Genomic DNA, 72089 nt, shown 5'->3' on the forward strand with positions numbered 1-72089 from the left:
CACCTTCAAGCCACCTAAATTTAAACCCACTTAGCCCTTTAATGTTAAAACATTTATCTTTCATTTGTTACCCATTGAGATCCAGTGAGTCTGCAAGACACTGCCGTATTGAAACATCTGGGTTTGATTGCTTGCATTCTTTTAACCGCAGCCACTTTGATCCATTCCAGATGTATGATAACTAAAATTACATTTGAATTGTTAATAACTGCTTTTTTTGAGGCTGGGGTAGGATAAGCCAGACTTAAACACCATACCTCCAAAGAAGAGAGACTTCTAGAAAGGTATGACTTGGAACATATGCTGTTCACATACCAAAACCTCCAAGGTGAGATGAGCCCAAAGCAGATCAGTTTGTATACCATAAACACAAATAAGTTGAAGCATACAATACTCATGGAACTCATTGCCACGATACGGCTTTTAAAAGGTTAGGTGGGCCTGGGAAAGGTCTTGGCTGCTAAAAACTCAGCCTTCATAATCAGAGCCATGTGCTGGAAAAAGAAAAAAACAGGGGACCTCCATTCTTAAGTTATATTTCAACATCTTAAAGGCTCTGGAATAGCTGTTTTGGAGAAAAAGGCTAGATGGACTTTTAGTCTGACCCAGCAAGCCAGTAATTATGGTCCTTTGCATTGCTTTATCCAGATGTTTAATTAATTTATTTGGTTTAAATATTTATAAACCATCCTTTCCTCTAAAATATTACAAGGTGGTATGCACACTAAAAACACACTATGACAATAAAAACAATATAAATGTCAAACACATTACTGGATCTCAGATCTGAAAGGCCTGTCTGAATAATACAATTTTTAGAAGATGTCTAAAAGCAAGCAGGGACGATTCCTGCTGAACCTTCATTGGCAAGGAGTTCCACAGGGCAGAGCCCACCACACCGAAGGCGTGGCACCTGCTAAAGGCCAACCAGGGGCATATGCCCCATCAGAAGACTTTGGCGTTCAAGGAATAAAGAATCAGGAGGTCCTTGAAGTACTTTGGCCCAAGTAATTTAGAGCTTTGTGAATTAATAAAAGAACTTCAAACCTCGCCTGGTAGCAGATGTTAAGATCTGCAAGTCCTTGGATGGAGAAAAAGGAGAATAAAGTGGAGGTAAGAGATGCTCATTTGTGGGTCAATGGTAAAATGCAGCTCCACACTTGACAGCTTGTTGTTGTTTAGTCATGTCCGACTCTTCGTGACCCCATGGACCAGAGCACGCCAGGCACTCCTGTCTTCCACCTTCTCCCACAGTTTGGTCAAACTCATGCTGGTAGCTTCGAGAACATTGTCCAACCATCTCGTCCTCTGTCGTCCCCTTCTCCTTGTGTCCTCAATCTTTCCCAACATCAGGTCTTTTCCAGGGAGTCTTCTCTTCTCATGAGGTGGCCTCAGCTTGGAGCCTCAGCTTCAGGATCTGTCCTTCCAGTGAGCACTCAGGGCTGATTTCCTTCAGAATGCAGAGGTTTGATCTTCTTGCAGTCCATGGGACTCTCAAGAGTCTCCTCCAGCACCATAATTCAAAAGCATCCATTCTTCGGCGATCAGCCTTCTTTATGGTCCAGCTCTCACTTCCTTACATCACTACTGGAAAAACAATAGCTTTAACTATACGGACCTTTGTTGGCAAGGTGATGTCTCTACTTTTTAAGATGCTGTCTAGGTTTGTCATTGCTTTTCTCCCAAGAAGCAGGCGTCTTTTAATTTCGTGACTGCTGTCACCATCTGCAGTGATCATGGAGCCCAAGAAAGTAAAATCTCTCACTGTCTCCATTTCTTCCCCTTCTATTTGCCAGGAGGTGATGGGACCAGTGGCCATGATCTTAGTTTTTTTGTTGTTGAGCTTCAGACCATATTTTGCGCTCTCCTCTATCACCCTCATTAAGAGGCTCTTTAATTCCTCCTCACTTTCTGCCATCAAAGTTGTGTCATCCGCATTTCTGAGGTTGTTGATATTTCTTCCGGCAATCTTAATTCCTGCCAGGCAATCCTAAATAATGTGCAAGGGAGAGGTTGCAGCTATAGGAAAGGCCCCCAAACTCTGAGGCTCACCACTGCTGTTGTCATCATTGCTCAGGCTTTGCTCCCGGCCCAGAGGGAGCAGGCCCCAATGACCCATATATGAATTACCAGGTGGGTACATGAGAGGTGCATTTTGATGAGCCACAAACTGATGTAGCTTTTGCAGGATCTTCCAGCATCAATGAACCTCTGTTGAAAACTAATTAGCCATGTGGAAATGCAGATATTGCTGCAGCAGGATCGATGCCACTTCAACTAACAGTAACATTATATTGTGAGATGTGTCTTGATTTTGGCATATCTTCAGAAGGCACCTGTGCCTGTAAGGTGTTATTCAGAAAGCATCCTTAACCTTAAGTTTAAGTTCATAACTCTACCAATTTTAGGAATACTTTTAATGTGGTTGGATCAGAGCTGACCCAAGACATTTAGGCACCTGAGGTGGACCCCAAAATGAAGCCCCTCTCCCCACTAAGGATGAAAGGGTGAGGGAAGATCTACATCAGGGATGGTGGGTGGGGGTTGGAGAAAGATGGACATTGGGATCTGCTGCCCCTGTGAATCCTGACACCTGAGGTAGTTGCCTCAGCTAGCCTCACGAGTAGGCCGGCCCTGTGTTGGATGCTGGCTTTCATGTGTGTATCTTACTGTAGACATGGCACTGTGGGTCAGATTGGGGATATGCATGTACATTTGTATGTATCACAGTGAACTATCCCTGCAATCCTTGCACCCCTGATTTTGAGATGGACCCCACTGTGTGTCACTTGCACAGAGGACTCCCCTGCTCAGTGCCTGAGGGCTCCAGTCCTGCCACTCACCACCCGGCCTAGGGTGGGGCCTGACGGGCTCCATAAAGGACTGCTGCCGCTGCTGCTGCTGGGCTGAGAGGGCTCCATTTTTGTTTTTGTTTTTTAAATTGCTGTTATTTTTTACCTATGTCATTTTGAACTGTGATATTAATGCTGTATTCTTAGTTTTAGATTTAGATTTAGATTGTTTTCCATTGTTTATGATTTTTGTAATTATGTAAATCTTGTCATGTTGTAAGCTCCACAGTTGTCTTTAACTGTGGAAAGGCGGCATACAAATAAAATGAAATAAAATGATGGGGGGGGGGGATAATGAAATATACCCAAATCATATGAGCCCCATACGCCAGGCATAGGCAACCTTTGGCCCTCCAGATGTTTTGGACTACAATTCCCATCATTCCTGACCACTGGTCCTGTTAGCTAGGGATCATGGGAGTTGTAGGCCAAAAAATCTGGAGGGCCGAAGGTTGCCTATGCCTGCCATATGCCATCACTCAAGCAGTATTCACAGACTGGATGAATTTGTGAGGCGAGGTTCAGTCACTAGGGGACTTTTGTAAGTAACTAATAACAGAAGTGGGCAGACACACAGCTGTACTTCCAGTAGACCAATATAGTAGGAAAGAAGCAATGCAGATTTGCATGCCATTATCAGCCTTGGCAAGAAAGTGACAGCAAATGACCAATGAATTTAATAAAGCACAGGCAAGATTGATTTAATGTTCTGAGAAGCGGCATGAGTGTTAGGCATCCAACAAGTACATAGATTAAGCTTGTGTGTATGTGGGAGAGAGAGGGAGAGAGGGAAACTGTGGTAGGAATATGGGTGAGTCTGGTCAACACCTGTTTTATAGGTCATGGTCAAAATAGAGGTTGTAAAACCTCTTATCAAACATTGGAGCACAGTCATACCTCTTGTTACATTTGCTTCAGGTTAAATCTTTTCAGGTTGCATCCCGCAGCGACCTGGAAGTACCAGAAAGGGTTACTTCCGGGTTTCGCCACTCGCGCACGCGCAGACGCGGGTTGTGTTCTGCTCATGTTGCGAACGGTGCTCTGGAACAGATCCTGTTTGCAACCAGAGGTACCACTGTATTGGTGAAAAGAATGCAAATGCTCAGGTTCCACACTGTCTTTCGCTAGCAGTCTTTGCTTAAAGACCTCCAGCAAAGGAGATCACAGAGTGAGTTGTTTTGTGCCTTTGCTCCCTAGCATATCCATTTCCATGGGGTTTGTACGCAATGGCTATGGCCACATCCTCACCATACATTTCATAAGAACTGCTGCTGTTGCTGCCCAGGAGGACTCCCCTGCTGTGAGTGCCTGTGGGTCCCGTTCCTGCTTCTGTCCTCCTGGCCTAGGGCGGGACCTGACTGGCCTCATAAGAACTGCTGCTGCCCAGCAAGGACTTGTGTATTTTGGGCAGTGGCGTAGCGTGGGGGGTGCAGGGGGGGCCGGCCGCACCGGGCGCAACATCTGGGGGTTAGGGCAAATCCACGGGTTAGGGGGCGCAAATCCACGGGTTAGGGGGCGCAAATTACTTGCCTTGCCCTGGGTGCTGACAACCCACGCTACGCCACTGATTTTGGGGGAAGTTATGTCAGGAGTTTTTGCTGTTATTGATATTAATTTTTTGTATCTTTATTTTTATGTGGAAATTGTTCAGTTTGGTTATGAAGTTTTTGATGTGTCTTGTTTATTTTTATGACTACTTTGCTATGTTTATAACTATGTAAATCTTTTCGTATTTTAAGCCACCTTGAGCACTGTTTTAACTGTGGTGGTGATGATGATGATAAAGCATGTTCACAGCTTCCCCCAAGGAATCCTGGGAATTTCACCCTATTAAAGGTACTGGGAACTGCAGCTCTGCGAAGGCTAAACTATAGTTTGGGGGAAGCCAAGTGTTTTAAATGTAAGATGTGGATTTGACCTGTATTTCTGCAAGTTGATCAATAAAATTGACATGCATATAAACATAAAAAGACGTTGGCTCATTCTTCATGTGAAATTTCTCGCTCTGTTTTCTCTCTTTTTTTAAAAAAAATATATGTGAAAAATCACAATGGGTGGAGTGCATTTAGAATGGCATAAGCATCAGTTATACGCAGCTACCATTGTGATAAGCAACATTTCCCAAAAATACATTGAGAGCCAGTGTGGTGTAGTGGTTAAGAGTGGTAGTCTCATAATCTGGTGAACCAGGTTCGCGTCTCTGCTCCTCCACATGCAGCTGCTGGGTGACCTTGGGCTAGTCACACTTCTTCGAAGTCTCTCAGCCTCACTCACCTCACAGAGTGTTTGTTGTGGGGGAGGAAGGGAAAGCAGAATGTTAGCTGCTTTGAGACTCCTTAGGGTAGTGATAAAGCGGGATATCAAATCCAAACTCTTCTTCTTCTACATATATATGTAAGAAGGGTGTGAACCACCATCTTGGGCAGAAGTGGGATATGGTCTTCCTTCCTTCTCTGGCCATTACTTGCAATAGGAAGCCAGTCCACTCCTTCCATCACCCTCCCTACAGCTGCCCCTCTCTGGTTCTGGCCCACAAGCTGTTCATTCTGAGTGACGTACAAGCAGCAGCAGGTATAAACATCCAAGGACCAACTAGGAAAGTGAATGGATGGAAGCAAGATTCACTGAGCCCTATACTGATCCCTTCCATGAACGTAGCATTGTATATTGAATGTGCACCAACTTTCTACTATTTATATCCTGTTGGAAGCCATCAGTCTCTGGAGACAATGGGGGTGAAGATATCCAGCGTTCAGTAGTCCTCCCATCCTACCTTTCGAGGCTAAGAAGGAAGGGAATTCTCAGAAACAAATGATTCATGGATCAAAGGCCCCATCCATAGCTTGTGCTATCTCGTGTTGATGTGCACAAAAGGAAACAGGTGCAGATTTTAGGCTCTGCGTGGTGATCAAGGCGTACGAGGGTGCTAAGGAAAACAAGGGTTCATTTCTTTAGTGGCTGACTTAGCACTGCGTTCAGAAAAAAGTGAAATGGCCTAACCGAAAGAGCAGGGAACTAATCAGATCAAATGAGTGCTAAGTCTGCAGCGGAATGCTTCACAAAACTGGAGGAATGTGGCGCTAATGTGCTAGCTTGTGTTACAAGCAAAGCAATGGCCTGCTCAGACCGCAGAGGGTGTTGCAGCCTAGTGCAAATAATTCCTTTGCCACAAAGATGGGGAGGATTTATTAGCGGGCTGACTTATAATTGAAATCTTACCCTTTTTAGGGATTATTTCTCACTGAGCTGAAGGAGAAGCATTGTGCCAAAACAAAATATTTGTTTTTCTTGCTGTTTTGCTAAATGGACATTGAAATGAAGGTTCAGGGAGAAAGGTTTCAGACAGATGTCTCTTAAAGCACCAGTGTAAAATACACAGACACACACAGGTCATGGTGGAAACCATGAAATGCTCCCACACACACACCATAGGTTTGTAAGCTTACTTTAAACATTTATGTTTGCCAGATCCTTCAGAGTTGCTACTTAAATACCCCTAGCAGCATGCTATTAATTCATTCTCTCATTCATTAATTGCATTTATATCCCACCTGTCCTCCAAGGGACTCAAGGTGGTGTATATAGTCGTCTCTCTCCCCCCCGCCCATTTTATCCTCACAACACCCCTGTGTGTTAAGATAGGCTGTGAAGCTGTGACTGGCCCAAGCTCACTCAGTGGGGATTAAAACCCTGGTATCCCAGGTCCTAGGGACGCGGGTGGCGCTGTGGGTTAAACCACAGAGCCTAGGACTTGCCAATCAGAAGGTCGGCGGTTCGAATCCCCGCGACGAGGTGAGCTCCTGCCAACCTAGCAGTTCAAAAGCACATCAAACTGCAAGTAGATAGAACGGTACTGCTCCGGTGGGAAGGTAAACGGTGTTTCTGTGCGCTGCTCTGGTTCGCCAGAAGCGGCTTAGTCATGCTGGCCACATGACCCGGAAGCTGTACGCTGGCTCCCTTGGCCAGTAAAGCGAGATGAGCACCGCAACCCCAGAGTCGGTCACGACTGGACCTAATGGTCAGGGGTCCCTTTACCTTTACTTTATCCCAGGTCCTAATAAAAAACTTTAACCACTACACTACCCTGACTCTCGTAGAGCAGTGGTTTCCCAAAGTGTGCTAGTTCCAGGTTGTGGAGCTCCATCGCATGAAGTTTATTTATTTAAAGGAGGGTTTGTTGCACTAGGGCAACAGAGTGCTTTAATCCACTTTAATTTCACAGTATTTCTGGCATGCCTTTGAATCCCTGTTGCAAAAATACATCTAGAGGTGACCTCTATGCACTTTGAAAAGCATGTTCTTAGGGGCTTGCTATTCAAAGTGCAGGAGGAGAAGGCAAAAATCTTCTCCACTAAAACAAAAATCACACTTGGGCATGCTTAAAAGTTGATATTTGGATTGTGGCCAATATGTCTGCTTTCCACCTTAGGAGGCTAAGTGCCATCTTTTCGGTTATGCTCTGTGAGAAATAACTTGGAATGGCAATATCCTATCAGTCCTTCTTAAGTAGTAATATTACACTGGGGAAACTGGAGTTGGAAAAAGTACTTTGAAAGTGCTTTAATTTGCAAATTCCCTGTGGCCTGTAGCGCATGAACCCTTGGCACAAATGTGTTCTTTTTCAAGTACAGTTTACAGCAGAGGACGAGAAATTGCATCACACTTTTCTCATCTCTTCTCAGATTTCCGTAGGATCGCTGATTGCAACACTCCAGGCTATTGTGTTGCTCTGGGTGGCTGAGTGAAAATGATCATTTACAGAAACAAAAGCTATTCCAGAGTTGAACCATGAACTGGTTTACTTTTAATCACAAACCCTGAGGTACCAGTGGGCTCCAGCTGAGGGATAGGACCACGGGGTTCAGGCCTTTTATTCTCTGCTACAAAAAAATGAGTAGACTAAGAGGTTTGTTTTTTAAAAAATATATAAAAAAGGGCTGTATAATCCTGGGTGTTTGGTCAGCACTGATGATTGGACACACACAGATAAACATCATCTGGAGGGCACCATGTTGGTGATTACTGCCTTATGTTAGTAGATCTCCACCAATGCAAGGCCCCTTGTGCTAGCAGACAGACAAGTGTTGGATGGAACTCATAGTTTAAACAGATAATAGGGGTAGATAAACAACCTTGTCAAGAGCATTCGACAGCAAGGGGGTCACCACCGAGAAGAAGGTAATATATTCAGAGAAGGTCCTCAAAGCATTCTATATGGAAATGCAGGCAACTCCCCATTTACATGGGGGTTGAGTCCCAAGGCAAGTTCCAAGTGAAATCGTGTACATTTGAAACACTATTGGAAAAATCTGCAAACACCTTCTAAACCTCTGGAAAGCCTTGGAAAACTCTTTAAAAATACCAGCAGCACTGTGTTATGTATTGAGTTGAATAGGATCCAAAAGGCAGCAGTCTGATCGGTCCTAGAACAATAGGATTCAGAATGCAGCAGTCTGATTGGTCCTAGAACAATAGGGTCCAGAATAAAGCAGTCTGATTGGTCCACAGGAGCCACCCAATCCAGCTCCAGGTGGAAGTGAATCTGCAACCATATTGGCCTACAGGTGAATCCCGGAATTAGCCAATCACATGGGGCCCATTGTGTAAATAATGTATATAAAGCAGACATTCTGGGGGAACTTCCATTCCTCCTCACCACTATGAGCTGAATAAAGAGCATGAAATCCACTCTCGACTTCGAGTATATTTCAACTTACCAGACATCAAACTCCGCCAGAATCGCTCCTTTCAAACTCCCAATTCTCCACAGGCCTCAATGGTCAGTGCAAGGGCTCCTGGGATTGTATTTGCAAAGGTTCATGGGATTTCTGTTTTCATGACTCCCCCCCCCCCTTATATTTTTAAAGTCACTTCCTGGTTCAGCATGATGTGTGTGTGCCTGGCTGCGCGTCAGTTGGATGTGTGTACATTGGGTGTTGCCCGTACTGGGGGCACTGTGCTGTTCTTAGAGTTTACTCAGAGATTTCCCAGTCATTTTGCTACCTGAGCCCTTTTCACACTTCCCCCCACAAAACGCTCTGCATACTGAACAAGGTGGAGACAAAATAAGAGACAATATGGCAAAGGTGGACTTCCAGATGTTGGTGGACTTCCAGATGTTGATGGACTTCCATCTCCCATCATTTTTAGCCAGCACAGCTAATGATCTGGTTTCAGCAGAATGTGGAGAGCACAGGTGCAGCACCATGAAAGCACGATACATATGCAACCTTGAGGCTAAAGCTGATGATGGTTTATTTTAGTATCTTGTGGTAAGGAAGAACGTTAAGCGTTGAGGTGAAGGCCCGTATGTCCATAACAGAAGGGAGATTCAGCAGAGGGGAGGAGGGGAGGAATGTTAGTTCAGCTGTTTTGCCAAAGAAAGTCCCCTGAACGCTGTAGGTGCGTGAGAAATCCGTGTTTCCTTCCTGTTTGCCATAGCCAACCACCTGTGAATTCAAAGGCCAAGCAGTTACCAAAGCAGCAAACACCTGGGGTCTAAAAGTTCAGAGTCTGGTCTCCTGCAAGCATAATCCCGACATCATGTTAATTATGTCATTTCTGACAGGTTTCCTATCAACCGATGATACGTGAACTAACTGTAGGCACGCTTTTGCATATGACAAACTTGGCACAAACATCTGGGTTACTGCAAAATGTTTTCCTGCTGTACAAATTCAGTAAGCAGACAGCAAGCTTGCAGGGGAGATGGTGGCATAGGTTTGTTTTGGCAAGCAGCGTTGCACATTATCTTATACCTCAGGTTACATACGCTTCAGGTTCCAGACGCTTCAGGTTACAGACTCCGCTAACCCAGAAATAGTACCTCGGGTTAAGAACTTTGCTTCAGGATGAGAACAGAAATTGTGCTCCGGCAGCACAGCAGCAGCAGGAGGCCCCATTAGCTAAAGTGGTGCTTCAGGTTAAGAACAGTTTCAGGTTAAGAACGGACCTCCGGAGCGAATTACTTAACCCAAGGTACCACTGTAAACAGAAAGTTGCTGCTTGGGTAATATTGGGTGCTTGAAGTCAATTTGGAGATGAATGTATCGGATTTCACTTCAGATGGCAAGCAGCACAGTGCAAAATCCCTAAAACAAACTCCACCTGCAAACTTTATCTAGTACAGTCATACCTCGGGTTAAAGACGCTTCGGCTTAAATCTTTTCAGGTTGTGTCCCGTGGTGACCTGGAAGTACCGGAAAGGGTTACTTCCGGGTTTCACCGCTTGTGCATGTGCAGACGCTCAAAATGACATCACGCGCATGCGCAGAAGCAGCAAATCACGACCCACGCACGCGCAGATGCAGGTTGCATTCTGCTCATGTTGTGAACGGGGCTCCGGAATGGATCCTGTTTGCAACCAGAGGTACCACTGTAATGTAGAACCCTAATAGTCAAAATTGTGCCCTCCAGGTGTGGCTCATCTACATGTCCAGTTGTCCCTCTACGCTGGCCACACGGGCTGGAGCTAATCATAGAACTGTAGAGTTGGAAGGGACCCTGAGAATCATCTAGTCCAACCCTCTGCAACACAGGAATATGCAGCTGTCCCATACAGGGATTGAACCTGCAACCTTGGCACTATCAGCTCTACCAACTGAGCTATCTCAGTGCTTTTTAATGGGAGGTGAAGTCTGGCAACATCTAGAGGGAACCACTTGGCAAACCTTGAAATAGCATGTTAAATGTAGGAACTTTAATATTTGAGATTGACTTCTAATACACTGCAGACCTTACTGAGAGAAAAATGAAGATCTCATCACTTTTGTTTGGATTTAAGCCAATTAAACCCCCATGAAACAAACAAACAGCTGAGAAGATAACAAACCTGTAAAAGTAAGGAGCATTTCCTTAATGAGTTCAGATGACTGTGGTTTTTAAGAAAGCCAAAGGTCATGAAATGGAAGAAACATTGATCAAATCTCAAAAATAACCAAATCAGTGTTGTACAGCTCTGACTGCAAACATAAGGATTTTGAGTAGGTAGTATGGAATATTTGTTGATTTTTATTTGTGTGTGTGAGCGTGGCGTATGCGTCATAGCTCAGAGACAGGATACCTGCTTTCCATGCAGAAGAATCTTTGGCATCTCCAGGCAGGGCTGGGAGAGGCTCCTGTTTAAAATCCTAAAGGGCTGCTGCCAGCCAGTGTCAACAATGCTGAGCTAGATGGATCAAGGGTCTGACTTGGCATAAGGGATTTTCTTATGTCCCAGAGTGGTGAATTTTAGTGTGGTGTGTGTCTGTGTTGATGAGTTGCAATTTCTTTTCTTTTAAATATCCAAAGCAGAACCTACAGTACTAATCTCCCCATGCTTCCACAGGCAGGGAGACATGCGTCCTCCCCACAAGGGAAATGTGCAAGTTCTTCTTCTTCTGATATTACAAAACAAAGCATAAAGAACACGAAGCGTAAGTGTGAAATTGTGCAAGAGAACAGGAAGTACATCTCATAATGATGCTTCCAGGTCGCCATGCCAGAGGCTGAAAGCTACAAAGGGGCAAGATTCCATAAGTCTAGAATTACAGGTTCTGCCGTTAAGTGGTTAGCAGATGTTTCATTCTTAGTGTAACAGAAGAATGTGTGAGAGAAGGATTGACAGCAGGGGAGAGTGATGGAATGGTGGATGGTGACTGAGTGACAGGCGGACCAAGACTTTGCCTGACAATGTCAGTTAGGGAGCTAGATAGTTGGACAAAGTTGAAGGAAGAGTGGGAAGAAGATGGAGAGTTATCAGAGACAATGAAGATGCAGGTAAAAAGATGGGGAGTTAGGACAGGTGATAAAGAGGGATGTCAGTTATCATAACTGCTATTTGTTAGTTCTTTACCAAACATGTTGCTCTTGCTGTTTTTTCCCACAAATACACATTTTCAATTCATGAATGTGTCCTAGATCTGGAGGATTTTAGATTAGACAGGGGAAGCTGATGTGGTACTTGGCTGATGGTTAAGGATGATGGAAGTTGTAGTCTAGCAACATCTGCAAGGCACCTGTTGGCTATCCTGGGTTAGGGCATTGTCCCCTGTGCTGGCTTTGAATGACACAGACAAGTAAATAAAAGGAGACCCTTCCTACTGCTCTCTGTAAACCAGTAGCACACAATAAGGTATTGAGGGAAGCCTGGACTCAAGGGCCAAGGTCTAATAAGGGACTAGAATGCCACTGCTACTATCCATCTATAGGCAAAAGCAAGAGAGGGACAATGGATGTTGCTCTTACCATTTTATAGTAAGCTACATTCCAGCCATGCAAAAGCCAGGGGTTTCTATAAGCACTCAAATACACAAATGACTCTCCAACTAGGTAAGGCCACATTCTAGGTATTCCAAAGCATTCAAAGAAGACATGTAACAGGTTTGAGTGAGAAATGAGGCCTGTGGGGGGAGGACTTCAAGGGGCAGACAGAGAAGTGTTTGACCTCCCCCCCCCCCGGACTTCAGTTCCCCATCCCTGAGCTAAATATATACATATTAAGCATCCATTGATACTCCCATATGTTACATATCTGAGAGAGAGCACAAATACTCTGATTTCAGGTATACTCACGTGGGTGCTCAGCACTCGTTTGTTCTTGCCCCTGAATCCTAGGAACCAGTCAAGCAAATGGGATTTTCTAAAGCTCTTCAGGGCTACAATCTATAAGCCACAAAGAAAGAGAGCTTCTTAGGACAGATACACACTTCTTTGTGTCCTCCATCTAGCAAGTAAGAGGCATTATCAGACACATACCAGACAGGCAAAAACTCTCAAGAAGGGTGCAAAGTAGGACTGTGGCCAAGGAGGAGGCTTAGCTTGGCTGGGAAGGGCAAGACAGAGAGACCCAGAGGACCACATTTTGGCCCCTGGAACTGAGGTTACCCACCCCTGATATAGACCTAAAACAAAATGCAGATATTGCCCTAGGAGGAGTGTTTGGTGTATGAGCATTATAAATGAGCACCATTACATAAATCCCTCCATAGTTTCTTCTCCCTTTCCCCAAAGCAGAGATAAACCTTGAACCATCTTATATGGGATAGTTTATCTTGCAGTCCTATGCCCACTGACTTAGAACGACTGCCAATTGAAAGGCTTGATCTGGATGTATTAAGAAAAATATAAGGGATATGCTACACATCAGTTCAGCTGTTTACAGGGATTCTTATTTTGGAATCCGCCCAGTGCAACTGTTCTAACAGCCCCGCACACTCGTCACAGTGTATAAACTCACATTAGCAAGCTTAGCAGAACAGTCACCCCAGCTTGGGGCAGATTGGAGGCAAGCTAGATGTTGATTCCTACAAGTGAGAGAAAATCTGACACCAATTTAAGAAATTTTCTCCTGTAGCCACATTTTGGGATCTTGAAGATCTCAAGGCAGAGCTGCCTCACATATGACAAACAGAGAGAACATTCAAGTGGTAAACGAGCTGTTCATTTTCACTTGTGAAGAGCTGTACGTTAATTTTTTTGCTTTGTTTTGCAAGAACATAATTCAATTAGGAAACCTAGATCTCAGGTCTCTCCTTTTGGCCTTGTCAGCACCATGTAGGCAATCACACACAGTCAGCCCAGTCCCACGAAGGCAATAAACCACCCCCCCTCCATTTTATGAACCAGGAGCAAAGCCACTTAACGATCACAACAAACAATTAACAAGAGACGAAGACGGGTAGCGTTTTACTATTTACTACCTCTCGGGCAAGTCTGTCAAACACGTACTGCTGAGTAAGCACTTCGTTCCAGTTCCTGTCCACCTCTTCCCCAAGATGGGCATCGTCAGTTTGCTTAAGCTTTATGAGAGCTGAGACCTGTAAAACATGCGGCTCCTGTAGGAATGTCTCTGCTTTTGACAAAGTTCTGCTTCCAAAAACTGTACGACACAAAGCAAAACTTGCACGTTGCCATGAATGTTTGTTTCTCGTTCCAAGGCGTGCACTCCTTTTTATGCTCTGATCCAATGAACAGGCAAGCAAAATCTGTGCCTCCATGCAGCAATGGATAGGCACAGAGCAACAGCAAAATTATGGTGTGGCAGCAATCTATTTGACCTTTATAGCTGAGCTTGTCCATTCTTCCGCTTGTCTCAGTGCTTTCCCCCAGGAAAACCTACACTTTAGCACTGAATTAGAGCAAACCAGGTGTGACGTTAACATATGAGAGTGCTGGAGGTGAAATAGTTAAACAGGTTACCCAATCAGGACCTGGGGGTGGAGTCAGAGGGACTATAAAACCAGCTCTGGGAGGGGCAAAGGGAGGAGTTCGTTGGGAGTTGGTTGGTGTGGGAGTGAATTGGGATAGAGTTTGTGGGTAGGTTGAGTTAGTGTAGTGAAATAAGCTGAGTCAGGAACAGTTAGGGGTAGGAAGACAAGTAAATATCTGAGAGGTGGTTTAGTGAGTGAGAGCAGGTAGTGGAAGTTATAGGTCTGGATAGGCACCCCACATTTGTAATTGATGGATACCGTTTATGAAACCACACGCTTGTTGAACTGCAACAAATAAACAGAAGTTTATGTTCCAGTTTAACCCTGACTGGACTCAGTATTGTACCAGGTAGGGCCTGGGTGGTGGGAGTGAGAAATAAAGTGGTGGCACAGGGATCAATAGATGGTGAAACATCCGGGGACCCTGTGTGATCGCCACACCAGGTATCCAGCAGATTGATGTTTGCGCCAATTCAGTGGTAAAGAGCAGGCTTTCCAAGGGAAAGTGGTGGGGAAATGGAAAACAGCTCGGACCCAGGAATAGAAAGCACAGGACAAGCAGACAACCTCTTGGATCCATAATTCAAAGCAAGGGACAAGTGTAGTGTATATGATCCTTTGTTGGTTGCTGGCATCCATCTGTCTTGAGAGACAATGGAGTATGCCTCCGAGGGTGAAGTCAAACTGCTATGTTAGCAGCACCGAAGTGACCCCCCTAGAGTGCAAGCCTGGGCAATGTGTGTTTAGAGGTCCTGGGCTGCCCAGACGACAATCTCCCACCTTGGCCTCACTTATGTGGTCAAAGGAAATCAGAGCAATACGTTTGGCACCAGCTTGGCTGCAGGAGTTGCCGGAAGGAGGTGTACAAGGTGCCATCCAACTGTCTTAGGGACTCCACTCCAGATTTTCGTAGGGTTTACTCCTTTGCCTTATCTTCTCTTGAAGATGTCCCACAAGATGTCCAAGATAAATGCTCAGGTGCCTAAACCAGTCTGGATGCAATGCACAACGTAAAACAAGCCACAAGTCTTACCTGAGCAGAGAACTCATCTTCAGTTAATTTCCGGAGTTTTTCTTCAAAGTGCACAAAGAACTCTTCTATTTTTTTATCAACAAATTCAGTGCTAAAAGTTATCAAGGGCATCAAGAAGAAGTTTAGTTGTTATTGACCTAACCCCTTATGTCCCACATGGCCTCATAGATTTGCATAACTGGCACTTTTACACGTGCCACATGATATATGTACATTCTGCAACAAATCGAGGGCATGGCAGGTGCCACTCTTGGGAACTCCCTTCCCATTGATAGCAGGCAATTAACTGTCTTCACTGTATGTTTTCCATGCCCACTAGTAACATTTTCTTTTCCGTAAGTGCATAATTTTTGCATGCCATATTAACATGTAGTTTTTTAGTCGGTAACATTGTTTTTATATTAATGGCTTTTAAAAAAATGTAATGTGTCTTTATTTAATTAAGTTATTTATATACCACTCAATAACTGAAGTTTCTGTATGGTCCTTTGTTTTAGGAAGCGGTGCATGCATTTTGTTAGAGGAAATAAAATTTCACATAGGAATTCACAAAGATTGAATTCCGCAGCAAGCATCCCAAAAAGGAAGCAAAGGGACCAACAAGAAACCAGAGTGTCCTGAAGCTTTTGGTATATCATGCACCTGCTAAGCCTGGGGAGACTGAATCTGACAGGCCTCAAATGAAAAATAATAGTAGCACTTATGTGGAATGTATTGCATTCAACAAAGGTAATCTTTTACAGCTGGTTAATTAAGATAACAGTTTCTCTCAAGCAAACAATAGGGAACTCATTTGTTGCTTGAAGATTCATCTCAAATGCACTGCCCGAATATAAACATCCTCAGGTTCTTTATATTACCAGCAATGAACATATTTTCACAGGCAAGAGCTTCATAAAAAAAAAGAAAGCAACAGTGATGGCTGGTGATCTTGGTTCAGCTAATTGATTAATTATGACAACTACTCAATTGAGACTTTAAAATCTAAGAATCATATTTACAGAACATAGAAGAAACAGGTGTTTTAAATTCTGGGGGTGACAGCTGTACACATTTGGAAACTGAAACTTGGTTTTTAACACGCTGCAATAAGACCAGGACAGGCAATCAAGCAGGGGGGTTGTGGAATCCAGGATTTCGTTTTTCTAGCTTTTTTGCTCGAAAAACACTGGGTCCTTTAGGTTAGATTCAGACTTTGCCTTTCAAGATCCTTCTATGCCATGGAAGGCTGCTGTCACTGGAGGTAGGGGAGGCAACATTTGCTTATTAATTCAACACCATTAAGTCTGAGCTCTTCTACATTTGTTTCAAAGCAACATATGAAATAAAGGATTTTATGAACTATATAGTCTTATAAAGTCTACCTTTATTAGCTCCCAATCCGGCTAAAGTCCGATGTGCTATTAAGGCAATTGGACTTACGTTAACCACAATGGCTGCGTTGGACCAATAACACCTGAACTTAATAAGCCAAGACACATATGAGTCCGATGTCTCCTCATGCAGCCATTTCACTGTTCCCATCACCTATCTGAACAAACAAGCCAGGATGTTTTCATTCTATCAGTCTTGAAAAATGATTTGTGTGTCTGTTTGTTTTCTATAGGTTGGGCAACCTCTCGCGATATCGCCACCAAGCTTGTCACAAGGACTCCTGAAGTGGTGTTTGTTGTTGATGTTTGGGTGCTCACCACCAGTTTGAATCAAGATGGCAGACCCAAATGTCACTTTGTTGTGACATTGTCCATTTCTTTGGCATAGGCACAGCCAGCCGAATCTTGAGATATCCTGGCCAAACTCATTGTTCCTTTAGTTTTTAGTGTGATTAATTGTACCTGCCTCCAGGCCACAGACAATTCATGTAGAAAAGCTTATACAAGGAAACACATAATGTAAACATAAGCAAATGCATCTTGCAAAAGACACTAAGATTCTCAAGCGCTTTGGAAGAGAGCAGTAGAAACATTATTAATGGGGAATTATGGGACATACAATGCACCTTGGCTGCAGTTTATATTCTAAACATGTCATAGCTGTTTTGGGAAAGTGCAGGCCTATGCAGAGCCCTAGAATGTTCAGAGCCCTAGGATGGAAACAAGAATATTAAATTTAACTACTCTTGAAAAAATATTAATAGGCGACTTACTTATATTTGGTTGCCTGTGTTGTTACGGTAACAGAGAAACCCAGGATCCCAGATGTATTTCTTGTGGAAGGGTAGACATGGTAGCTTAAATCAAAGGAAAAGAATAACATTCCACAAGCACAAGTCATTTTATTCTGATCATTAACAAGTACTAACTAGTATATGGGAGCTATCCATCAAAACCGGTTCTCCCACATGCTCAATTAAAGTGCATGGAAGCAATACTTGGTAGATGGTTCAGATTGCATCATTAGAATTAGTGCTTTAAACCAGTGATTTCATTACTGCCTTTCAATGTGCCAGCTGCCTAAATGGAAGGCTCATTTCAAGATTTGTTCTAACTACGTGAGTTGTACTTTTTCCGGGCTAATTCTGTACGCCTTACCATAACAGTTGTGACATTTGTGACTACAGCATGGCACCATGTACTAAACTGTTTTGGGGATCTTGCGTTTGCATTGTGTCTGCACCAAAACTGAAATTGCTGAACAGCTGGAGAGGCAGGACTTCAAAGGTTTTGGTCCCTGGTTCTTGGTAATGGGATCATGAGAAATTTCGCATGCTGACAAAACCTAGAACGGGCTGGAGTTGGCCCCTGAAGCATCTTTATTTAACTTCCTCCTGCCACTACTATTTCTTTAATACCAGATTTGAATTAGATGTAATAAAGGGTTAGCTCTCAGAGTCATCCATTGGAAGATGATATCCAGCATTACTCATATTTAGAGTAACTTTATTCCATAAATTTCAGTGGGTTTACTCTGATAATGACTAGGACATTACTCACAGAGCTCTTGGATGCAATATCATCCAAGTCTTCTTGTACTGTTGCCTAATGTGCATTTTGGAAAGGGCCACTGCTGATTTTCTTATTTGGGGCTTCTTTTTTTGCAAGCTCATTTACACTTCATTAGTGACTTTACAAGCACACATGGTGTATATCTGTAAAACCTTTATTGCTGGAATAATAGAATGATAGGGTCATCTCTAACTCCCTGGGGCTGGACTACAACTCCCATTATCCCTGGGGCTGATGGAAGCTAGGGTCCAACAATATGTGCTGGATACCACATTAACCATCCCTGGGTTAGGGGATACCAGCTGTATTATAGAGCTGAACATCTCTGAGTTTTGAATTTTTGACTGTCTCCCTTCCCTATGACATGTCTGGACTGGTGAATGAGGGGGCCTCCAAGAATACAGAATTTGGTGACCCCTGACTTAAACACATTCCATATTTCTATCTATTATTAAATAGCAGGAAGAACTCAGAGAAATCAAGTACTCTGAAATTCTTGTATATGAAGCGATATTTTCTGCAAAGCCTTTCTTCAGATGGCAAACTCACCCCAGGGTATTCTTTGTTCGCAAGAAGTCAAAGCATGGCTCCTCCATATGCATCTAAAACAGAACATGATATTTGCAGGGATATTCTCTTTGACCCCAGAAACAAATATTCAAAATACAAGAAACAATAAACCTCAACACGTGTGACTCTTCCCACCCCCTTTTAAAAAGTTACCAGGTATTGAAAACTTACCTTGGCTGACACTCATCATTTGAGAGTATAATAGGGTGCATTTAAAAAGAAATGATTCCATCATCAAGGAGTTCACACAATATTTTATGCCACGCCTCCTCTTTGGCAGCCATATGATGCTGCAGCCCAGTGAAGTACAATAAAGGAAAAGGGAAGGGAGGGAAGACTTCAACTGGGGAGCTGTTGTACCCTGGATCCCATCAGGGCTTGGATTATTGTGGCAAACATCTACATGGTATTATGTAGGATGGTGTCCAAACCACAAAAGATGGTGAACAAACCACTTCACTGAGAACAAACTCTTAATACACATTAAACATGAGAAAAGTGAAAAGTAAAGGTAAAGGTAAAGGGACCCCTGACCATTAGGTCCAGTCATGAACGACTCTGGGGTTGCGGCGCTCATCTCGCTTTATTGGCCGAGGGAGCCGGCGTACAGCTTCCGGATCATGTGGCCAGCATGACTAATCTGCTTCTGGCGAACCAGAGCAGTGCACGGAAATGCCGTTTACCTTTCCGCAGGAGCGGTACCTATTTATCTACTTGCACTTTGACGTGCTTTCTAACTGCTAGGTTGGCAGGAGCAGGGACCGAGCAACGGGAGCTCACCCTGTCGCGGGATTCGAACCACCGACCTTCTGATCGGCACGTCCTAGGCTCTGTGGTTTAAACCACAGTGCCACACCAGTATTATTATTATTATTATTATTATTATTATTATTATTATTATTAATATTTTGCAACTGACTCCAGATCTAGTCTCTAGAGTTTGTGAACTTAGTGTAAAACCTGGACTGGAGATGATCCAGACTCTGGAGAACTAGAACACATAAAATGCAACTAGGTTCTTTACATTACATCCCTCTTTTCTTGCCACTAAACGAAAACTCCCATTGCCATGTTGCTAATTCAACAGACCTACTGAACAAACTGCACGTTACATTAGCTTGTTCCTGAACCTTGGACATTGTGTTTACATAATCAGCAACTGGACAGCATTCTGGGGAAGAAGAAAATGGGCATTCCAATGTGCAGTGGGCAAGGTCCGTCAGTGACTAATATGAATGATACACCTGTTTGTGTTGCATTTATATTTCACACTATTCAAATGATACACCAAAAGCCTGCGGATACACATTAAGAAAAGCTTACCACAAGCAGTTCTGTGAGGGAGTAGTCTTTTAAATTCTTTGCACCAGTCTTAAGCAAGAGAGAGAGAGAGAGAGAGAGAGACAGAGAGATAGAGATAGAGACAGAGAATAAAACAGTCATTAACGGGTCTTTGATTTCTCTATGAACCTGAGAGCTCCATTCAAGTCTCTGAGTTGCCACAGTGAAAACTTAATAGTGAAGAATATCAGTAGTTTTCTAACTTCTTGTCTTTAGGGAGCCTTACCATACATACCCCCGTTTTTGCTAAGGAAGTCCTGTCACATAAAGTTGCCAGTCAACCTAGCTGAACTTGACTTTTGTCCCACACAAACTGTGTGGTTTTGAATGCATTCTGGGGGACAGCTGCTCATGGCTGACAATCTATTTTTCATAGAAGCTTCTTTGTCATGACATTCTCCTCAATGAAAAATTCCTGTCAAGTATCTGGGCCTCTTTTCCTAGAAACCCACGTTTCCTAGAAACAGAGCTTGACAGTTACTTTCTTGGAACATTCTCCATGGATTTTCTATGGCATGAATGCCTGTTAGGACACAATTTGGTGTGGGGTGAGAATTTGAAGGAGCAGAGGTGCCTGGCAGTGCCAGCCCCACTTCTTGAAATTATTTGTGGGGCAACTAGTCATCCCCACCTTATATTGATTTGAAAGGAATAGGGTTGAAATTTAATGGATAAACCATCTCCTTTAATTTTCTTGCCTTTTTAAGTTAAGGCAAGAGAATGTGGGTTAAATAGCAATTGTCTAGGTCAGAGGATGGGGGTTAATCCTTGAGGGCTAATCAGTGGGTGGGGGTCAGGGCTGCATCCTGGTAGTGGGTGAGACCAGAGTAAAAATGGATGGGGTACCCCATTCCCTTTCTGCTACCCTTTTTTCTTTTTCTGCCACCCCCTCTCTCACCTTTTCTTACCCCATTCTCCTTGTATTCCCACATCCCTGAAATTAGTATGGTGGTCATATGCTGCTACCCCCGCCCCAAAGTCTAGCTAGGCACTGCTATGTTTTAGAATAGCAAATAGTGGGGCTGGACTTCAGAACCTCACAGCTCAGGCAGGGCCCCAAATGAGATATGCAAATGATGGGGGCAGTATTTAAATGCAACAGAAACCTAATGCAAATGAGGAGAAAATGGAATCAATTATGAAAGTGAATATCGATCCTATTTGCTGGACTGGTTTCCATTCTGGACATAGGAGAAATAAGCAAACACCAGCAATTTCTGATCCTTTTCCTAGTCAGGATTCCCCACCATCCCTAATGAATACAAAACCCAATATAAAGGCAGCAATCCTTTAACAGTTTCTGGGGAGTAAGTCCCATGGAACTCAGTGGAGCTTACTTCTCAGTAGTAGCACTCAGGATGCACTGTAATAGGTCCGAGTCTACAATACCTGATAGTAGACCGTCACATCAGAGTTTGGATCGCCTGCATGAAGGGATTTCACTTTACACAGAATGTGAGTGTTTGGCAGTTCTATCACCCGGAACTGAATAGGGCATGGGTGTATGAGAGGAACAAACTGTAATTTTCTGAAAAGAGAGAGGGGCAAAATGAAAGAGGAGCCACCGTTTCTCATCTTCATAATACGAACCTATTTGTGAAGGAAGCAATCATTACAGATACGTTCATATTCCCACTTGTACTTTCTACCTATACGATGCACACCAGGTGTACCCTGAAGTGGTAGACTGCTCCCACAAATATCCAGTGTTTGCCTCCTGACCTTTATCTCCTCACAGTTACTTGAACTTCAGCAAACTTGCACCAAATATAAAATACCAATACTCTGGTAACAGCTAGGCTTGACTACTACATAGATGTTTGGAGACCAGCACTGTTGAGACACAACCCTGATGGGATGGCAATAAGAGTGCCCCTGTTCAAGTATTGTTTGTTTGTTTGTGGAGTACAACTTACGTGTGTTGAAATGTCTGAGGCTACTTCTTAGTAAGAGGAACGTATGATGCATGTGTATTGGCAGATGTGTGAGAGTGGACTAGGATGACCAATATTAAATGAGTAGCAAGTATTGTATGATTTGAGGACAAATGACTCAAGCATGACTGTGAAAGTTCTGCTCCCCCACTTTTTTAAAAAATTAATCACAACTTCCTGTGCGATCCAAACCTGACAAACTGTGGTTAATATCACTGTGGTTTTTTGAAAAAAGCCCAATTTCATTTTGTACTTTAAGAAGTTGGTTTGTTTGAACAAATTATATTTAAGAGTAATCATTGCTTACATTTGAGATGTAACAATTAGATGTAGTTAATCTAAAACAGGAGAGGGACCCTCCAATTTTCTTCTCATGGCTGCACTGAAGAAGGAGAAGCCTGAGAGCCTGAAGTTCACTGCAGCTCATCTTTGTAATGCTAAAATGTGGTTTATTGTTACATCCAAACCATGACAATGTATTTCATTCTTTAAAAAATTTAGGAGGAAATTCAAGGATGGATGTTAATAAACATTTTATAGCATTCAGCAATGCTAATCGAAAGGCAGTTTTCATTTAATAATAAACTGGGTGTTCAAAACTGGCTGTTCAAAACAAAGAAACCTGACCAAATGCATCACTCTTCCCTCTCTCAGAACCCTATGTATATTTCTTAATAGTAAGAATCAAACCAGGATACTCACCCAGCAATATAATTCATAAAGTCCTTTGCTTCCTAGGACATAAGGGTAAAAGATCAAACATTATTGAAAGGAATGGGGCTATTTTCCAAATACGTATCCAATATAAACGGAACAAGGCATTTTTGCATTCATGGAAATCATATTTAGTGTTCAACAACTATGTCTATTTTGTTAGCTTCCATTGCAGGCAGAACCCAAATTTCAGCTGTCCAACTCTATACTCACATTGCTCATAAAGTTTCCTTGGACAAGTCCCTCTACCCACAGTTTTGATTTGAAAGCTGTCACAAATGATTGTAGATCTTCTATGGTAATGCCACTACTAATAGTTTGATATTTTTCTACTAAAGACCACCTGCCATGCTCCAGAATCGAGAGTCGAAGATCTCTGTAAGATGCATCAGTAAATGTACGTTAATTTATTTTTTCACATCTTGGGCTTTTAGTACCCCTAAAATGGCAACACTCAGAATAATTGGAAATGCAGCCGCAGCTAACTAAAATATATCAAAATAACAAATGCAAGAGGAATTGGTGAGATAATTTTGCTGTGTAGCTTCCCCACACTCCCAAGACAGCAATGAGGAACCTGTGGCCCTTCATATGTAGTTGGTCTCCCAAGTCCCATCAACCCCAATTGCCATGGCTAAAGGACATGTTTTCATCACTCCCTTCTTTGTTAGATGGCCATAGGAACCTGTGTCTGGCATTGTTGCAGCTCTGGGGTGGCAGGGTAGGTAGGCAGAGCCTTCGTGTTTCTCACAACTCCTCATGAGATCCTGCACGAGGCTGAGGGGTCTTTTAAAAATGGTGACATGAGCAGTCATTTAATGCTTGGCAATCATTTTGATTCTTGCAAGTGGAAAATCAACACAAGACTCATATCAATCTGATCTTAGACTTATTCTTGGCTATATGTGAAAGTTTCTTTAGCAAAGCCGATTTTCTACCCCTGAGCCTTTCCATGTAGTCTCCCTGCAGACACTCACTTTGCCAGCGAATCTGTTTTGAGGAGATTGTTAAAATATGTCTTTTTTAGCTGTTCAATTATCATCTGGAAAGCTGAAGGCGAGACACTGAGGTTAGACAAGTGATCAATGATCAGTTGAAAGAGCAACTGCAAAGAAAAAGGAAAATTTGACCGAATGAAGAGATACGTGGTACATGAACGTTTACTCAGAAGTAAGACATGCTAGTTCTGTGGGGATTGTCTTCAGGTAAGTGGGCACACAGTTGTAACCTAACAGACACCTCATGTTGCATCATTGTCTATGCGCATCTCACCATTCTATAGTCAGACAAAACCCTCAACAGAAGGACCTGTCATGTCGGACAGAAACTCTCCAGATCATCCAGGAACCCATCAGATCTCATCCATCTCTGAGGGCAGAACTTCTTAATGGGTCTCCCAGCCTTGAACAGTGAAGTGAACGAATCTTTATTGCTAAAAGCTATGAGCCGTCCTGAAGAGTGGAGTAGCTACATTCAGCTCAAATGTCATGTGGGAATGGATGGCCAATGGCAATGGATGTACAGTGATGCCCCCTCCAATCAATGGAGTATTACCAATCAGTTCTGTGGCAAAGACCAGGTCGAGGATGCATCCATGCATGTGTGTGGCACCACTGATATACTGAGAAAGGCCCCATGGCTGTCATGGAGGCCCGGAAGTCCTGAGCTGGCCCATTTGAGGCAGCCTTGACATGAATGCTGAAGTCCCCTAACACCACAATGAAAGGGTTCTCCAACACCACATCTAAGAGGACCCTCACTAGCTTAGTTAGGGAGACTGTAGCACAGCTGGATAGACGCTACACTAACAACATCCCTGTTCTGGCTCTCTAGACCAACATCACAAATAATCTTTCAACCTGAGACACAGAATAGATATGATACCATAAGGACTACAGGAAGGACTCCTTATTCTTTCACCTTATTTAAGCTGCCCAATATGATGATGACATTACCATGTGCATGTTCACTGGGACCGACACAGATTAAATTGACTAAAATATATGGACTACTCACAGGTAGTTTATGGTTAAAGCCTTTCACTCGAATGACCAGACCATGTTCTTTGGCTATGATTTTGTATTCCATCTGAGCAACATCTGCTTGATATGCTGGTTCAGCAAGGTTGTGGGAAAGTGTGCTTACAAAAGTATCAAAAAGCACCATACTGGGTGGAGAAGAATAAGTGGAAATGTTTAAAACAGTGGACTCAAATGAGTTCAAGTAATTCACAGGCTACACATGAAAGTGGGTGTTAGTACAATCTTATCACACTTAGGAAGGATAAAGTTTCAAACAATGAAAAATCCTCTTTACATGTTCTTGAAACAACTGTAATATCAAGATAGCAATCATATAAAGGCAGATGCCATTAATTTCTGTGGATTTTCATAAAAGGCATCATTTGACAGTTGCTCTTTTATAATTATGAAAAGATATGTAAAGACTATACAATATATTCATGCATTAACCGCCCTGAGACCGACGGGTATAGGGCAGTATATAAATTCAATAATAATAGTAATAGTAATAGTAATAGTAATAGTAATAGTAATAGTAATATAAACACACACACATATAAAACTCAAAAAATCTCACTCTATCAATCATAGCATGTTATAATATACCACTATTATAAAAAGCACCTATTGTATTGTATTGTATTGTATTGTATGTAAACTATTGTATTATTATATTTCACCTAAATATATTTTCCAGTATTCAGAGTTTCTTACTGTACATTACTCATCACAATAGGGAGAAAGTGTCAAAGGAGGCTTGTTCTATTTTCCTTTATTTTTGGTCTCTGACTTTATCAGGCTAAGGACATTGCTGTGAAATGAGAGTTAATTGTAAGAGGTGGAAATGAGAGCCTAATGAGAGTTCCCTAGATGATGCCTTCTCATAGTAGGAACTACAAGCTGTTATGAAGCAAAAGGGTCAAATCCAGCCATGTTCAGAAGCCACAGATACTTTCCACTACATCCTGTATCTAGAAAAGCAGACAAATAAATGTTGAACACTGTATTATCGGCTGGCTACTTTATACAATCCAGGCAACAGCAAATTAGGAAAAATGGAAAGTAATCTGAATAGAAATGTCCTCCTATCTCCCAGTTAAATTAATGCAATATATTATATATCACTACTTACTTTAATGCAGACTGTTGTATCACTGGAGTCACCAGATAAAAACAGATAAATGCTGGGCAGGAGGGAGAAGAGAAACGGAAAAATAACTGAAGAATTAAAATTTCACGAACAAGGAGGAGGAGGGTGGAAATGCCCTGTCCTTCTTAGACTTTTTGCCTCTGTCCCTCTGGGCTGTTGTACTTTAAAAAAAAAGTAATTCCTGCACATTTTGGTGCTCCAGTGAGCAGGCTGATGACACCCTCTTTGTTTTTCATTGGCTGCCTTTGGGCACAATTTCTATCAGCACCGAGTTTTGCTAATAAGTGGTGATTAGCACTATTCTAAATGTACATCCATTGGACAGTCTCCAACTGGACAGTGTGCAGGACAACACATTTGGGTAATGGGGTAGGGAGAAAGGAGACACAGGAGGCGGCCATACACCTAAACTCCTTTGTCCTGGCAGTGTAGACCTTCAGGTCTAGCCAGACATCAAGGGAGTGCAGAGCTGTCTCTAGAGAGTGAGAGGGATTTGGACAGAAGGTAGGAAATATCAATTCCAGTTGCATGTGAAAACGGGACGCTACCTTAGGAATGAAGGAGGTGCCAGTTCTGAGGGCTACTCTATCCCTATGAAAGGTGCAGAGATGTTTGGCTACTGAAAGGGTCCAAAGTTCAGAGACTCTGTGAGCGGAAGCGATAACTACAAATAGGAGATTCCCCTCGCAATTTTTTTATCCCTTCCCTCTCCCCACCATGCAAAGCTGCAATCGGAGCTTACCTAGCTTTGAGAAGGTGGTGTGAGGGCTCTGACAGAGTCCTTGAGTCCTCTTGTCTGCTTCCCAAAGCTGGGCAAGCAGACCTCTATCTTGCAGGTGGGGGGCAGTTCCTGGATTTATGCATTTTTGTGTTTACAAGTGGACCCCAAGAACAAACCTTTGTGTAAGATGTTAGCTGTATGCTGGATCTAGGTCAACTAGCAAGTGTATCCTCAAGTCAACCTCACATCAACAGTGCAGGAGGACAGACACCAAATTCTGCTTCATCTTTTGTTAGCTTCTTGTGAAGCACTCCTTTTAAACCCCTTTCTTGTCAGTTTCCCCAAAGGGTACATTGGTAAGAATCTTTGAATGATAAGAACTCTCCAGAGTGCTGATTGCATTTAACAGTAAACAAATTTGAAGTTTTCTAGCGATATTTGGCTAGTCCTCTCCCAAACTTGTAAATGTGTGTGTGCCACACGTCTGACAAACTTCCTGAACATGCGCACACAGAAGGTTTCAAGTTACACTCTTCACAAAGACTTATCCAGCCTGTGAACGTCTTGAGAAATTCTTTCCCACAGATAAGCGCATCATGTGGTGTCAACAATCTGGCTGTCTGCAGCGGTGATGTTTCCATATACTGACAGTTTGTACCCATTTTATAAATGCAATATATTGAGTTTTACCTTTCGGGACACTAAATTTATTGTCTTTCTTGTACCACAGACAACCTTGTTTGGTATCCAATATTTTGTGTGGATATTCTGTTTTGTGCTCTGTTGATTTCTTCACAGTGAAATCTGTAGCTAGCATGGGAGATAAAATAACAGATTGCTAAATTTGAACACCATTCATCCATAACACTTGGATGTAAAGGTAGTTTCTTATGTTGCTGCTGCATATGTGCTTGTTACATCTGCCTTTGAAGATGTTCAGAGACATAAAGCACTGATCCACACTTGTAACAATAAGTATCTGGCTTTTGTGCTTTTGTTTATGAGCACTGGAAGTTAAACAAAGACATGAGGGAGGCAGCGAGAACCACCGTGTCAGTTCCACCTTCTGTCACTGTTCTCATTATTCTCCAACCTGTGGAGGACAATCTTCAAGCAGGGAGACTTCTGAATGACTCTGATGGAGCATCCTTGCATCGCCAACCTTACCACCATCCTGCAGCAATGCTGGAGGGCAGCTCTGCATCGCCACAACAACTGCTCCTACAAGCATGCACTCAATGACCCTTAGCCAAAGGTGTGAATTTGAAATGTATTGTGTTTGGACAGACCTTTGGTGATATGAGTTCTTTCAGCTGTGACTGATCCATGGAAGTCCATAGGTAAAGGTAAAGGGACCTCTGATCATTAGGTCCAGTCGTGACCGACTCTGGGGTTGCGGTGCTCATCTTGCTTTATTGGCCAAGGGAGCCGGCGTACAGCTTCCAGGTCATGTGGCCAGCATGACTAAGCCACTTCTGGCGAACCAGAGCAGCTCACGGAAACACCGTTTACCTTCCCGCCGGAGTGGTACCTATGTATCTACTTGCACTTTGACGTGCTTTCAAACTGCTAGGTTGGCAGGAGCAGGACAGAGCAATGGGAGCTCACCCTGTTGCGGGGATTTGAACTGCCAACCTTCTGATCGGCAAGTCCTAGGCTCTGCGGTTTAACCCACAGCGCCACCCGTGTCCCTATGGAAGTCCATACAAGTCCATTACTGAGGCTACAACTAATGACTTGATGAACATGGCTGAAAACACAGGATTAGGTGACAGTGTACTGACACGTCAACCAAAATGTACTCAGGGTAAGGTCTGGAAAGAGTCCTCTGCGTACAACTGTATTCATGGAAAACTTGTTCTCAACGCAGGCAATTGCAAGTCTGTCTTCAGGCAGGATATGCAGTTGGAACGGGATCCTCTTCTTGTACTGCTTACCTATAAATTGATTTTCTTCCGGTAGGTGTAAATCTGGATGCAGCATGAAATCAGTGTCCCACAATGTGCTCCAGTATGCATCGATTTCTGTGGATATGACATAAAATGGAATTATTCTGCTATCACAAAATGTAAATCCAAGCCAAGTGTTAACCTGGTTCAACAGCCAGGACGCTGCACTGAATTCTAAATTCAGACTGGCGTAATTCTGCATGCAGACACAAGCTTTAGGCACCTAAAAGAACATGAGAAGAAACCTATTGAATCAGATCAAAGGCTTGCCTTGTCCAACATTCTGTTGTTACAGTGGCCAACCAGATTATTATGGGAAGCTCACAAGCAGGACACGAGTGGAATAGTACTCATGACACCCCGGGAACTGGTATTCTGAGGCATCTGATCTCTGGTGCTGAAGGTAAGAATAAAGGTAAAGGTAAGGGGACCCCTGATCATTAGGTCCAGTCGTGACCGACGCTGGGGTTGCGGTGCTCATCTCACTTTATTGGCCGAGGGTCATGTGGCCAGCATGACTAAGCCGCTTCTGGCGAACCAGAGCATCCCTACCACCTAATACAACTACTTATACTGAGTCAGAACATTGCTCATCTAGTTCAGTATTGTCCGTGCTGACCGAAAGCTGCTCTCCAGGGTTTCAGACAGGAGATGTTCATAGTTCAACCTGGAACAGCAGAGAGTGAACCAGAAAGCTTATGCATACAAAAAGCAGATGCTCTTCTGCTGAACTACATCATGTTCTTTTGTGAAAATCCTTAGCTGTCAACTTGCTCTAAAAGCTTCAGAGGCATGTTTTAAATCGCAGAAACTTTACATTGTTTTACCTGTTGCGCTGTATTGTGTCCCAAACCATTTCTCCTTCAAGGGACATTTTCCCTCATGATAAGGAGAAAAGAAAACGAAGTTTGCCTTTTGAGGGATGAGATGGTTAAGGGCATCAGCAATGACCTATAAACATAATAGAACATATCAGTTTGTTTTCAACTAGCCATTCCTAACTTCTGGGCAGGGAAGTACGCAATTCAAATGTTTGATAAAGATTTGGAAAAAGATTTGGAAATGTTCTAGTTACCAACACATTTTTTAACTCCTATGAGGGAATTTCAAAATGACTTCTACATAACAGCTTTCCTCCTAAAGACAGATGGAGATTACTTACTTCAGCATTATATTCAATCAGTAGCTGGTCTCCTATCAGAAAGTCCTCCTTTCGAAATATGTGCATATATTCAGAAATATTTTCTACATATTCAAGTGGATCAACCTGGGAAATGAGCAAAATATGATTTGGAAATCATCACAATGTTAGGATTTCTCTTAGAGAGCAGTCCCTGAAACAGGAGAGGTTTGGGATGTGTGAACACCAGTATGCAAAACTAGTCACATATTGAAAATATCAGTATTAGTATAGATACAAGAAAATACTGGAAAATTGAATAGATAATACCTGTTCCTGAAAGCAAAATTCATTGCCTTCAATCTTCTGAATGTCTTTCCATATTCTGTGAGGGAACAAGTTGAGTCCATATTAATCCTTAACTCTCAAGAAAATAATCAAACTGAATTTCTAAGTAAGATATCACGCAGAAGGTATTTATTCTGCATTAAGTATTCGTACTGTTGAAATGGGACTACCAGACCACATTGGTTAAGACCTGCTGCACATATGTGTTTGCAAAGATTGGATGCAGATTGGGGAATAGAATTGTGTTCCCCCTGATCTATACATATTCAAGTCTACTATCTGAACAGATTCTACATGCATGCAATTTCCGTACATACAAACGTTTAAGCTTTTTTCAGTTGTATATACAAAGGACCTATTCATACTGATTGTAGCGGCAGTGAAGCCCTGATAAAATCTAAGAAAAATTGCATTCACCTATATATTGGTCTAGGAGGTTATGCAAATATTTATTTTCAAATGTATAATATTATGCATATGAAGCAACAGGCCCAGAGTGGATTGACCCAGAGCGATTTTGTGTGGTTGTATTGTTATTAATAATGGTTTTCTGAGTTGTCTTCAGCATATTATATATTGGATAATAATTATTTGTTGATTCTCAGAAACAGAATAACCATTTTCCCTTTATTTCATAAGCCTAGTAAGTTTTGCTGATTAGTATAGTGCAGGAGTCAGCAATCTTTTTCAGCCGTGGGCCAGTCCACTGTCCCTCAGACCATGTGGGGGGCTAGACTATATTTTGATAAAAATATATGAACGAATTCCTATGCTCCACAAATAACCCAGAGGTGCATTTTAAATAAAAGCACACATTCTACTCATCTAAAAACACCAGACAGGCCCCACAAATAACCCAGAGATGCTTTTTTAAATAAAAGGACACATTCTACTCATGCAAAAACACGCTGATTCCTGGACCGTCCATGGGCCGGATTTAGAAGGCGATTGGGCTGCATCCAGCCCCTGGACCTTAGGTTGTCTACCCCAGGTATAGTGTGTCTAGCTTTTTTTGGTTCTAGCACATCTTTTTTAAAAAAAATCACCTTTCTACAGGTCCATGTTTTCGCAACATCTTCAAGTACTGGAATATAATATGAATAACCTAAAGATAGAAAAAGAAAATGATTCATCTGGTTACCCTTACCTACAAGAAAACGTTTCACAGAATTTAGCAGAGGGTGCGCGTTTTCTAGTACATTTAAATTTAAGGCAGCACTGTAACGAAAGAGCTAATCTATGATACTTTACTATCCTACTTTGGCCATTCCTTGCATGAAAGGGGCATCAAATGATGCATGAGCAGCAGGAATGTGCCCCTGGCCCTGTCTCTGAACATCAATGGCATAACAAGGTCATCTGCAGGGAAGAAGGGCTGGGCCACACTTCCGCATGTCTTGTGCCTAGAAAGCATGAGTCCAAGCAGTTTCCCACTTAAAGGTAAAGGTAAAGGGACCCCTGGCCATTAGGCCCAGTCGTGACCGACTCTGGGGTTGCGCCGCTCATCTCGTTTTATTGGCCGAGGGAGCCAGCGTACAGCTTCCGGGTCATGTGGCCAGCATGACTAAGCCGCTTCTGGTGAACCAGAGCAGCGCACGGAAACGCCGTTTACCTTCCCGCCGGAGTGCTACCTATTTATCTACTTGCACTTTGACGTGCTTTCGACCTGCTAGGTTGGCAGGAGCAGGGACCAAGCAACGGGAGCTCACCCCGTCGCGGGGATTCGAACCGCCGACCTTCTGATCAGCAAGTTCTAGGTTCTGTGGTTTAACCTATAGTGCCACCCGCATCCCTAGTTTCCCACTTACCTCATGCTTTTTAGACACAGGTCCAAGCAATTTTGCCTTTGCCTTGCTGCTTTCCCCAGGAAAACCTACTCTTTAGCAATAAATCAGAACAAACAGCAACCTGCAGAAAAGCTGATTGCTGTTTGCTCTGATTCAGTGGCGCTAAACAACAGGTTTTCCTGGGAGAAAGCAGTGGGGCAAATGGAAGTGTGGATTAGCCTGGTGCAAACAGCTGTTCACATGAGAACATAGGAAGCAAACTTATATCAAGTCAGACCATTGGCCTAATCCAGCTCAGTATTGTCTACACTTTCGCGGGCAGCAGTGGCAGTGGCTCAAAATCTACTATATGCTCAATATACATTTAATATCTACAAATTAACTTTTCATAATTCTTGTTTTTACTATACTCTATAACCCCCCCCCCTTATAATCATATTCAAGTTAGTCATATTAACTTCGGTTCCATTCATTTCTATGGAACTACTCTGGGTAAAAGTTAGCTGGCTACAGCCCTCTGTCCTTTGTACTGATAGTTATGCCTGTCTGTTTCAGGGTTAGATCATGTTTTGTAAATAATAAAAGTAAATAAATAACAACAAGGGAAATTTACCTCATAAAAATGTTCAAAACCTTCATCAGTCAAAGTCACAGAGATGCTGAAGATGGAGTAAGTAGAGTTTTGTTCAAATCCTGTCTCACCATTTCCTCCAAATAATGCAAGAGCCCAAAATCTATTGCAAAATTAAGACCATGATTATGCAGATGAACCACATTGCATTTTAAAGCATCTTACCTTTGAGTTCATTACTGTTACAATGAACTGGGAAGAGAGGTGGAATTAAGGATGCTTTGCTTTTAGAAATGTGTGCCACTTCAAAAATAACATAAAAGGGTAAGTGATCTTCCATGACCTTGAATATCCTCAAAAAGGTACTTATAGGTGCAAAATGCAAATTTATTTGCAATTCTCTCTCTCTCTCTCTCTCTCTCTCTCTCTCTCTCTCTCACACACACACACACACACACACACACACACACAGCAGCCCGTCCTACTAGAAAACTTTGTCATTTGATAAACATGATTTGCAGTGCATTGATCTGGAATGACTTTCTGGTTTTTAACAAAGACATAATCATTTGTAGAATCAGGAAATCAACCCAAGCAGTAAGGTGGGTAGCTTGAGAGGATTACTATTTTATTTATAAGCATTTCTAAACTGTTTGATAAGTAAAAAAACAACAGCCCCTAAGTTATGTACATTGTTGTTAGTAATCACATTCTACCTATCTCAAGGTGGTGTACAATAAAAAATACCAACAGCAAAAACAAAAACAAACAGGCAAAAGCACAAAAAGCATTTATGTTTTAAAAAGCAACAGCAAAATAAATAGACATCCGTGGCAGAGATTCATTAATCAACCAAGAGAGGCTTGTCAGAACCAAACTATCTTCAGTTGCTTCCAGAAAATGCAGAAAGTCTGTGCCTGTGGTATCTTGACATGAATGCTATTCCACAGAAGAGAGGCAGCTACACTGCAAGCCATGGGGCAACCACACTGAAATCTCTGCCCTGTTCAGCAGAAGCTCTCTTGCAGACTGCAGTGACCTACTGGGTATATAAGGGCTAAAACAGTGTCTCAAGTAACCTGGTTCTGGGCCTTTTATGTTAGTACCAAAACCTCGAACTTGCCCCTGCAGCAAACTGGCAGCCAGTCAAATCCCACAAGCAAGATATCATAGAATTGTAGAGTTGGAAGGGACCCTGAGGCCATACGGTCCAAGCCCCTTGCAATGCAGGAAATGTTATATGCTGGCGGTAGTTTGCCCCCACAAGCAACCTAGTAATTGCACCAGCTGCAGACTCCAGATCTACTTCAAGGGCAACCCCACACAGAGAACATTGCAATACTCCAGCCATGAGATTACCAAATCCTTGGACAACTGTGGTCAAGCTACTCTGCTCAAGGAACCGCTGTAGCTGTCTTGCTGACCAAAGCTGGAAAAAGACCCTCTTTGTCATCAAACTGAGCTGTGGTTTCAGTGACAGAGCTGGATGCAACATCCATTATGAATCCAATATAAAAACCAATATCTATTCAAATTCAATACCCATTAAAACAAAAAACAACAACCTAAAAACCGATCAAACGAAAGTTTAAAAGCAAATAAAGCAGAGAAGGGGTGATTTATGCATGCTCACAACAGCTCAAAGTGTCTCAGAACCTGTAAGTCATCTTACTGCCTCTCAATATTCAAAAGGGATAATTTGACATGTTTAGCTGTTTCATCACACAACATAAGATTACCCCATTTCAGTGCAAACTTGACAAAGCAAAATCTTCAAGACATACTTTTTCCTCAGAAGCGAGAGCACACTGCCATTGCCTTCATGTCCCACCAGCCAGGAGAGGTAATGAAGAGGCTTAGTCCTACAAAGATTGGGGGGAACATTAAATAAGTTAAATAAGTTTGACATTTGCCCCTAAACTCCTAACTCCAACACTTGTCTCCTCTTCTTTAATCATCTGTCTTTAACTTAACCAATCCATTCTTCAACTTTTAATAATGTTGTACTGAACCTCGGTGTTGCACTGCGACACTACTACCCAAGAGTTATTTGATCCTTTCCCCTTTTTCTTTTGCACAGCAGATCATGGAACTAGGGACTTGGTGGGTTTGAACTCCATGGTTTTGCCAAAATGGACTTGTCAGCTATGCACTGAGGAACACTTTGGACAATTCTGGCAAACTGGATTGCATGGTTATATGCTGAATAGCTTCATAGACAATAAAGGGAAGGACCATAGCTCAATGGTAGAGCATCTGCTTTGCATGCAGAAAGTCTTAGGTTCAATCCTTGGCATCTCCAGTTAGGGTGGGGAGAGATTCCTATCTGAAATCCTGAAGAGCTACTGCCTGCCAGTGAGATGATACAGAACCAGGTGGCCCGGTGGAGTACAGGGACAGGTTTAAGGTGCTGGTTTTGACCTTTAAAGCTCTATGCGGCCTAGGACCAACGTACCTACGGGACTGCCTCTCCTGGTATGCTCCGCGGAGGACCTTAAGGTCCACAAACGACAACATTTTGGAGGTCCCAAGTCACAAGGTGGTTAGGTTGGTCTCAACCAGGGCCAGGGTCTTTTCAGTACTGGTCCCGACTTGGTGGAACGCTCTGTCACAAGAGACTGGGCCCTGCGGGACTTGACATCTTTCTGCAGGGCCTGCAAGACAGAGCTGTTCCGCCTGGCCTTTGGTTTGGACTCAGTCTGACTACTCCGTTGTATAAATGGAAGCAGGTTTAAAATGATCTCTTACCGATAATTCTTTTCTTGTGGGGGAAGACTCCAAGAGATGCTCAGAGAATGTATTTCTTTCACTGGAACAACTGAGGTGGGAGAAATGAGTCAATTTCAAACATTCACATGGGTGGTTATTCTTGCAGCAGACATTGAGAAAACGGGCAAGGGAAATGAAAGAGGTGGTGAGAGGAATAAACATGCACACATATTACTTCCAAAGGTTATAAGGCCATGTGAAAAAACACCAAAAGTTGGCATCCGTTTGTCTCAGGGGGCAATGGAAGAGTGCACCTTCAGGGACATAGTCAAACAACTGGAGAAGAAGAAGAAGAAGAGTTTGGATTTGATATCCCACTTTATCACTACCCGAAGGAGTCTCAAAGCGGCTCACATTCTCCTTTCCCTTCTTCCCCCACAACAAACACTCTGTGAGGTGAGTGAGGCTGAGAGACTTAAAAGAAGTGTGACTAGCCCAAGGTCACCCAGCAGCTGCATGTGGAGGAGCAAGGAATCGAACAGATTACGGTTCTATCGCTCTTAACCACTAGACCACACCGGCACTGGAGAGTTACAGAGCCTGCTGTGGCTGAAGAAACCAAAGACAGCTGAAGCTAAGATAGTAGCTTGCCTTAAGGTCACACTGTGACCTTGTGGCTGAGGTGGACTTTGAGTGGAGAACTTCTTCTTCCAATATGTCTTGTCAGTAGAGATATTTACCCCACATTGCATCTATATTTGAACTATTTAAAACCATATGTAATTGTTTTAAATGTTTGTATTGGTTTTTTTTAAAAAATATAGAGACCGGTTTTAAATTATTTTTACACTTTTCTTGTTTTTTTAGCTGTAGTTGTAACCCATCCTGGGACAGTAAAGGTTTTTTTAAAAAAGCAATGTAGCTCTGATGCAATTTTCCATTGACAATGGATTGCTGCTCTACATCGCCTTCTGGTGTCACATTTTTACAACACATTTTAAATGTTTTAACTGAACAGTGTAGATGGGTCCTCAGTTTGGTAAGTGATATCCCTTCAGATTTCCCAACGATAAAATTTTTTGGGTTGAGACTAATTACCTTTGTAAAGCTTGTGAAATGCAGGTGTGTCAAACGGCTGTGGCAGATGACCAAAAGTTGGTTTGGGTAATCCACTTAAAAACAATAAAGAAACAATAAATAAATAAATCGCAATTCCCACTGATTCCTGCTCTCAGTTCTCTCCTCCAAATATTTATATATTTAGGTGGCAACCCAATAGACACTTACAAGGGACTAAATCCTATTGAATTCAATGTTATTTGCTTCTGAGTAGATATGCACAGGTTTGCATTGAACTAAGACTGCATAGTTAATTACACATTATTTTCATGGGATGCTATGACTACATCTGAGCCTTTGCTTTAGTGGGTTCTCAGAACGGAATTTATTTCCTTGACACTGATTACAAGTTTGGTGGAAGACCCAGCATTTCCAATCTAATGTTTGTCCTTGCCCTATTGTATCTCTAATTAAAAGGAAGTCAAGGATCAGTACCTTTTACTAGTACTTCCATCTATTTCTCAAATATCTGGTTCTCTTCCCCTTAATATAATTCTTTGATTCTCTTCCCTGGCTTGGCAGAATTCAACAAAAACAGATCTGGTAAAGTAAAGGTCTACGATAAAGAGGATAAAACTGGTAAAAAAAACCAACGCGACACATAAACTCCACCTTACAATTATATCTTAGGAATGCATAGTAATATTTGACCGTATTCTTTCTCTTTTATATTTCTAATTGATATGTCATTGATATGTCACAAAGTATCAGATTTTGCAAGCCTTCAACAGTTTTAGGATAAAGAACAACAACAAAATTTCTTACTTATTTGGGATCTGTGAGAAAATTTCCGTCACCCATTTCTCCAAAGTGTCCAGAGTTTCTAATAAAGAAATATTGAAATATTGAGATAGGTAGATAGAGAGAGAGAGAGAGAGAGAAGAAGAAGAAGAAGAAGAAGAAGAAGAAGAAGAAGAAGAAGAAGAAGAAGAAGAAGGGGGAGGAGAAAGAAAGCAATATGTTCTCACAAGGACAAAGTTAAGGTGATAACATTGAAGCAGCATTCTTAAATATTATGAACACACGGGGCTGTAGAAAGAAGTCATTGCACTGATGGAACAAATTCCACTCATCAATGGTACTTCTCATTCCTCTTCCTCCTGTGCGTCACCCACACCATCTCAAATCTGCTATGGGGTTTTCCCCAAGCCTAAAGAGCACATTTCAGGTGAGGGGTGATAGGGAAGGCAAGGGATGGGGATTTCCATTGTACAAATGGAAGTCCTTCCACATGTGCAATTAATTTGTTTGCTACAACCCACAATGCATAGATGTTTGCATCAACTAAATGGCAAAGTTGCAGGAGCTCCCAACTTTTTCCACACTTCGTTTTGATGTTTATCCTCAATGAACTACCTAGTCACATTACACCTAATAAACTTTCACCCTATGATTTGCCTTTTGTATCAGACCAGCAACCTTCTCAGTTATTCTTATTCAGGCATTACTCACCAAATGAAAAACATTGATATAGCAGGGAAGCCTTTCCATGCATGGAATCTCCCTGTGTGATTAAGAACCCTGAAAGATACCCACTGAAAACATCCACACTAAACTTGCAGTTCAGGAGACACTAAACATGAGAACACTTCAAGCAATTGAAGATTTGTCTGTTCCAGCAGACTTTCCCTGACTCTTACAATATTTTGAAAGTGTGATGCTATGCTTTTTACCTTTCTAGAACTTTATTGCATTACATAGTACTGTTGCGTTTTAGTTTTATTGTTTTATTTTGTGCAAATGCTTATAATGAAATACAGTGCTACATCGGCTTACAGACACTTCAGGTTACAGACTCCGCTAACCCAGAAGTAGTACCTCAGATTAAGAACTTTGCTTCAGGATGAGAACAGAAATTGCGCAGTGGCAAGGGGAGGCCCCATTAGCTAAAGTGGTACCTCAGGTTAAGAACAGTTTCAGGTTAAGAACGGACCTCAAGAACAAATTAAATTCTTAACCCGAGGTACCACTGTATGTACATTCTATATGCATATCTATCTATGTACCATATCTATAAGTCTTTGTAAGCTGCTTAAATATCGTTTTGGTGTTAAGTGAATTACATCATAAACCCAGGAAGGCCTGGGGTGAACCATGTCTCAGTCATATAAAATGGCTGCCACACTGAAAGAAGTAGAAAAATAGACTGGACAACAAAATAGTGTCGATGGGCGCCCCTCCATCAATGGGAAAAAATGAAAATTTCACCCACTGCCATGTTCATACACAGAGAAAAGCTCTTTGGATCTCTGTCTTCCCTTTCAGAACAGAAGAGAGGGTAAGTTTCCAATCCAGGCATCTCAAGAAATGTGGGCTTATTTAAGAGCAAGTATTTGTTGTAGGAGGGGCTGAGTCAGTCTGAATATGAACTGAGCAGGAAGAGCAAACAGTCTCCCATTCACTGAGATATTTTTCGTGGGTGCCAAAGGAGGTACAGTGGTAAAGGTAAAGGTACCCCTGACCAACAGGTCCAGTCGTGACTGACTCTGGGGTTGCGCGCTCATCTCGCTCAAGACGCCGGGAGCCGGCGCTTGTCCGAAGACAGCTTCCGGGTCATGTGGCCAGTGTGACTAAGCCGCAGCTGGCGAGCCAGCACCAGCACAGCACACGGAAACGCCGTTTACCTTCCCGCTGGAGTGCGGTCCCTATTTATCTACTTGCACTTTGGGGTGCTTTTGAACTGCTAGGTGGGCAGGAGCTGGGACTGAACGACGGGAACTCACCCCGTCGTGCGGAGATTCAAACCACCAACCTTTTGATCAGCAAGTCCTAGGCACTGTTGTTTAACCCACAGCGCCACCTGCGGTACCTCAGGTTAAGAATTTAATTCGTTCTGGAGGTCCGTCCTTAACCTGAAACTGTTCTTAACCTGAGGTACCACTTTAGCTAATGGGGCCTCCCACTGCCACTGCGCCGCTGCCACGCAATTTCTGTTCTCATCTTGAACCAAAGTTCTTAACCCGAGGTACTATTTCTGGGTTAGTGGAGTCTGTAACCTGAAGCGTCTGTAACCTGAAGCGTCTGTAACCCAAGGTACCACTGTACTGGCATAGGTGACCCCTGTAGTCATAAAGTTACTTATCTTGGGCGCTGCATTGTCAGCAAAACTGTTCATGGTATGCGATCTCATACGAACCATGACAAAATTCTTCCAAACATACGTGCACCCCCCCCCCCCAACCAACAACTTAACATAGCATTGTATAACAGACATGCATACTCACATATATATAACTTATAGTTCAGCACAGGGAGATTTTTATACCTCTAGATTGGACAACTAGGTTCATATAGTGGGCTGAGTAGTGACGCGTCCTGAAATCCCTAAGCCTCTGATAGGTGTTAATTCTGTTCTTTTTCGGCGAATGTTTAAGTGTCTCCGCATTACCTGCAAATTTTTAACGGGAAGAGATTTGCTTTCTGACTTTGAAATCAGCGAGGGTTTTAAGTTTGCATGTTCGTGAATCAGATATCCTAGTCCTAAAAAGCTTCTCCAGGACCAATCATGCATCTATTTTTTTATTTTTTATTTTAGCATGATTAGCCCAAGTCATGAATATCAATCTTGACAGTTACACTGCATTCAGTTAGAAGTTCCACCTAATAAAAAGTCTCACCCAAATAATGGCAAATTATGGATATTTCCAGATGTCTCAGGAACCTAAGCAGCTCTCTTATAATACCATATTCACTCGAATTTAATGCTCACCTTTTTGGGCCAAATTACGTTGCCAAAATTAAGGTGTGCATTAGATTCGATGGCACATTTACATTTGCCAGCAAATACCTTTTTTGGTTTCAAGGTTCTGAAAATTGAGGTGCGCATTAGATTCGATGGCACATTGGACTCGAGTACGGTAAATACAGTAAGTCAGATTATCAGTCCTTTTAGCAATCCAAGGGCAGAAACTCTCAAGGATTTCAGATAGGAGTCCTTTACAACCTTCTCGAGGAGACACCAATGATTGAACCTGAGACCATTTTCAGGCAGAGCATCTGTTCCAACTATGGCTCTTCCCCTATTTCAGGGGTTGGGAACCTCTGGCCCAAAAGCCTAATTAGGCTCACCAGGCCTCCCCATTTAGCCCACCTGGTCATTTGGCCAAGTCTTGTCTGCCTGTTCAACACCTGATTCTAGATATAACTGGACCAAATGGGGTTTGTAAAGGTAGGACATCAGCTGATCATCTACATGGGCAAAAATGGGACACCTCATGTCATTGGCCCATGGGTGATAGGGGAGAGAAGGATTTAGTCTGTCATCCAGGTCCAGTGTTGGCATGATGGGAACAGTATTTTTGTTCTTCAATGCCGGGTTGTTGTTATAGACTGTAACAATGTGCCCCCACTACTCAATCACTCTGTTATCTTATGTATACTGAGTTAATATGCACTATGAAGTCAGGGCTGGGAGTAACGGCTGCCTGACCTGCTATTCTGCTGGGCTGACAGGCCAACTTCATGCAATCAGCTGGTCAAAAATAATCTGCTAAATTTGTTTGCCAGGGCTTGCATTTCAGGGCCATGCTGGGTTAAATCCCAAACTAAGCAGAAATGAAGCAATTCAGGAAAAAAACAACAACCAACCACCAGCCAAAGATCTTTGGAAGGAACCAGAATTAAGGGCTTTTGTTCAAGTACAACAGCTCAAGAATTCCCTAATGCTTTTAAACTAAAACCCCGCACTTTAAACTGAACCTCGCAACATTATACTTACCCCAAAAGAATTTTCTCATAGGATGTCCTTGTTTTGCAAGGCTTCCAAGGAGCAATTCTCTTCTGTTAGCATCAGAGGGCCTGGCTATTTGATATTCTGTTTGTTTTGAAGAACACATTAAGCAGCAGAAGGGAGAGTACCTTTTTCAGTGATAAGATCCAGCCTAATAACACACATACACGAAGCAGCAGCGGATGAACTGACCTACCTACCTCATCTACAACGAGAGGGATGGAAAGAGACAAACCATTCTGCTGCGTACATCTGATGGGCTGCATCATGGAGTTCCCAGGGCACCAGGGAAGGGAGGCACTGCCCATTAAATGAACAGAAATAGCCAGCATCACAAGGAAAATGGAAGCTGTGGGAGCTGCGGTAATTGCCTTCTCCTCCTTTAGCTCCATGTCAACATGGTGCCATGGGATGAGCAGGGTGGCAAGGAAAGGAAGAGATCACAGTGGCCCTTTAATTCATAAGAAGAGCTTTGCTGGATCAGACCAAAGGCCCACCTAGTTCACCATTCTGTTCCCACAGTGGCAAACCAAATGCCCAAACAGGATGCGAGCACAACAGTGTTTTCCTACTCATGTTCCCTAGTGACTGGTATGCAGTTACCTTTGATACTAGAGGCAAGATACAGCCATCTCTGATAGTGGAGTAATATATTGACCAGCAGCTATTGGCCACCATATTCTCCATACATTTGTCGAGTCCCCTTTTAAAGCTGTCTACCAGCGATGTAGCGTTGGTTGTTGGCGCCTAGCCAGTGTGTGCACTGAGCAGCGGAAAGGGGTGCTAGCCCAGCCCTCGCCACTGACACTGCCAGAGCGACCCCAATGGAGCAAAGCGGGGCTGACCTCAGCCACGTGGAGAGGAGTACCAGGCTGGGCTGGGCTTGCCTGCATGTGGTGGCCTGGTTTGTGCCCCCACAAGAATTGTGCACTCATAGCCACCCTCCCCCGGCAGTCCCACGCTACGCCCCTGCTGTCCACACTGGTATCTTGTCTACGGTGCACTCCCTAATAGTACAAATGGTACAGAAAACTAACTTTTGTGTATCTGATAACCAGCATCTGTATAGCACTGCTTTGACTCACACCTATCCTCCAGTTTGCCTTTTTTGAATAATAATAATAATAATAATAATAATAATAATAATAATAATAATTTATTTATACCCCACCCATCTGTCTGAGTTTCCCCAGGCACCCTGGGCGGCTCCCAATCGAGTGTTAAAAATAATACAGCTTTAAATATTAAAAACTTCCCTAAACAGGGCTGCCTTCATACGTCTTTTAAAAGTGAGATAGCTGCTTATTTCCTTGATGGGAGGGCATTCCACAGGGCGGGCGCCACTACCGAGAAGGCCCTCTGTCTGGTTCCCTGTAACTTCACTTCTCGCAATGAGGGAACCACCAGAAGGCCCTCGGCGCTGGATCTCTGTGTCCGGGCTGAATGATGGGGGTGGAGATGCTCCTTCAGGTATACAGGACCGAGGCTTTAAAGGTCAGCACCAACACTTTGAATTGTGCTCGGAAACGTACTGGATTGCTGAACGTGGATTGCTGAACTGCAGCTATATCCTAAGCAGGAAAGTGTGGTCCATCCAGCCATTCATCAAACACCATCCTTTGAGCATGCTGTATACATTTGCTGGCATACAATGTTGTGTATATAGGTAAAGGCTGTCCCCAAGGTGGTTGTGAGCATCCTCTTCCTTTCTACCCTCTCCCTGTCCAAAGGTTCATTTTCATGACACACCAGGGCCTTTTTCCATATGTAATGGCTGTTCTTGTCACCTGCCATGCTCTTAACTGCCTAACTGCTATAGTCCAAGTTTCCCCTGCAGTGTGACCATTTCTCTGCATCTCCTAATAAACACATTTTTGTATGCAGTTTAGAATAATGTGCACATTTTTGAAAGTAATTTCCCCTAATATAATGTGCTTTTGTATTTCACTAATGTATTCATTTTTAGGCACACTTTCCCCAATATATGCATTCTTGTAAACATTGATTGGTTGGGAGAACCACATCACAAAATTGGGAGAAGGGCAAATTTCAAAGGATGGCTGTGTTTCAATTCTCATGTTGTTTCAGAAAATTGCAAATTGGATAGATTCACCTTTAAATGCAAACAGGATCTAATTTCTCCTCCATCCCTACAAGAAGACAGGCATAGATGTGCAGTGTAAAATAGCAAAAAAAAAAAAAAAAAAAAAGGGAGCCAGATTCAATGCTCTGCAGTATGATATGAATGCAGGACAAAATCTGGGGTCTGGAACTGAGCCTGGCACAGCAATGTCTAGCACCAGATCCTGTCCTACGCTCTGATTGTACTGCAGCCTGTTGAATATTTCACAAAGTGTGCAAGGCCAATTTTAAATGGGATTACAGGTCTAAAATCCTATCAGACTAAAGAAGTAGGCAATTAATAGTCCTGCTTTACAAACGAGGACTCAGAAATTAAAGAGAATATATCCACAAAATCAGACAGCTGAAGATTAGATCCAAAGTTTGGAAGCACAGTTGAAAAATCCAGGATGCATGGGTTGGAGGGGAAATAATTTTTCCTACAGTGAGAAACCCACGTTGTCTGTTGTGCTTTGTGAAGCTTTGTATTTAACCTCAGACATAAAAGACTAGAGTTAGACAAAGGTAGTCACTCTTTTCCTCTTAGCCCGTCACCCATGTCATCCTCACAATTAACACACATTGTGAACTCACACCAGAAAGTGACATATCTCCACATTTTATAACAACTTATAGCCTGAATGCATTTAAAGTCCTACTGAATTCAATGGGATTTATTTCCTGAAGATATGTTTAGAATTGCAGCCTTACAGTTAATTACCTAGTTCGGTATGCTCTGGGAACTGATAAAATTACACTCTCAAAATTTATTGACCACGATCCAACATAAAGTTAAACACTCTTAAGACCATTATTTCAAAGGGCTTAAGGAGGCTTAAATATTTGGATTGTGGCCATTGTATCTAAATATTACTTTTATAAAGTGGTTACATAAAACATGGGTCATCCAAATTTCATGATAGGAATGCTACTTAAACCTGATGAGATCGTTTCTCTTAAGAATTGCAAGAATATCAACAATAAAAAATTTAGATCAAACCCATTTGTTTTACCACTATCTACAGCTTCAACTTCTCGGTCAATTGCATCCTTAATCATCAGTGGCTGGATGAAAAATTGTGCCCATCTACAAGAGAAATTGAAAATCGGGTTTCTGCTGTGCTGAAAAGCAGAACTATAATATTCTGTTTTCAAAAGTGCATATACAGTCCCTTTGGGTTGCATTCAAGTAACTTACTCAGAGTAGACCATTTAAAATTACCGGTACACGCAGGCCCTGCTATCCAAACAGGGATAGGAAGAGATAGGACAAATAAGAGCATTTTTTTCCTTCCAAGGTTGCCTTTTGCAAGGTTTCAGAGGGTTTCCTGGAGTTTCCCTGCTCCGCCCCCCATCATTTGGGGGTCAAAATTCCCCATAAGAATCAGTGGAAATTGTTACTTGTTATGAGAATGCTCACCTCGCAAACTGTTTCCTGAGAATGCATTGTGTTCAGATATTGGGAACTGCATATAATGACCATTAATAACTTTGCACATTGCTTCTCACTCCCACTCCTCTAGTGTACATCTTCCTGGTTGTTATTTGGTTTTGTCTTGCAAAGTTACCTGTCGAGGGCTTCCCTAAAATATTTTTTCTGGATATCAAAATGGAAGACTGTTCGCTCTGCGTCTGTCGAAGCATTGTCTGAGCCTCCGTGCTTCTTTAAGAATGTATCGAACCCATTCTCATCTGGGTATTTCTGGCTACCCATAAACACCACTGAAAGAGAACATGGAAAAAATTGGGTGCATGCCTTCCAGTCCTGGGATACTTGTATGCTCAGAGCATGCACAGATGTTGATCATTTCAATGAACCCAATGCATACCTCTTGCTGAATCCTCTTGCTTTAAGCCAAAAAGCTTTCATGATACATTAAAACAGCCTTTCTCAACCTGTGGATCCCCAGATGTTGTTGAACTACAACTCCCATCACCCCTAGCTAGCAAGGCCAGAGTTCAGGGATGAAGGGAGTTGTAGTCCAACAACATCTGGGGATCCACAGGTTGAGAACTGCTGCATTAGGAGCGCAAGGCTTGATTGTGGCAAACCTCAAAGGCAGGGGGGGATTGTTTTATAACACTGGGGTCATTACACTACTGTCACAGACTGGCTGGACACAGAGGAATGGTGGGAGGAACCAGCTGGGAAACCCCCAAGGGAAGAAATTTCAAAGCCTGGGAAGTAGTGGTGGAACGATGATGAGTGGTCAGAGGGAGAAGACTGGGAGGAAGTGTCTGAAGCTGAAGAGGTCACAGGGCTTAGTGAGCAGGGAGAGTCTGTGGCAGAGAGAGTCACAGTCACAGTCAGAAGCTGAAGCAGGGAAGGAGGGAGGCCAAGAGGCAGAAGTGAATCAGGCTGGTGAAGAGGTTAGGGTGTCTTCCCCTCCTGCTGCGACAAGCTCCCCTTCCTCCACATCTCCCTGAACCAGCAGAGGCATGAATAGGGCGGAGGAGAAGTCAGTTTCATGCTGCCGTAGTCTCCAATTTCTTGGGGAAACCCTGGAGAGAAAGGACTTGGGCAGCTGGGAGCTTCCATCTCAGCAATTGCTTCACGGGGCAAGACCTGCTGGAGATGAGTTGCTGTGCTCATTAGGTCTGTGCAACCCGTACAGCACATAAAGGTAAAGGGACCCCTGACCGTTAGATCCAGTCGTGGCAGACTCTGGGGTTGCGGTGCTCATCTCACTTTACTGGCCGAGGGAGCCAGCGTACAGCTTCCAGGGCATGTGGCCAGCATGACAAAGCCGCTTCCGGCGAACCAGAGCATTGCATGGAAACGCCGTTTACCTTCCCGCCGGAGCGGTACCTATTTATCTACTTGCACTTTGACGTCCTTCTGAACTGCTAGGTTGGCAGGAGCAGGGACCGAGCAACGGGAGCTCACCTCGTCATGGGGATTCGAACCGCCGACCTTCTGATCGGCAAGTCCTAGGCTCTGTGGTTTAACCCACAGCGCCACCCGCGTCCCGTACAGCACATAGGTGACAATTATTCACACAATTAATATTCTTGTTCAAAAACAATTTTTCACCATTTATCAAATTTGTGAGAATAAGACAACTACTTACAAAGTGCCACGAAAACTTATAAGCTATCTAAAATAAAGTGAACTTGCAGTGTCAGATTATTTTTATTTTATTTATTAATTGTGTGAATAATTGCCGCCTGTGTGCTGTACGGGTTGCACAAGCATTATTAACGGCACAGATTGCATTTCTTCAGCAGTGGTCATTTGGCCTGGCACTCCCTTGCAGATCCTGTTTTTGCTAATAGTCATCTCCAACTTGCTCGGTGTAATTTACTGCTGGCTCGATGCTGTCACTGAAGAGCAGACTGTGCTCTGAATCCAAGGCCAATCTCAGCACTTGGGACCTTGGGCAGCTCCTAAGATCCAGGTGCTGTAGCAGAACCCACGAGCATTGCTTTGGTTTCAATGGTGCTGGCACTTGTATGGGCCCTCCAGACTGCCTTTTCCCTCAGCCATGAGTTTATCTGGTGGCAGCAACAGAATCTGGGAAAGTGCCTGCCGTTTTAACCTCCCCCTGCAGTGCCACAGAGTACACACAGCAGTCTTCTCCCTCCTAGACCTCTGAAATGAGGCTCAGAAGAAGCTTTGTACTTCAGGATAGTTTGCTGTGTGTCCTTGGTTGTGAACTGTGTGTGGGTTTGCAAATGAGCCAATGGGCCAAGAAAGGTTGGTGACCCCTGGTCTAATGTGATGTTGCTCTGAGACATTATGGGAAATTTAAAAGGTGGGTGGCTTCCCAGACACAGCTGTTACTGCTAGGCAACCACTAGAATGGTCCACTAGGAGGGATTTTGGAAGGTTCCCCTCAAATGTGGTACCACATATCACACGGTATCACAGAGCAGGTAAATAAAGCAGGCTTCCCCAACCACCCCAATGATTTCAATATGCAGATATGTTCACAAAACCTTCCTCAAGCCTGATGTTTTGGACTACATCCCACCATCCCTGACCATTAGGCATACTGGCTGGAGCTAGTGAGAGCTGGAATCCAAAATATCTGGAGACACCAAGCTGAGGAAGGTATGAGATGATGGGAAGACATTTCTTTCTTCGGGCCATTAACTGCTAAGTTTATTTCTTATTAATCTATTAATTCTTTTCAACCATGATTTCATCAACTTTTAAAATAAAACTATAAATCAGTTTCAAGCTGTGAGTAAAAGAAAATATTGATAATTGTGTTTTGATTCCAGAAAACTGCCTCCCAGGCCAATAAATTATAGACTATCTTTTCCGTGGCTTTCTTTTTTTGGTAGAAAGACATATAGAAGTAGCTACGTACTGTGCTCCAAAAAATGAGCTAGTCCAGGTAAATCATCAGGGTCACAGAAACTGCCAACACCAACAGCAAGGGCAGCTGCAGACTGTAATAAATATATATATATATACACAGAGAGAGGATAGACATTATATCACAAAGAAAGCAGCATGTTTCCCCAATATAAAAGAATTCCAGTTCCATCACAATGCTTCCCCATCTTAAAGAAAACAGATCAAGGCTTAGGCTGGGATTCACACCATAAATTTAAAGCACATTGAATGCAAATTATTCCCCCCCCCCAAAAAAATACTAGGAGCTGTAGCTTAGCCTAGAACTACAGCTCCCAGGATCCGTTGAAGGGGCAATAATGTGTTTTCAGTGTATGGCGAGGTGTGTCTCCAGCTCCAAAGGCCTTCTGGTGGTTCCTTCTCTGCAAAAAGTGAAATTACAGGGAACCAGGCAGAAGGCATTCTCAGTTGTGGAATGCCCTCCCTTCAGATGTCAAGGAGATAAAAGAACTACACAACTCTCCGAAGATTTCTGAAGGCAGTCCTGTATTGGGATAATGCTTGATATTTTGCTGTGTTTTTATTATGTTGGAAGCCGCTCAGAGTGGGTGGGGCAACCCATTCAGATGGGTGGTGTAGAAGTAATATAATATGTTGTTGTTGTTGTTGACACCAAAATTCTCTTTGTAGTCACCTGTATTTTCCATATTGTGTAAGTAAGTATTAGTTCTACGCAAGATTTTGAAATGCAGTGCCCCTCCATCCAATCCAGTCAGAAGTATAGCTCATTCTCCCCCTTTCATAGAGGACTCAAAATCTTATTCCTCCTGTGGTCTACAGAAACTGGTATTCAGAAGCATTACTGCATCTGACCATGAAGGTGGAGCATGGCCACCATGACTAGTAGCCTTTGATAGCCCTCTCCTCCATGAAACATGCTGTGATATTCCTTTTCCTTGTTCATCACTATTGCTTTTATCCATTTTGTAAACCGCCTTTGGAAAGATCTCGTTTTGAAAGGCAGGTTAAAAAGGGAAAATATATATTAATAAAGGTTAAAAACCACTGTCGTACGAGCCAATTCAAATAATATATAGGTATACACCTACAAAAATTAAAAATGTGGCTAAAAGAGGCTTGCATAGAGATGTGTATTGCACAGGCATACTCACTGATTTGTTGCTCCTCCCTGTTGAACATACCTTACAGGTTTCCCTTTTTGTTGTGAGTCAAATATTTAGCTTAGGGAAAAGGTTGCCTGGTCAACATGCAGTTGCGCTGCTTGCTAACGTACCTGCTTTTCTGTGCTGTCCATCTTATTTTCCTCTTCTTTCTTGACTAGCTGTTCATAAATTTCATAGTCATCGTTCTCGTCTTTGATTCTGCTTTCACGACGCTCTTTTTGTTTACCTTTTTTACCAAGACCACTTAGAACTCCACCATAACCTTCAATAGTGGCCTCTCTTCCTCCATGTACTTCTCCAAATTCTTCCACATTCCCATACTTCTCGTCCTCAAAGCTGCTGTCTTTCCCATCGTCCGTATCAGAGGACATGTCTTCCTCTTCTGACGCCTCAGAAGAATTGCAGTCATCCATATATAAGTCAGAAATCAGCAGAGCGTTCAGGCCATTGCTTAATTTTATGTACCTGCAAAAGTAATTCCATGAGCATTTTTATCGTTTCTATTTCTCTTTTTGCCCAATGTGGGCGTGCATTTACCAAGATGGCAGCCACCGCTCCCTTCTCTATTAACCTGGGGGTGTGCAGGGAGAAAAATGCAAGGATAATCCGGTCAAGGAGAGGGTTTTCAAATGCCTATCCAGTAACTAAACCCACCCTTTGTGGAAAGCAGCCTGTTGAGGATGAGTATGAACGATTCTGGATTGAGAAAAACTACATTTTTTTTTTTTGCACTATGGATGGGTCAGTGTGAGCACAGCCCAAGTGTCCCACCAGCACCATGTCCTGCTTGCAACAGAAGTCAACAGACAATCACAGGAAGTCCCCAGCAGAGCATGAGAACAACAGTCACTCCCCTCTCATTTGTTGCCCCACCCCATCAAGTGGTATTAGTTGCTTGCCTATCTCTGAACCTTGATGTTCCAGTTACCTGATATGCTAAGTAAAACTGATCTGTCCTCCATAAATTTATTTACCCTCCTTTTAAATACTATAATCCAGAGTCCATAATCAGATCTTGCAGCGACAAATTGCACTAGGTGATTAAATGTCATTCAAATGTCTTCCTTTTTTTTGTCTGCTTTGCATCTATTTACCCTGAGTTCTAATGCTGTGAAAGAGAAGGAAAATATTCCCTTTGTACAATGTATAATTGTATAAATCTCTATTATGTCCTCCAGTTTGTCAACATCTCCTTACAAGCTCCAAGCAGTGAAGCATCTCAAAAAGAACATGGGAAACAATTCTCCACGAGATCACAACCTTCGCCTATTGTCACAGCCTACCCACTTCCCAATAACAGGAATTCATGCAGATTTCCTGGGAGTCAAGTTCCCACCATTGCATTAAAAAAATAAATTGCCACTACTAGCCAGGTATGCTGGTGGGAATGCCTTGATATTGCTTAATTGCTTCTTACTTTTTAAACTTACTATGTGACTGAGTCTGTACTTTTAGGTTATTTACGTAATTGGGACACACTGGGACATTTACAGTGCTATTGGCCTCTTGAGGGGGGTTGCTCTTTTCTCCAGACCCTTTATTCACCTGTATTCTTTGTGGTCGCTGGGGGACTTCACAATATCGGGGTCCCCTGCGTTTTTCTTGGCCCGGCGCTTGTGCCCTTCCTCATCAGAGTCTTCCTGTCGTGCCTGGGTCCTTTGACACCCCTGCCGTCTCCCCTGCTGCAGTGGGCGTAAGACTGGGCAGTTCTCAGTCACATTGGGCTTTGTCCCTCTAGACATTGCTGTGGCTCTGAGGTGATTTGCGAGGTGCTTGCCAGCCACCCTGCACTTGAATTTCCCACCTAGTTACTGTCTTGCAGAAACTTCTGTTCTTCCATACCAAAACCAGCCTCCTTGCCAGGACTATACAATCCATCCCAGACCCCGTTGGATGCTTGGATTCTTGAGAGATAGCATCTGTTTATGACATAGATAAAGGAACAAGCCATGATTCCATGAGGGGTAGTGAGGGAAATAAGACAAGAAATGGAGAAAACTAAACACATCAAATTCATTCATTCAGTCACCTATGTATAAATTGGTTGGTTTGTTTGAAACCTTTGTATCCAGGTTTGTTTGTTTTTTACTTATAAAAAGCCCTCAAGTTACTTCAAGAGAGATTTAACTTAAAAAACTTATATCTTGCCTTTCATCTGAAATAATCTAAGAGTGGGTAACAACGATCAAAATCACATAAAACCAGACAGGAAAATTAGTACACAAGGTAGCAGCAAGCAGTAGAAATTACTATAAAAGGCTGGCATCTAAAAATTTGTCTGAATAAAGATCATAAATGTCATTAAAAGCTTGAGTGAACAGGACATGCACCATAGGGTATCTAAAAGATTATTCTGTTTTACAATATGCCTCATTATTTGTGTAATCAATGGAGTTACCCCAAGACTGCATAAAAATTGTCGTGTACCCGTAGTTTGCCGTGCATGGAAAAAAATTATTATTTTTTGTTCCTTCCTCTTGCCTACATATAAACTCTTGTACAGTGGTACCTCGGGTTACATACACTTCAGGTTACATACGCTTCAGGTTACAGACTCCACTTACCCAGAAATAGTACCTCGGGTTAAGAACTTTGCTTCAGGATGAGAACAGAAATTGTGCGGTGGCAACGGGAGGCCCCATTAGCTAAAGTGGTGCTTCAGGTTAAGAACAGTTTCAGGTTAAGAACGGATCTCCGGAACGAATTAAGTACTTAACCTGAGGTACCACTGTAGTCTGTTAAAACTGTGATGGTTTTGGTATATACACTTTGATGTAACTTTGTTAGTATATTGGGAGACATTGTTTTATTTCCATTTTGTGTGATTGTTACATGTCATATGTTCTAATAAATACGTTTTTCTAAAAAGAAAGATAACAACGAATGCACCGAAAAACTATGGCTCTGGAGATAGTTCCACCATTTGGACACCTGTACAGAAAAGGTCCATTCTTTTGTAGCCTTTGCCTAACACAGTAGTGAGGAACCATTCTTCAGCATAAGGGTCACGTTTCCTTGTGGTCTGCCTTCTGGGGGCTGATGGCCAGGGATGAGCAGAGCAACAAATGTGGTTCTTATCTCTGTACAGTAGGCTTCAGTGCAGCCACACAAATGTCAGAGGTTTCAACATGTATATCTCTCTAGCCATCCATGCTTGGTGTTGGTTAGGTTATTAGAAAGAAGAAGAAGAAGAAGAAGAAGAAGAAGAAGAAGAAGAAGAAGAAGAAGAAGACGATGACAACGAACTGGAGAACATATTACAAATTTATACGATTATACATGGTAAGAGTAACAGGGTTGCACTCCTCTTTCTCTCTCAATAAAGGTCATCCACCAGAGTGATCAAACCTGATTCTATCCTCAACCCAGCCCTGAAGTCAGACTGAGGTGGATCCAGATAATCAGTGTCATCCACTTCCGGTTAGCGCCGGCGCTTAATGGCAGATCTCAACCGGAGCTCCGGGAGAGATCTGCTTCGTGGGTTCGGGTCCTGTCAGCTACGGCGAAGCGGGGACCCCTAAAAATCACAGGCGCGTTGCCTGTGAACTGGAGACTCGGCGGGCACCTTTGCGCCCCCCCGACGCTGCGAAATAGCCTTTTTAAAGGCTCCGGAGGAGCGGAGGGGTCTTGGAGCGGTGCTGAGAGTCGTCTTCACCCAGCCTGCGAAGCGAAGCCGCGTCGCCATTAGCGGAGAGCGCTGACTTCTTCACGGGAAATTGGATTAAAAGAACAACTATCCGTGAGTAGGATTGACTGCTAAAGTAGAAATTGGACTCTAAAATTAAGAAATTGGGTACCGAGACGGATAAGCACTAAAAAGGAAGTCTGCTTTCCGTTCTGTAGCAAGATCAAAGCGAAAGGCACTCTAGCTGTAACTGCTTGAGAGGAAACTTGCGGGATTTAAGAAATCCACCACCAAAGCAAAGAACTCCCCCCCCCGAAGGCAGGAGGGGGGGGAAGAAGATTTTAAAAGTGTTTCCCTGCCAATTCAAAAGAATTGGATTAAGTATCGCTGCTGTTTAACCTGGGATCGGACTGCCGGAGAAAAGGAACCGGCTAAGGACTGTTGCTATAAGAAGATAAAAAATATCTCAAATTGACTTTGGTTACTTCCAATTTGAAACACTGTTTCTGTGGTATTACAAAGTTACTTACAGGACACTATTGACTGGGATCCCCTTGAAAAAGGAAAGAAAAATTGAAAGGGACTAGGAAACTTTTATTCCTTCTTTTTTGAAGAGTGTGGGATTACTTTGAGAAGCATAGAACTGACTCTACGCCCCCTAGAGGACCTACAAATTGTTTCAGCAACAAGTGGAGTTTAAAATTTGAGAACTTTGTTTGTGAGTTTCAAAGTCTGGGAATGACCTTGACTAAAAGACTTTGTTATGGCAGATGGTAAAGAGAAAGGGGAGTTACAAGAAACAACCTTGAGATCTGGCAGACAATACAAAATTGACACTTACATGCAAAGAAGGGCTTCTGTAACAGGAGCCTCTGGAACTATAGTGGCTGCAAAGCCAAAAGTGAAAGCAATGTCTACAGAAGAATCATTTGCTAAGGTATTGGAGAAGATAAATGACTCTTTGGAGGAACTAAAAAAGCAAGGTGCGGAGACTAAATTGCAAGTTGCTGAAACTAAAGTACAAGTTGCTGAAACAAATAAAAAAATTGAAGAAATCTCTGGGAAAATTGACCTAAATACTAAAAGTATAACTGACCTAGGGAATAAAGTGAACTCAAATGCAGAAGCAATTGGGAAATTATTGGAAGATTCATCTATAACACGAAAGATAGCCGAGGAAGCTAAGGAAATTGCAACTGCTGCGGAGGAAAAATTTCCACCAGTTTACAAGAAATTGGATGAATATGAACTGGCACTCTCTATGCAGGATATGCAACGCAAGGAGAGGAACCTGAGGATCAGACTTGTGCCGGAAAAGGAAGGAGAGAACTTGGTGGATGATTTGACAAAAGAATTTTCTGATTTTTGGAAGCAGGAGCTGAAGAAAGAAGATTTTAAGATAGAAAGTGCATTTAGATTGGGAATAAGACAGAAGAGAAATCGACCCAGAGATTGTCTTATTACCTTAAGATCAAAGGAGGAGCGAGATAAAATATTGAACCTGCACTACCAAACAGCCCTTCGAATTGAAGACTCTTTTATTGAGATCTTTAAAGACATCCCTAAGAGTATCTTGGGACGCGGGTGGTGCTGTGGGTAAAACCTCAGCGCCTAGGACTTGCCGATCGCATGGTCGGCAGTTCGAATCCCCACAGCGGGGTGCGCTCCCGTCGTTCGGTCCCAGCGCCTGCCAACCTAGCAGTTTGAAAGCACCCCTGGGTGCAAGTAGATAAATAGGGACCGCTTACCAGCGGGAAGGTAAACGGCATTCCGTGTGCTGCGCTGGCTCGCCAGATGCAGCTTGTCACGCTGGCCACGTGACCCGGAAGTGTCTGCGGACAGCGCTGGCTCCCGGCCTATAGAGTGAGATGAGCGCACAACCCTAGAGTCTGTCAAGACTGGCCCGTACGGGCAGGGGTACCTTTACCTTTACCTTTTAAGAGTATCTTGGACGCAAGAGGACATTATAAGGACCTGGTGACACTGCTGAAGAAGAACTACATACCATTCAGGTGGGAATTTCCCCAAGGCTTGTCTTTTAAATATAAGGGAAAGAAGAGAAGAATAAAGACTGTAAGTGATAAAGACAAGTTCTTGGGAGAACACGAAGAAGACCTACAGAAAGAGACATTTCCAGGACAAGGGCATCCATCACTGGACACGAACACGGTACCACCGACAGACGAGGAACAAAAACAGGGAGCTGTAGGAGGAAGGAGTAAATAATCCCATCATGGCTCTGCAACTTCTAACCTGGAATTGTAATGGCTTAAATATTCCCAGGAAGAGAAAAAGTATATTTCATGCCTTAAAGAAAGACCAATTGGACTTGATTTGCCTACAAGAGACCCACGTGACAAGAGCACACAGAAAATTATTAATAAATAAAAGACTGGGACAGGAATTTATATCTTCAGACAGAGTAAAAAAGAGAGGAGTGGTGATCTATGCAAAAGAAAAATTGCAACCGAAACAAATCTTTAAAGATGATCAAGGAAGATATTTGGCAATTGAAATTCAATCCCAAGGAGAGAAGTATTTGATAGTGGGAATCTATGCACCAAACGAAGGGAAAGCTGAATTTTTTAAGAAGTTGCATGAAATTTTGATGGACCATATGGATTACAACTTAATTTTGATGGGAGATATGAATGGAGTGGTTTCAACAAATATGGACAAGGCACAAAGACAGGTAATAACAAAAGATGGAAGACTACCAAAGACTTTTTTTGAAATGACTGACAATATGGACTTGATTGATATTTGGAGAACAAAACACCCATTAGAAAGAGAGGGAACCTTCTTTTCTGAAGCCAAAATGACATGGACAAGGATTGACCAAATCTGGGTGACTAGCAGTATGGCTCCGAATATAAAAAAAGTAGAAATCTGCCCAAAAACTTTCTCCGACCATAATGCTGTAAAGATGGTGATGAGGCAAACAACAACTGGTTCCTTCAGATGGAGAATGAATGACACCTTATTTAGAGACGAGGAGATCTGCAAGAAGGCCCAAAAAACCTTGAAAGACTATTTTGAAATCAACTTAAGGTCTGAAGTAGAAAAAAGAATAGTATGGGACGCAAGCAAAGCCGTGATGAGAGGGTTTTTGATTCAGCAAAATACTTTAAAGAAGAGAAAGCAAAATGAGAAAAAGGAGAGAATTTTGGAAAAGATAAAAGAAGGGGAAAAACAATTAAGATCGAAGCCAAAATCCCAAGAGATTCTAAGAGAAATCAAATTTCATCAAACACAATATATGGAACTGATGAATCAAGAATTAGAGTGGAAAATTAAACAAATGAGACAAAAGACTTTTGAATCTGCTGATAAATGTGGCAAGTTACTGGCTTGGCAAATAAAGAAGAGACAAAAACTCAACACGGTAACAAATATAGAAGTGGAAGGAAAAAACATAAGCAACCCAGCGGAAATTAGGAATTGTTTTCAGAACTACTTTAGACAACTTTACACACAAGGGCCGCAAAAAGAAATGGATATACAACAGTTCCTCGAGGAAAATGGGCTGAAAAAGGTTTCGCATGAAAGTAAGATAATATTGAACCAGGAGATATCAGCACAAGAAATAGAAGATGCCATTCAAGGCATGACGCTGGGCAAATCCCCTGGACCGGATGGACTGACTTCCAAATACTACAAAGTTTTGAAGGAAGGGTTGATACAACCTTTGAAGGAAGTCTGCAATGAGATTATGGAGGGGAAAAGGGCACCCGATACGTGGAGAGAGGCCTACATTACACTTATACCAAAGACAGAGACTGAAAAGACCCAACTTAAAAACTACCGACCCATCTCGTTATTGAATGTGGATTACAAAATCTTTGCTGATATTTTGGCAAAAAGACTGAAGAGAGTTTTGATGGAGGAGATTCACGGGGACCAAGCGGGCTTTCTCCCAAAAAGGCACTTGTCGAACAATGTAAGGAATATAATTGACATTTTGGAAAAGCTGGAAGTGAACATAAACACTAAAGCTGTTTTGATATTTGTGGATGCCGAGAAAGCCTTTGACAATATTTCTTGGAGTTTTATGTTGAAGAACCTCCGGGGGATGGGGGTAGGCCAAGGGTTTGAAAATGGTATAGGTGCAATATACTCTGAACAGAAAGCCAAACTAATTGTAAATAATGTGGTTACAGAAGAGTTCAAGATTGAAAAAGGGACACGCCAGGGGTGCCCTATCTCCCCATTACTTTTTATATCGGTCCTGGAGGTTTTGCTTAATATGATTAGGAGGGACCAGTTGGTTAAAGGGATTCAGGTCGGAGCTAAACAATATAAACTGAGAGCATTTGCAGATGACTTAGTACTTACATTGCAAGAGCCAGAAGCTAGCACGAAAAGAGTTTTGGAAATAATTCAAGAGTTTGGTCAAATGGCAGGATTTAAATTGAATAAGTCTAAGACAAAGGTTTTGGAGAAAAATTTGACACAGATAGAAAAGGAAAGGTTCCAGAATGAGACAGGGTTGACTGTGGTTAAAAAAGTGAAATATTTGGGTATAAATATGACAGCTAAAAATGTGAATTTGTTTAAAGATAATTATGAAAAAACTTGGAGAGAAGTGAAAAAAGATTTGGAGATTTGGTCCAACTTGAAGCTTTCCTTGTTAGGCCGTATTGCAGCTATAAAGATGAATGTATTGCCAAGAATGTTGTTTTTGTTCCAAGCATTGTAAATAATTGATAAAATGGATTGTTTCAAGAGGTGGCAAAAAGACATATCTAAATTTGTCTGGCAGGGCAAAAAGCCCAGAATTAAATTTAAGATACTAACGGATTTAAAGGAAAGAGGGGGGTTTGCCCTGCCAGACTTTAAACTTTACTACGAAGCGGCAGCTTTCTGCTGGCTGAAAGAATGGCTACTTCTTGAAAACACAGACATTTTGGATTTGGAAGGTTTTAATAACATTTTTGGGTGGCATGCATATTTGTGGTATGACAAGGTTAAAGCACATAAAAGTTTTAAAAATCATATTGTCAGAAAAGCACTACTAAATGTCTGGGACAGATATAAAGACTTGCTGGAAAATAAAACTCCAAGGTGGCTGTCGCCAATGGAAGCTAAGGCAGTTAAAAAGTTAAATATGGAGTCCAAGTGGCCAAGATACTGGGAAATTTTGGAAAAGGAAGGGGACAAATTGAGATTGCAGAGTTTTGAGAAATTAAAAGGGAAGGTGAGAGACTGGTTCCACTACCATCAAATAAATGAAGCGTTTAAACTGGACAGTAAAATTGGCTTCCAGGTGGAAAAATCAAAATTGGAGACAGAACTGTTAGAACCCAGTACTAAGAATTTGTCCAAAATGTACAATTTGCTGCTGAAATGGAATACACAAGATGAAACGGTTAAATCGGTCATGATTAAATGGGCTCAGGACATTGGTCATAATATTTTGTTTGCTGATTGGGAAAAGTTGTGGACCACCGGGATAAAATTTACGGCATGTAATGCCTTAAGAGAAAACATTATGAAAATGATATATAGGTGGTACATAACCCCAGTCAAGCTTGCAAAGATTTACCATGTGCCTGACAATAAATGTTGGAAATGTAAAGAAACTGAAGGTACATTTTTTCATCTTTGGTGGACCTGCCCGAAGATTAAGGCATTCTGGGAAATGATCTATAATGAACTTAAAAAGGTATTTAAATATACTTTCCCCAAGAAACCAGAGGCCTTTCTCTTGGGTATTGTCGGCCAAGGGGTGTTAAAGACGGATATAACTTTCTTTATGTATGCTACAACAGCAGCTAGAATACTCATTGCGAAGTACTGGAAGACGCAAGAACTACCCACACTGGAAGAATGGCAGATGAAGGTGATAGACTATATGGGCTTGGCAGAAATGACGAGCAGAATCCGAAACCAGGGAAGAGAAGCAGCGCAAGAAGAATGGAAAAAACTCAAGGACTATTTAAAGAAATATTATAAAGTTAATGAAAGTTAGAATGATGTTGGACTGGAAAGTAAATGGTTACTATTAGCAATGGTTAAGACAAGGAAAATAAGGAAGAATAGTCTAAATTTAAATTAAAATAAGGGAAGATTTGCTGAACAATCGATAAGAATTTGGAATACAGAAAGGGGAGGCATGAGGAAGTCGGGGAAGATAGGATATGAAATTAGGATATGAAATGATACATGTTTTTTGTTTTGTTTTTGTTTTTGTATGTTTATGTTTGTTGTATTGTGTTTATATGGAAAAATAAAAATATTTAAAAAAAAAAAAAAAGATAATCAGTGTCATCCATTGTAAATGTGGTGTTTCCCCTTCGCAGTTACACTCCGGCACAGTCAGTGTGGTATTTGCAGTCTTTATTACATATACACAGTGGTAGCTTGGGTTACAAATGCTTCAGGTTACAGACTCCGCTAACCCAGAAATAGTACCTCAGGTTAAGAACTTTGCTTCAGGATGAGAACAGAAATCGCGCAGCGGCAGCAGGAGGCCCCATTAGCTAAAGTGGTACCTCAGGTTAAGAACAGTTTCAGGTTAAGAATGGACCTCCAGAAAGAATTAAGTTCTTAACCTGAGGTACCACTGTACAAGAAACAGCTACAGTTCAGAACTACGGGTCTGAACCCGTTGAGTCAGATTCGGGGAATGGCTTCCTATGATTCCTGCGCCAACAAAGAGCTTCCTTCCCAAGCCTCTGGGTGGTTGCAGGGCTCTTCAGCATCCCTGAGCCCTTGCTCTCCCTGGCTACTCTCTGCTCTCTCTTCCGCTTCCTCTGTCTCTGGGTGGTTGTGGGACTCTTCAGCACTCCCAAGCCCCTGTTCTGCCTCTTCTGTCCATTGCTCCTCCAAATCCTCCCTGACCATCCATGAACCCTTGAAGTTGCTCCACCACAACCCTGTCCACCACCTCCACCTACGGAACCAGGCAGTATTGGTAACTGGCAAGAAGTTATTGCAGACCATTGGAGCATGTTTATTATTTGCCTCAGAAATGCATTGTGTGTGTTTTTAAATGGCAATATCTGCTTTGCAAACAGAAAAAGGCACGTTACAGTTGCGTGATGAATAGCAACAGATTCTCTGCTATCAGTTCTGGAAGAGAAGGAAAACAAGAGTGAGCAATCAAGGTCAGTAAGAAGCATTGGCAAAGAATCGTTGTAGGTTTATAGTGCCATTATCACCTCTACTTATGTCAAAGAATAAGTGGAAGAGCCAACTGAAAAAGTAGGAATGAGGGATTTGAGGTTTACAGGGTAATTTATATTCCTAATGCATCTTCCCATAGAAAAGATAATCCAATTTAAAACCTGATTTATCTATAATGGATCACATTATATTTTGCTTACATTCTGAAAGTTTAGTATGAGTGCCTGGATTATGCAGTGCTCCGAGCCAAAGTTCATTTTAATGCAAACCTAAAAAAAACAAAACAAACTGTTTTATATAGTTTTTGGATGACTATCCTGTTTGTATCCAGTTGTGTTTGGTTTCAGTAAAATGGGCATGAAAGCAAAGTTGTGACGGTTAATAACACTTAACAGATATTAAAAAGAAGAGTGCAAGTAGCTGAGACTACCAGACAAAAAAAGTGTATAATTGGAGAAGTTCCGGTGCTCTGAAAATATAGACAATCCTTCCTTGCACAAGGTTTTTAGCCACGTACTAGGTTCCAGCTGCAGGGAGTGGGAGAGCAGTCAGATGAATCTAGGAACCACAGCAAGCCACCAGAATGCTTGTGGGTTCAACATAAGAATTTGGGTGGCCACCATGAGACCAGGATGTTGGACTAGATGGGCCACTGGCTTGATTCAGCAGAGTTAGGGAGGATAACATGAGAAGACCCTTTGGGAAGAAGTTTGAGAGACAGAAATGAGATAAAGACTTCTTTGTCAATGTCTGTGAACATGGCTGTCAACATCATTTGGCTCTGGAGAAATGCTGGATCACATTGTCACCATCACATTAGGAAAGGCTGTGGCTCAGTTGTACAGCACATGTCTGGCATGCAGGAGGTTCTAGGTTCAGTCCTAGGTGTCTGCAGGTAAATCTGGGAGAGGCTCTTGCCTAGAACCCTGTCAGTCAGTGTAGACAATACTAAGCTAGATGGACCAAGTTTCTGACTCCATGGAAGGCAGCTTTCTATGACCCTACTAACTAATTGTGGTAGAAATTATATTTGTTGCCTCTAGCTAAGTTGTTGTCAGTAGTGACTCCATAACTGAACAGAACAAATTTCTGAATATTTTCTAAAAGGCACTCTTTCATTTCTTGTGGGGTGATTCTCAACTTTCTCCTTTACCCTCAATGTTATTAATTAAATCTACTGTATGTCGAGGGCAGCTATTTAATTCAAGCCTTGACTAGTCCATGAGAGCCAGCACTGTTGGCAACCTGTCAACACCAGCCCTCAGAGTGAATTCTTTTGACAGGTTTGCCCCTTAGATCTGGCTGTTTCCCCATGTGCAAGATGGCAACTCTTTTGCAGTGCTTGTAGTTGAAAGCATGAATGTACTTTAATTGTTTTTCTAATGCCTTCTATTCATGGAGTTATTGCTTTCCTTGTGAAATGTCTAGAGGACCACTTGAAAGGTGGCTAGCGAGAGCAAGAGAAAGGTCACAGATATCAAAGAGGTGGCTGTTTTCAGAAAATCAATACTTTCAACCTGTTATTCCACACTGTAGTCTTGGGTGGCAGCCATAAGCCAGTTAAACTCTCAGTATTTGGATGACATCTGATTGCCCTTCAATGGGAACCAACTGAGTTAAATCCCACTACTTATTTGACAGCGTTGTCCCTAAACCCTATCATAATTTATATGTAGTGCACATTTTAACATTCTGTATTGCTTCCTTAGGCAATTTGTGCTTTGAAAGGCAGTTTATGGATGCTGAATATTAGTGATAGTATTATATCTTAAGTTATTTGTAGGTCAGGGTGCAAGAGATGTAATCAAAGCATTAAGAGTAGATAGTTAGTGAGAAGAAAGTAAACATGTTTTAACATTATCTAAGGATTTCTTTGTGTGAAATTCAGGCCTTGTGAATTTCAACAGATGCCAGATGTGTCCTGTAGAATTGTGAACACCAGATTGTGCAACTGTGCATACTACTTTCAGAATTACCTTTCTGCAGTCATATGAAATAAATTTACAATAGCACACACGGACTTACTTCTGGATAGAAATTTATAGGACGTGAACAAAGTTTGGAGCAGCTTATATATGGTTCTCAAGAGTCCCCTATCTAGACAGCTTATAGGCCCAGTAGCCCTTAGCTTCAGTAGTAGAACTGTGTCACATCCCTTCTGACTATTGCTTCATGTCCATGTGGATCAGACCAAAGGCCTGTCTGGTCCAGAATATGTTTCCCACAGTGAGCAACAGGATGTTCCTGGGAAATACACAAGCAGGATGTGAGGTCAGTATCCCACTCCTCTAGGGATTCTGTCTGTGATCCTAGAAGTAGCATATAGCAGTCATGACAAGTAGTTGGTGGCCACATTCACATATGGTGATACCCAGGTATCCTGGCTCAGTAAACAGGAGATGTGTTAAAGGGATAGCTCAGTGCAAAATCTGTACCTGGGCTCTGGTTTGCTTCTCTCTAACAAGCCAGGATTTCTTGCCAGCCTCAAACCAGGGTTTGTTGCTTACTTAAGAATCTTTGTTAGCAAAAAACAAGCCAGGTTTCTAGGTATGGACATCATGCTAAGCTATCGTTTCCTGGCTTGTTTACTGAGGTTGAATACACACCATCCATTTAAAGTACCACCCCAAAGAATTCTGGGAACTGCAGTTTATCACTCACAGTGCTAAAGTTCCCAGAGCCCTTAACAACCTAAGATTCTTTGGAAACACTCATAGACTTTAAATGTGCTTTGCTTCACCATAAAGCTGTCAAATCCCCCCTTGAAACCATTTAAGTTGGCGGCCACCATCACAACTTGTAACAGCAACTGCTATAACTTAAATATATATCAATAACTTTTGTTTGAGCAGAATCTTCTGCCACTCTGTTTCATTAGATATCCCAGGGCCTTGCGGTTTTGGGATGGGAGCTGACGACTTCAGCTTATTTTCTCCACACCATGCAAAGCTTTAAAAGCTTCTATCATGTCCTTCTTTCTTTGCCTTTCCTCAAAACCAAAAACTCCAAACCTTTCAGAATTTCCTAGGAGAGAAGCTGCTCAAGCCCACAGATCATTTTGGGAGCCATTTTCCAGTTCCACAACATCCTTTGTGAGATGAAAAAAGCACAGCTGTACACTGTATTCCATGTATTATTGCATGTATTATTGACTTGTATGGAACCATTACAATATTAGCAGCTTTATTTTTCAACCCCTTTCCTAATGATTCTTAGTGCCCCTAGCAAACAGCTTACCACTTGCAAGCTTGCAAGCAATTTTGACCACACTGCCATCAAGCCCCACTTTATTTTGCACATTTGGGGGAGCGTGGGGCAAATCACCTGATCTGAATGATGAGCTGCTGCACATGAAGGCCGAGGACTGCCATATGAAGCAATTTAATGTAGCCGTCACGTAGTGGCCTTAATATGTAACACAAGCCCTAAGCTTTTGCCCACTGTGACCCTCCATGAGTCAATTATTAAGCTGTAACAAAAGCTCCTCACAGGCTAAATTGGGAATTAAAAGAAATACCTAAAAGTTGGTCTCATACACCAGAAAAACTAATATAAAATCTAATCTAATCATTTTCCTGACATTTCTGGTGTTGCGGCTGAGACAAGACCTTAAAACATTTCTCAGCGATTTCGTAGACTTCCAACCAATTTCTGTTCGTTATATTAATGATGGGCAACCTGCCGCCTTGGAAAAGTGCCGCTGACCTATCCATTTGTCCAGCACTCAAAACTCAGCTGAACCTGTGCCATTTCTCAAGAGAGGGGAGGTTGGGATTTGGAGTATTTTTATAACACCATTTAAAAAAAAAAAATTGGGGTGTCTCAGCTATTGCTGGTTCCAGCTGGGTTCAGTTATAGCTTTTCACAGGATTAGTTCTGTAGCAGTCCTGGGCTTTCTGAAGCACTGAATTATTATTTTTTATTATTTGTAGGCTTTTTTTTTATAGAGTGCTTGAAGGCTTTGCAATCCTTATGTCATTCCTCCATGGGGAGTGGAGGGAACCACAGCTCTCTTGCGATCCTGGCCATTAATACCCCCTCTTGTCCAGATCACGAAATGAAAACAAGGGATTCTGCAATGCCAAAGGTCACTCACTGACTCCGTGGATGCTCCCCTGGCCTGCAAAGGAGCAGCTCCCTGATTCAGCAGAAGATCTCTCAGCAATTCATGTGCAGTTATGTGAGAATCAAGCCGCCCTTGCCTTTATTTATACCCTACCACCAAGAAGCTCAAGGTGGCAAAACAGAGCTCTCCCTTGCTCCTCTTTTATAATCTCAATAGGTAGATTGGATAGAAACAGGGGGGCGATATATCTTTCAGCTTGAGGACCATGGCTGACTTTCTAGGGTTGCAGGCCAGCAATGGGTGGCCCCAAAACAAAAGTGGGTGTGGCCAAACAAGGAAGGATTTTGCACACATACGAACAGATTGCCTACAGAAATATATGCCACACACAGATTCTCCCCCTCCCTCTCTGCTAGCATCAGTGGAAAACTGCTTTCAAGCCTGATTGCCATGTGAGGCAGATTTTTTATTTTCTCACCTCCCCGCTGAGAACAGCCTCCTGCTCAGCAATTAAACCAATGAGAATCTTTCTTTTTAAGCCTCATTTTTACTGGTGGTGGGAGAGAAGTGATTATCCAGCCAGCTGGATAGGGAGGTTCTGTAGCATTGCAAGAAGGTGTAGGAAAAGCAAGGAGGACATCATCACAGGGAGGGGGAGCTTCTCCACCAACAGGAGGAGGAACGCAAGCTGGCGGGCGACAGTCTCCATCCACAGGGACTGTTGGGAAAAGAGACTTAACATATCCCAGACTTATCTCTGTGAGGTGGGTGCTGCAATGTATCTGTACCTGAATCCAAAACGTAAAAGGGAGAATTGGAGATGCAGTAGAACAACAATTTTGGTCAGCGGCCATTCATCTATTATTGCAGCAGATCCAAGTGATTAAGTCAGACCCTGCACATTTTCATGGCTTGTTAACTCAGATTAAACCAGAACTGTCTGGTTCTGAAGTAATTGGAAACTCTGGTTTAATACAAACTAGGAATGGAGCCAGGAAATCTGGTTCGTGAAGCTGGGATAGATTGTCTCAGTGAAGCCAGTGTGTGAAAAAAGGTTTCACCCTTTAAAACAGTGCCCAAGTCTCCATGATGTAATGGGCAAATAATGAAAGAAAACAGGAAAAATGAGAGGAACAAACCCTAATGCTATGGAAGACAGAGAAGTGCCAATGAAATAGGTAGTGGTCTGGGAGAATTAATCTATATAGAGTGGTTGAGTTTTTCTGTTGTACCTTATGGGAAAGAAAAAAATGAGACCTTCCAGTGTAACTGCTGACAGAGGTTCCATCTTAGCATCTATATAAATGAGTGAAAATCCAGGACAGAGAGCAGAGATGGAACCCACAATTTCCCTTTCTTTAAGGTCTTAACCAGACTATTGGGATTTCCACATGCCCAAATTGGAAATTATCTGCACTTAGATTTTAAAAGCAGAATCCCTTGAATTTTTACAGATACAGTACTTCCTGGGACTACTGTGCTTTAATTAGAAGTGCAGCAAATTTGGCTGGGTTGTAAATTTATGAATTAGCACAAAATAAGAAGGCATCGGTTATCTGCTCAGCTGATAAATCAGTTTCTGGTTAATGTAATGGAACCAATCAGAGCATTATTTGGGTGTTTTAAATCTGGTATATAATTTGTGTTATCCTTTAATGTTTCCTGCTTCTCTTTTGTAAACTTCTATTAACCTAGAATATTATAAGCTTCTTCCATTAACCTATCAGTGAAGCATGACATAGCTGCATTTTCATTCAGCGTGAAAAAAGATGGCTACCTTCTGCTTAGTGTCTGATTCCAGATAAAAGTTGACCTTTTCCTCTGTGTTTCAACATGTAAAGCCAGTACCCAGTCTGCATAAGATCCTGGTGTAACATCTTTTAACTAAACACATTTAAGGTATAAGTCAACAGTTTGTAGTATATATCATGCTATTATTTCCATACAAATGTGTATACAGTTTTACCTTGGTTATCGAAGCGTTATGCGTTTCTGTGCGCTCTGGCACTCGTCGCGGTCGTCTGTGAGCCAGTAGCAGTTTAGTCATGCTGGCCACATGGCCCGGAAAACTGAAGCTCCTGTAGCCAATCTGAAGCCGCACTTTGGTTTTCAAATGGTTCTGGGAACGGATTAAGTTCGACAACCAAAGTACCACGGTACATTCCTGGCGAACTCAGCAGTCAAAAGAACAGGAATATTAATGGGCAGGGCAACCCCATCCTGACATCATTGGAATGGACCTCTTGATTAGATGTTAGGCCAATGAGGTGCCCGCAGATGACTGGCTGGAAAGGGTTAGGATTACAAGGCAGTGCTTCTCCTGCCATGCCTCCCATGCCTTCCCTGGCAGAATGGGGACCTCCTCCATGGAGGCTCTGCAGGCTTAGCATTGCCATTAGTGATGCTCCCACCAGGGATGGCCCAAGACACCTGGCACCTAAGATGAACCATAAAACGGTGCCGCCTCCCACCAGGGAAGAGGGGAGAAGTGATGATCTATATCAGGAACATTGGGAACAAGGGTGGGAATAGACCAGCAGTGTCTCTTACCTGCTAAGAGGCCACTGTAGAGGTAACATGGTGGGTGGGGCCTGCCAAGATAATGCCTTCACAGATTCAGCCTCCAAAGAGTATGCCACAGTCATCGCTGCCACCATGGTAGCGGCAGAAGAAGATGCATTTCTTGGAGGGTGGATCTGCTGCTCCTGTGGATCTTGCCACCTGAGACACTTGCCTCACCTTGATTCATGGGTGGGCCGGCCCTGGTTCCCACCAACAGTAGCTGGCATTAGGCTCTGAAGTGGGGCATGCAGTGAAGTTGGGACAGACAGCCCTTCAGAGAGCTTTCAGATGTAATTTTGCAGGACTTGGCTATGAGCAAGATGTCCGTCTGCTCTGACTTATTTCTTATATTGACATAGGGGAAAGACTTTGATATCTAACTACACATTAGACCAACATTTCTAAAGGTCAGCAATCTAAAGGTTATGGCCCTGATCCAGCTAAACTTAGTCATAATTAAATTGAATTGAAAGCAATGGAACTTAATAAAAGTAAGTCATTACTCAGTTATTCCATGTTTTCAATAAGATTAGTGATAACTGCCTTAAACTGGACCAGAGCTGGTGTGTGTCTACTTCCAAGCTCCATTCATATCCATTATAACCACCTATCTTGCAGACAACTCTCTGGGTTTTCTATAGTCACCAAAAGGACATGGGGGAGGCAACAGACCCTGCAATACAAGAAGCACTGTAAGTTGTCTTACTGAAAAAAATGGCTTCTTTTTCTTGTCCTCTTTACCTGATCATAATCTTTTAAGTAGGCTTTTGTGAGAAAGTTTCTACCGTGGCCATGAACCAATCTGAAATGAAGTTAAGTTTGACTTTCAGTGGTACTGTAAACTTCTGGCTGTATTCTTAGATGTCCTCTTGAAGGATAGTTTCACACATGTCCTGCTAGTGATTAGATAAACACCCTTAAAGGTAAAGGGACCCCTGGCCATTAGGTCAGTCATGGCCGACTCTGGGATTGTGGCGCTCATCTTGCTTTATTGGCCGAGGGAGCTGGCGTACAGCTTCCGGGTCATGTGGCCAGAATGACTAAGCTGCTTCTGGCGAACCAGAGCAGCGCACGGAAACGCCGTTTACCTTCCCGCCAGAGCGGTACCTATTTATCTACTTGCACTTTGACGTGCTTTCGAACTGCTAGGTTGGCAGTAGAGTTTTTTAATTTCTTCATCAGAGAACCCTGTTTCCAGTGGAATTGCTTGATGAGAGGCTGGCAGTCCAACCTACTCAAGTTGAAGACTTCAATTACTCCTTCTAACAGCAAATTCAGCTGGTGAGTGCCAACAGCAGTCAAAACAATATGACTTAAAGACAATAAGGAGACATCAGCATGCATGCAAGCATAATGTGAGCATGTTGTGTGGTGGTGGGGCCCTCAATTGCGGGGGCAAGCCGGTATGCCTGGTTGAGTGGCAGACATACAACTCTTAGAAACATAAGAAGAACACCTTGGAACTGGATTGATAACATACAGATAGCTCAACTGGTAGAGCATGAGACCCCTTAATCTCAGGGTTGTGGGTTCGAACCCCACATTGGGTGAAATATTCCTACCTTGCAGTGGGTTGGACTAGATGAGCCTTGTGGTCCCTTCCAGTTTTGCGCTTCTATGATTCTACGAACGGTCACTTTTATCAGATGGGGCAGCCCTTATCTTTCTAAGCCTTTATTGTCCATTGCAGCATCAAAAGGAAAGCAAGGCTGAGCCTATAAATGTCTGCAAACTGTTTCCAGAAGTAAAATGTGGTCCCACTTTGCCGTAAATCTAGTGGAAATGCACTGAACTTTGCAATTTTATCACTAGTGACAGTTCATAAATTGAACTATCATTATTATAATAGGCCAATATATAGCGCTTTATAATTCAAAGCTTAAAAGCCATTTCTTCCCTTCTTCCCTTTGATGATTATGTCTGTTTCTATTACAAATGATTCAAAGGGGAAAAGCTGTAGTTTTATTGGATGAATGTTTTAAAAGGAACAGTCTTTGCCCTTGGCAGTTCTACTATGCAGGATTTTATAAGAAAGCACCGCACAGAGGAGAGAACAATAAATGTGTGTTGTACTAAAATATTTAGAGCCCCTGATTTCTAAAGGATAATCAACTTTTGTTTTTTTTTTTTTTAAATAATTTTTATTACGTTTCTTTTCATAATTTTGACAATTCAATACAATACAGAAAAACCCAAATACAAGAAACAATTTTTGATTTTTTTAACAAAAAAGAAAACCATTGGACTTCCCCACACCTTCCAGATCTGCGTTCTTTGTAGTAGCAATGTCAGCAATTTGTTACCTTATTTCAAACCTTGTTGGAACTTTCCATTATTATGTACCCATATTCAGTATATTGTATCTTAACTTTGTTACCTTTTAAAATAAACATAAAATGTTTGATTCACATTGACTTCTTTTCTCATTTGTCATTAATTTTACCATTTGCTTAATCATATTTGCTAAAGCGTAACCTTTCCAAAAACATGCACTGTCTTAAAGTTCATACAGCTTATAGTATTTTTGCAAATAGTCTTTAAATTTTTTCCAATCCGCCTCGACTGATTCTTCATCCAAATCTCGGATTCTGCCGGTCATTTCAGCTAGTTCCATATAGTCCATCAACTGCGTCTGCCATTCCTCCAACGTGGGTAAATCTTGTGTCTTCCAATTCTTTGCGATGAGTATTCTTGCTGCTGTGGTAGCATACATAAACAAAGTTCTATCTTTCTTTGACACTTTCTGGTCTACCATGCCCAGCAGGAAGGCCTCTGGTTTCTTGGGAAAGGTATACTTAAATACCTTTTTCAGTTCATTGTAAATCATTTCCCAGAAGGCCTTCACTTTTGGGCAGGTCCACCAGAGATGAAAAAATGTCCCTTCTGCCTCCTTACATTTCCAACATTTGTTATCAGACAGGTGATATATCTTAGCTAGCTTGACTGGGGTCATGTACCACCGGTATAACATTTTCATAATATTTTCTTTCAGGGCACTACATGCCGTGAATTTTATCCCGTTGTTCCATAACCTTTCCCAGTCTTCAAACATAATGTTATGTCCGACATCCTGTGCCCATTTTATCATGGCAGATTTAACTGTCTCATCCTGTGTATTCCACTTAAGCAGCAAGTTGTACATTCTCGATAATACCTTAGTTTTTGGTTCTAACAATTCTGTCTCCAATTTCGATTTTTCCACTTGGAAACCAACTTTTTTATCCAATTTAAAAACCTCTTGAATTTGAGCATAGTGTAACCAATCTCGCACCTTATTTTTTAGTTTATCCTTACTCTGCAGTTTCCAGTTGTCTCCAATTTTTTCGATTATTTCCCAATATTTCGGCCAATAGGCCTCCATATTGGGTCTTTTTCGAGCCTTGGCCTCCACTGGTGATAGCCACCTCGGGGTTTTACTCTCTAATAAGTCCTTATATTTCATCCAGACTGCAAAAATTGATTTTCTGACAATATGATTTTTGAACAGTTTATGAACCTTAACCTTGTCGTACCATAGATATGCATGCCAACCAAAAGCATTATCAGACCCTTCCAGATCCAGGACATCAGTGTTTTCTAACAAAAACCAATCTTTCAACCAGCAGAAGGCTGCAGATTCATAATATAACCTCAAGTCCGGCAGGGCAAACCCTCCTCTTTCTTTCGAGTCAGTTAGTATTTTAAACTTTATTCGAGGCTTTTTGCCCTGCCAGACAAACCCAGATATATCCTTCTGCCATTTTCCAAAACATTCCACTCTGTCCACGATCTGTAGGGTCTGAAACAAAAATAACATTTTCGGCAATACATTCATCTTTATAGCTGCTATTCGACCCAACAAGGAAAGTTTCAATCTTGACCAAATTTCTAAGTCCTTCTTAATTTCCGACCAACATTTTTCATAATTGTCTTTAAATAAGTTCAAATTTTTGGAAGACAAATAGATCCCTAGGTATTTCACCTTTTTAACCACATTTAATTCTGTTTCTCTCTGAAACCCCTCTGTTTCTGTAGATGTCAAGTTTTTGGCCAAAACCTTAGTCTTTTGTTTGTTCAACTTAAATCCTGCAACCCGACCAAACTCATGAATAAGTTCTAAAACTCTTTTTGTACTGGGTTCTGGCTCCTGTAATGTCAAAACTAAGTCATCTGCAAAAGCTTTCAGTTTATATTGTTTCACTCCGACCTCTATCCCTTGTACCAACCGGTCCTCCCTAATCATGTTCAATAGCACCTCCAGGACTGAAATGAATAAAAGAGGGGATAGAGGGCACCCTTGTCGTGTCCCTTTTTCAATTTTAAATTCCTCCGTCACCACATTGTTCACTATTAATTTAGCTTTCTGTTCTGAATAGATTGCTTCTATTCCATTTTCAAACCCCCGTCCCACTCCCATCCCTTCCAAATTTTTCTTCATAAACTTCCAAGATATATTATCAAATGCTTTCTCCGCATCAATGAAGATTAAAACCGCCCTTGTGTTCCTATTGGTTTGCAATAGTTCCAAAATGTCAATGATGTTTCTGGTATTTCCATATAAATGTCTACCAGGGAGAAAGCCAGCTTGGTCCTTGTGAATTACTTCATTTAAGACCTTTTTAAGTCTGCTTGCTAAAATGTCTGCAAATATTTTGTAATCCACATTCAGGAGTGAGATGGGACGGTAGTTCTTAAGCTGGGTCTTTTCAGATTCTAGCTTGGGTATCAATGTGATGAATGCTTCTTTCCACGTTTCCGGTGCCCTCTTCCCCTCCATGATCTGGTTGCATACCTCCATCAAAGGCTGTGTCAAGTAGTCCTTCAAAGTCTTGTAGTATTTGGAGGTAAGCCCATCCGGGCCTGGAGATTTGCCAAGTTGCATATTCTGAATGGCACCTTCAATTTCCTGTTGAGTTATTTTACAATTCAAGATTGATCTTTTATCTTGGGTTATTTTTGGTAGTCCATTTATCCTTAAAAATTGATCTATCTCCAACTCTTTCTGAGGCCCTTGTGCATAAAGTTCTTTGAAGTATCTGTGGAAGCACTTCCTGATTTCTTCTGGTTTCTGAACCATTCTTCCTTCAATCTCTAGATTTGTCACTGTATTTAACTTTTGTCTTTTTTTCAGCTGCCAAGCTAGCAGCTTTCCACATTTGTTTGCTGATTCAAACGATCTTTGCTTCATCTGTTTGATTTTCCATTCGATCTCTTGATTTATCAGTTTAGAGTATTGTGCTTGATGGAATTTGATTTCTCTCAGCACTTCCTTTGACTTGGGATTGGTTCTCAGTTTCTTCTCACCTTGATATATTTTCTCCAATATTTTATCCTTCTTTCCATTCCAGAGCTTTTTCTTGATTGTATTTTGTTGTATCAGGAACCCTCTCATAACGGCTTTACTTGCGTCCCAGATCATTCTTTTTTCAACTGTAGTGTTCAGGTTGATTTCAAAATAGTCCTTTAACGTTTTTTGGGCCTTTTTCACAATCTCTTGATCTCTTAATAAGGTGTCATTCATTCTCCATCTGAAGGAACCGGTTTGGGTAAGTCTAAGTTCTAGTTTCAAAGCATTGTGGTCGGAGCATGTTTTTGGGCAGATTTCCACCTTTCTAGTCTTGGGTGCCAGCCCTCTAGATGTCCAGATTTGGTCGATCCTTGTCCATGACAGGTGGGCCTCAGAGAAGAAAGTTCCTTCTTTACCTAGGGGGTCTTTTGTCCTCCATATATCAATCAGATCCAAATTGTCAATCAGTTCAAAAAAAGTTTTAGGCAGTCTGCCATCTGATGTTAAGTTTTGATTTTGAGACTTATCCATATGTGTAGATACCACATATCTACCACATATCTTTTGCAGCAATATGAATGCAAAAGTTGATTATCCTTAGATCTACACGTATCTAAGGATAATCAACTTTTGCATTCATATTGCTGAGAGTGTTTTCTTACAAAAATATTATGTAGTAAGATATACAAAGTCGTTTAAACACACAGAGGAAATATCTGTCGCAGACCAGATGTTAATGGTAGACTGCAAGCACATTTGACGGGTAAAAAGCACTTGATTAATCAAAACCTCGTAATCAACAAAATGTTAGAAATGCATAGTATTGCAACTGTGATTAATTGCTTTATGTTATACTTAAGGAGAAATTGATTGGCAAGCTCCTTATTTGGCCTCCAACTCAAAAGCAGCATGTGAATTTCAGTCACACAAAGTCGCATAAAGAGCAATCCAGGGCAAATGTTTGTAAAAACTTTCATTCCTACTTGACCTCCTTGCACAGAAGGAACGTCCATGTGGACACCACTGTAGCTG

General features: G+C 42.2%; 1 protein-coding gene across 2 annotated transcripts; it reads right to left on the reverse strand.

Annotated features, from left to right (window-relative positions):
• Positions 1-9083: 9083 nt before the first annotated feature.
• Positions 9084-50331, reverse strand: LOC310766061 (nardilysin-like). 2 transcript variants are annotated; one of them, XR_014549938.1, is made up of 31 exons: positions 49956-50316; positions 48521-48875; positions 47240-47321; positions 44492-44645; positions 43937-44010; positions 40791-40886; positions 39339-39461; positions 36839-36896; positions 36053-36126; positions 34994-35063; positions 34030-34107; positions 32288-32408; positions 30934-30992; positions 29870-29924; positions 29582-29686; positions 29247-29370; positions 28408-28494; positions 27161-27280; positions 25732-25783; positions 24595-24745; positions 23556-23683; positions 22792-22954; positions 22567-22598; positions 21320-21458; positions 19913-19960; positions 18569-18621; positions 17221-17304; positions 15075-15165; positions 13560-13648; positions 12405-12494; positions 9084-9301 (listed from the first exon to the last, which is right to left on the reverse strand). XR_014549938.1 is itself a non-coding variant. In XM_083621929.1 (31 exons), exons 1-31 carry the CDS (start codon positions 50150-50152, stop codon positions 9107-9109), a joined length of 3375 nt encoding a protein of 1124 aa, XP_083478055.1. In that variant the 5' UTR covers positions 50153-50331; the 3' UTR covers positions 9084-9106. The 2 variants fall into 2 exon arrangements, 1 of the variants encoding a protein (XP_083478055.1); XM_083621929.1 differs by having other exon boundaries at positions 13532-13648; positions 49956-50331.
• Between the last annotated feature and the right edge of the window lie 21758 nt (positions 50332-72089).

This window comes from Podarcis filfolensis (assembly GCF_964270895.1).
Source record: "Podarcis filfolensis genome assembly, chromosome: 7".
Classification (NCBI taxonomy): domain Eukaryota; kingdom Metazoa; phylum Chordata; class Lepidosauria; order Squamata; family Lacertidae; genus Podarcis; species Podarcis filfolensis.

Coding starts and splice junctions, on each gene's coding strand:
- LOC310766061 (XM_083621929.1), bottom strand. CDS start 50,152: ATGTCTAGAGGGACAAAGCCCAATGTGACTGAGAACTGCCCAGTCTTA. Junction 29,371..29,581: donor TGATTGAATATAATGCTGAA/GTAAGTAATCTC, acceptor TTATGTTTATAG/GTCATTGCTGATGCCCTTAA. Junction 17,305..18,568: donor CGAACAAAGAATACCCTGGG/GTGAGTTTGCCA, acceptor CTTTGATTTAAG/CTACCATGTCTACCCTTCCA.